Below are 67,361 nucleotides of genomic sequence, written 5' to 3' on the forward strand. Positions count from 1 at the left end.
TACGGCAACGCTTTAGGGGGAGCGTGCGTGTGAGGGCGCGGGTTAGTGTTAGCGTACGGGTTAGGATTAGGGGACGGGTGAGGGTCAGGCTTCGGGGAAGGGTTAGGGTTAGGGTTCGGGCTAGGGTTAGGGTTAGGGGACGGGGACGGTTTAGGGTCCAGGTGTGGGTACGGCAACGCTTTAGGGGGAGCGTGCATGTGAGGGCGCGGGTTAGTGTTAGCGTACGGGTTAGGATTAGGGGACGGGTGAGGGTCAGGCTTCGGGGAAGGGTTAGGGTTAGGGTTCGGGCTAGGGTAAGGGTTAGGGGATGGGGACGGTTTAGGGTCCAGGTGAGGGTACGGCAACGCTTTAGGGGGAGCGTGCGTGTGAGGGCGCGGGTTAGTGTTAGCGTACGGGTTAGGATTAGGGCACGGGTGAGGGTCAGGCTTCGGGGAAGGGTTAGGGTTAGGGTTCGGGCTAGGGTTAGGGTTAGGGGACGGGGACGGTTTAGGGTCCAGGTGAGGGTACGGCAACGCTTTAGGGGGAGCGTGCGTGTGAGGGCGCAGGTTAGTGTTAGCGGACGGGTTAGGATTAGGGGACGGGTGAGGGTCAGGCTTCGGGGAAGGGTTAGGGTTAGGGTTCGGGCTAGGGTTAGGGTTAGGGGACGGGGACGGTTTAGGGTCCAGGTGAGGGTACGGCAACGCTTTAGGGGGAGCGTGCGCGTGAGGGCGCGGGATAGTGTTAGCGTACGGGTTAGGATTAGGGCACGGGTGAGTGTCAGGCTTCGGGGAAGGGTTAGGGTTAGGGTTCGGGCTAGGGTTAGGGTTAGGGGACGGGGACGGTTTAGGGTCCAGGTGAGGGTACGGCAACGCTTTAGGGGGAGCGTGCGTTGAGGGCGCGGTTTAGTGTTTGCGTACGGGTTAGGATTAGGGGACGGGTGAGGGTCAGGCTTCAGGGAAGGTTTAGGGTTAGGGTTCGGGCTAGGGTTAGGGTTAGGGGACGGGGACGGTTTAGGGTCCAGGTGAGGGTACGGCAACGCTTTAGGGGGAGCGTGCGTGTGAGGGCGCGGGTTAGTGTTAGCGTACTGGTTAGGATTAGGGGACGGGTGAGGGTCAGGCTTTGGGGAAGGGTTAAGGTTAGGGTTCGGGCTAGGGTTAGGGTTAGGGGACGGGGACGGTTTAGGGTCCAGGTGAGGGCACGGCAACGATTTAGGGGGAGCGTGAGTGTGAGGGCGCGAGTTATTGTTAGCATACGGGTTAGGATTAGGGGACGGGTGAGGGTCAGGCTTCGGGTAAGGGTTAGGGTTAGGGTTCGGGCTAGGGTTAAGGTTAGGGGACGGGGACGGTTTAGGGTCCAGGTGAGGGTACGGCAACGCTTTAGGGGGAGCGTGCGTGTGAGGGCGCGGGTTAGTGTTAGCGTACGGGTTAGGATTAGGGGACGGGTGAGGGTCAGGCTTCGGGGAAGGGTTAGGGTTAGGGTTCGGGCTAGGGTAAGGGTTAGGGGATGGGGCCGGTTTAGGGTCCAGGTGAGGGTACGGCAACGCTTTAGGGGGAGCGTGCGTTGAGGGCGCCGTTTAGTGTTTGCGTACGGGTTAGGATTAGGGGACGGGTGAGGGTCAGGCTTCGGGGAAGGGTTAGGGTTAGGGTTCGGGCTAGGGTTAGGGTTAGGGGACGGGGATGGTTTAGGGTCCAGGTGAGGGTACGGCAACGCTTTAGGGGGAGCGTGCGTGTGAGGGCGCGGGTTAGTGTTAGCGTACGGGTTAGGATTAGGGCACGGGTGAGGGTCAGGCTTCGGGGAAGGGTTAGGGTTAGGGTTCGGGCTAGGGTTAGGGTTAGGGGACGGGGACGGTTTAGGGTCCAGGTGAGGGTACGGCAACGCTTTAGGGGGAGCGTGCGTGTGAGGGCGCGGGTTAGTGTTAGCGTACGGGTTAGGATTAGGGGACGGGTGAGGGTCAGGCTTCGGGGAAGGGTTAGGGTTAGGGTTCGGGCTAGGGTTAGGGTTAGGGGACGGGGACGGTTTAGGGTCCAGGTGAGGGTACGGCAACACTTTAGGGGGAGCGTGCGCGTGAGGGCGCGGGATAGTGTTAGCGTACGGGTTAGGATTAGGGCACGGGTGAGTGTCAGGCTTCGGGGAAGGGTTAGGGTTAGGGTTCGGGCTAGGGTTAGGGTTAGGGGACGGGGACGGTTTAGGGTCCAGGTGAGGGTATGGCAACGCTTTAGGGGGAGCGTGCGTTGAGGGCGCGGTTTAGTGTTTGCGTACGGGTTAGGATTAGGGGACGGGTGAGGGTCAGGCTTCAGGGAAGGTTTAGGGTTAGGGTTCGGGCTAGGGTTAGGGTTAGGGGACGGGGACGGTTTAGGGTCCAGGTGAGGGTACGGCAACGCTTTAGGGGGAGCGTGCGTGTGAGAGCGTGGGTTAGTGTTAGCGTACGGGTTTGGATTAGGGGACGGGTGAGGGTCAGGCTTCGGGGAAGGGTTAGGGTTAGGGTTCGGGCTAGGGTTAGGGTTAGGGGACGGGGATGGTTTAGGGTCCAGGTGAGGGTACGGCAACGCTTTAGGGGGAGCGTGCGTGTGAGGGCGCGGGTTAGTGTTAGCGTACTGGTTAGGATTAGGGGACGGGTGAGGGTCAGGCTTTGGGGAAGGGTTAGGGTTAGGGTTCGGGCTAGGGTTAGGGTTAGGGGACGGGGACGGTTTAGGGTCCAGGTGAGGGTACGGCAACGATTTAGGGGGAGCGTGCGTGTGAGGGCGCGAGTTATTGTTAGCATACGGGTTAGGATTAGGGGACCGGTGAGGGTCAGGCTTCGGGGAAGGGTTAGGGTTAGGGTTCGGGCTAGGGTTAAGGTTAGGGGACGGGGACGGTTTAGGGTCCAGGTGAGGGTACGGCAACGCTTTAGGGGGAGCGTGCGTGTGAGGGCGCGGGTTAGTGTTACCGTACGGGTTAGGATTAGGGGACGGGTGAGGGTCAGGCTTCGGGGAAGGGTTAGGGTTCGGGTTCGGGCTAGGGTTAGGGTTAGGGGACGGGGACGCTTTAGGGTCCAGGTGAGGGTACGGCAGCGCTTTAGGGGGAGCGTGCGTGTGAGGGCGCGGGTTAGTGTTAGCGTACGGTTTAGGATTAGGGCACGGGTGAGGGTCAGGCTTCGGGGAAGGGTTAGGGTTAGGGTTTGGGCTAGGGTTAGGGATAGGGGACGGGGACGGTTTAGGGTCCAGGTGAGGGTATGGCAACGCTTTAGGGAGAGCGTGCGTGTGAGGGCGCGGGTTAGTGTTAACGTACGGGTTAGGATTAGGGGACGGGTGAGGGTCAGGCTTCGGGGAAGGGTTAGGGTTAGGGTTCGGGCTAGGGTTAGGGTTAGGGGACGGGGACGGTTTAGGGTCCAGGTGAGGGTACGGCAACGATTTAGGGGGAGCGTGCGTGTGAGGGCGCGGGTTAGTGTTAGCGTACGGGTTAGGATTAGGGGACGGGGGAGGGTCAGGCTTCGGGGAAGGGTTAGGGTTAGCGTTCGGGCTAGGGTTAGGGTTAGGGGACGGGGACGGTTTAGGGTCCAGGTGAGGATACGGCAACTCTTTAGGGGGAGCGTGCGTGTGAGGGCGCGGGTTAGTGTTAGCGTACGGGTTAGGATTAGGGGACGGGTGAGGGTCAGGCTTCGGGGAAGGGTTAGGGTTAGGGTTCGGGCTAGGGTTAGGGTTAGGGGACGGGGACGGTTTAGGGTCCAGGTGAGGGTACGGCAATGCTTTAGGGGGAGCGTGCGCGTGAGGGCGCGGGATAGTGTTAGCGTACGGGTTAGGATTAGGGGACGGGTGAGGGTCAGGCTTCGTTGAAGGGTTAGTGTTAGGGTTCGGGCTAGGGTAAGGGTTAGGGGACGGGCAGGGTTTATTGTCCAGGTGAGGGTACGGCAACGCTTTAGGGGGAGCATGCGTGTGAGGGCGCGGGTTAGTGTTAGCGTACGGGTTAGGATTAGGGGACGGGTGAGGGTCAGGCTTCGGGGAAGGGTTAGGGTTAGGGTTCGTGCTAGGGTTAGGGTTAGGGGACGGGGACGGTTTAGGGTCCAGGTGAGGGTACGGCAACGCTTTAGGGGGAGCGTGCATGTGAGGGCGCGGGTTAGTGTTAGCGTACGGGTTAGGATTAGGGGACAGGTGAGGGTCAGGCTTCGGGGAAGGGTTAGGGTTAGGGTTCGGGCTAGGGTTAGGGTTAGGGGACGGAGATGGTTTAGGGTCCAGGTGAGGGTACGGCAACGCTTTAGGGGGAGCGTGCGTGTGAGAGCGTGGGTTAGTGTTAGCGTACGGGTTAGGATTAGGGGACGGGTGAGGGTCAGGCTTCGGGGAAGGGTTAGGTTTAGGGTTCGGGCTAGGGTTAGGGTTAGGGGACGGGGACGGTTTAGGGTCCAGGTGAGGGTACGGCAACGCTTTAGGGGGAGCGTGCGTGTGAGGGCGCGGGTTAGTGTTAGCGTACGGGTTAGGATTAGGGGACGGGTGAGGCTCAGGCTTTGGGGAAGGGTTAGGGTTAGGGTTCGGGCTAGGGTTAGGGTTAGGGAACGGGGACGGTTTAGGGTCCAGGTGAGGGTACGGCAACGCTTTAGGGGGAGCGTGCGTGTGAGGGCGCGGGTTAGTGTTAGCGTACGGGTTAGGATTAGGGCACGGGTGAGGGTCAGGCTTCGGGGAAGGGTTAGGGTTAGGGTTCGGGCTAGGGTTAGGGTTAGGGGATGGGGACGGTTTAGGGTCCAGGTGAGGGTACGGCAACGCTTTAGGGGGAGCGTGCGTGTGAGGGCGCCGGTTAGTGTTAGCGTACGGGTTAGGATTAGGGGACGGGTGAGGGTCAGGCTTCGGGGAAGTGTTAGGGTTAGGGTTCGGGCTAGGGTTAGGGTTAGGGGACGGGGACGGTTTAGGGTCCAGGTGAGGGTACGGCAACGCTTTAGGGGGAGCGTACGTGTGAGGGCGCGGATAGTGTTAGCGTACGGGTTAGGATTAGGGGACGGGTGAGGGTCAGGCTTCGGGGAAGGGTTAGTGTTAGGGTTCGGGCTAGGGTAAGGGTTAGGGGACGGGCAGGGTTTATGGTCCAGGTGAGGGTATGGCAACGCTTTAGGGGGAGCGTGCGTGTGAGGGCGCGGGTTAGTGTTAGCGTACGGGTTAGGATTAGGGGACGGGTGAGGGTCAGGCTTCGGGGAAGGGTTAGGGTTAGGGTTCGGGCTAGGGTTAGTGTTAGGGGACGGGGACGGTTTAGGGTCCAGGTGAGGGTACGGCAACGCTTTAGGGGGAGCGTGCGTGTGAGGGCGCGGGTTAGTGTTAACGCACGGGTTAGGATTAGGGGACGGGTGAGGGTCAGGCTTCGGGAATGGGTTAGGGTTAGGGTTCGGGCTAGGGTTAGGGTTAGGGGACGGGGACGGTTTAGGGTCCAGGTGAGGGTACGGCAACGATTTAGGGGGAGCGTGCGTGTGAGGGCGCGGGTTAGTGTTAGCGTACGAGTTAGGATTAGGGGACGGGTGAGGGTCAGGCTTCGGGGAAGGGTTAGGGTTAGGGTTCGGTCTAGGGTTAGGGTTAGGGGACGGGGACGGTTTAGGGTCCAGGTGAGGATACGGCAACTCTTTAGGGGGAGCGTGCGTGTGAGGGCGCGTGTTAGTGTTAGCGTACGGGTTAGGATTAGGGGACGGGTGAGGGTCAGGCTTCGGGGAAGGGTTAGGGTTAGGGTTCGGGCTAGGGTTAGGGTTAGGGGACGGGGACGGTTTAGGGTCCAGGTGAGGGTACGGCAACGCTTTAGGGGGAGCGTGCGTGTGAGGGCGTGGGTTAGTGTTAGCGTACGGGTTAGGATTAGGGGACGGGTGAGGGTCAGGCTTCGGGGAAGTGTTAGGGTTAGGGTTCGGGCTAGGGTTAGGGTTATGGCACGGGGACGGTTTAGGGTCCAGGTGAGGGTACGGCAACGCTTTAGGGGGAGCGTGCATGTGAGGGCGCGGGTTAGGGTTAGCGTACGGGTTAGGATTAGGGCACAGGTGAGGGTCAGGCTTCGGGGAAGGGTTAGGGATAGGGTTCGCGCTAGGGTTAGGGTTAGGGGACGGGGACGGGCAGGGTTTATGGTCCAGGTGAGGGTACGACAACGCTTTAGGGGGAGCGTGCGTGTGAGGGCGTGGGTTAGTGTTAGCGTACGGGTTAGGATTAGGGGACGGGTGAGGGTCAGGCTTCGGGGAAGGGTTAGGGTTAGGGTTCGCGCTAGGGTTAGGGTTAGGGGACGGGGACGGTTTAGGGTCCAGGTGAGGGTACGGCAACGCTTTAGGGGGAGCGTGCGTGTGAGGGCACGGGTTAGTGTTAGCGTACGGTTTAGGATTAGTTGACGGGTGAGGGTCATGCTTCGGGGAAGGGTTAGGGTTAGGGTTCGGGCTAGGTTTAGGGTTAGGGAACGGGGACGGTTTAGGGTCCAGGTGAGGGTACGGCAACGCTTTAGGGGGAGCGTGCGTGTGAGGGCGCGGGTTAGTGTTACCGTACGGGTTAGGATTAGGGCACGGGTGAGGGTCAGGCTTCGGGGAAGGGTTAGGGTTAGGGTTCGGGCTAGGGTTAGGGTTAGGGGACGGGGACGCTTTAGGGTCCAGGTGAGGGTACGGCAACGCTTTAGGGGGAGCGTGCGTGTGAGGGCGCGGGTTAGTGTTAACGTACGGGTTAGGATTAGGGGACGGGTGAGGGTCAGGCTTCGGGGAAGGGTTAGGGTTAGGGTTCGGGCTAGGGTTAGGGTTAGGGGACGGGGACGGTTTAGGGTCCAGGTGAGGGTACGGCAACGATTTAGGGGGAGCGTGCGTGTGAGGGCGCGGGTTAGTGTTAGCGTACGAGTTAGGATTAGGGGACGGGTGAGGGTCAGGCTTCGGGGAAGGGTTAGGGTTAGGGTTCGGTCTAGGGTTAGGGTTAGGGGACGGGGACGGTTAGGGTCCAGGTGAGGATACGGCAACTCTTTAGGGGGAGCGTGCGTGTGAGGGCGCGGGTTAGTGTTAGCGTACGGGTTAGGATTAGGGGACGGGTGAGGGTCAGGCTTCGGGGAAGGGTTAGGGTTAGGGTTCGGGCTAGGGTTAGGGTTAGGGGACGGGGACGGTTTAGGGTCCAGGTGAGGGTACGGCAACGATTTAGGGGGAGCGTGCGTGTGAGGGCGCGAGTTATTGTTAGCATACGGGTTAGGATTAGGGGACGGGTGAGGGTCAGGCTTCGGGGAAGGGTTAGGGTTAGGGTTCGGGCTAGGGTTAAGGTTAGGGGACGGGGACGGTTTAGGGTCCAGGTGAGGGTACGGCAACGCTTTAGGGGGAGCGTGCGTGTGAGGGCGCGGGTTAGTGTTACCGTACGGGTTAGGATTAGGGGACGGGTGAGGGTCAGGCTTCGGGGAAGGGTTAGGGTTAGGGTTCGGGCTAGGGTTAGGGTTAGGGGACGGGGACGATTTAGGGTCCAGGTGAGGGTACGGCAGCGCTTTAGGGGGAGCGTGCGTGTGAGGGCGCGGGTTAGTGTTAACGTACGGTTTAGGATTAGGGCACGGGTGAGGGTCAGGCTTCGGGGAAGGGTTAGTGTTAGGGTTTGGGCTAGGGTTAGGGATAGGGGACGGGGACGGTTTAGGGTCCAGGTGAGGGTACGGCAACGCTTTAGGGGGAGCGTGCGTGTGAGGGCGCGGGTTAGTGTTAGCGTACGGGTTAGGATTAGGGCACGTGTGAGGGTCAGGCTTCGGGGAAGGGTTAGGGTTAGGGTTCGGGCTAGGGTTAGGGTTAGGGGACGGGGACGGTTTAGGGTCCAGGTGAGGGTACGGCAACGCTTTAGGGAGAGCGTGCGTGTGAGGGCGCGGGTTAGTGTTAGCGTACGGGTTAGGATTAGGGGACGGGTGAGGGTCAGGCTTCGGGGAAGGGTTAGGTTTAGGGTTCGGGCTAGGGTTAGGGTTAGGGGACGGGGACGGTTTAGGGTCCAGGTGAGGGTACGGCAACGCTTTAGGGGGAGCGTGCGTGTGAGGGCGCGGGTTAGTGTTAGCGTACGGGTTAGGATTAGGGGACGGGTGAGGCTCAGGCTTTGGGGAAGGGTTAGGGTTAGGGTTCGGGCTAGGGTTAGGGTTAGGGGACGGGGACGGTTTAGGGTCCAGGTGAGGGTACGGCAACGCTTTAGGGGGAGCGTGCGTGTGAGGGCGCGGGTTAGTGTTAGCGTACGGGTTAGGATTAGGGCACGGGTGAGGGTCAGGCTTCGGGGAAGGGTTAGGGTTAGGGTTCGGGCTAGGGTTAGGGTTAGGGGATGGGGACGGTTTAGGGTCCAGGTGAGGGTACGGCAACGCTTTAGGGGGAGCGTGCGTGTGAGGGCGCCGGTTAGTGTTAGCGTACGGGTTAGGATTAGGGGACGGGTGAGGGTCAGGCTTCGGGGAAGTGTTAGGGTTAGGGTTCGGGCTAGGGTTAGGGTTAGGGGACGGGGACGGTTTAGGGTCCAGGTGAGGGTACGGCAACGCTTTAGGGGGAGCGTACGTGTGAGGGCGCGGATAGTGTTAGCGTACGGGTTAGGATTAGGGGACGGGTGAGGGTCAGGCTTCGGGGAAGGGTTAGTGTTAGGGTTCGGGCTAGGGTAAGGGTTAGGGGACGGGCAGGGTTTATGGTCCAGGTGAGGGTACGACAACACTTTAGGGGGAGCGTGCGTGTGAGGGCGCGGGTTAGTGTTAGCGTACGGGTTAGGATTAGGGGACGGGTGAGGGTCAGGCTTCGGGGAAGGGTTAGGGTTAGGGTTCGGGCTAGGGTTAGGGTTAGGGGACGGGGACGGTTTAGGGTCCAGGTGAGGGTACGGCAACGATTTAGGGGGAGCGTGCGTGTGAGGGCGCGGGTTAGTGTTAGCGTACGAGTTAGGATTAGGGGACGGGTGAGGGTCAGGCTTCGGGGAAGGGTTAGGGTAAGGGTTCGGTCTAGGGTTAGGGTTAGGGGACGGGGACGGTTTAGGGTCCAGGTGAGGATACGGCAACTCTTTAGGAGGAGCGTGCGTGTGAGGGCGCGGGTTAGTGTTAGCGTACGGGTTAGGATTAGGGGACGGGTGAGGGTCAGGCTTCGGGGAAGGGTTAGGGTTAGGGTTCGGGCTAGGGTTAGGGTTAGGGGACGGGGACAGTTTAGGGTCCAGGTGAGGGTACGGCAACGCTTTAGGGGGAGCGTGCGTGTGAGGGCGTGGGTTAGTGTTAGCGTACGGGTTAGGATTAGGGGACGGGTGAGGGTCAGGCTTCGGGGAAGGGTTAGGGTTAGGGTTCGGGCTAGGGTTAGGGTTATGGCACGGGGACGGTTTAGGGTCCAGGTGAGGGTACGGCAACGCTTTAGGGGGAGCGTGCATGTGAGGGCGCGGGTTAGGGTTAGCGTACGGGTTAGGATTAGGGCACAGGTGAGGGTCAGGCTTCGGGGAAGGGTTAGGGATAGGGTTCGCGCTAGGGTTAGGGTTAGGGGACGGGGACGGTTTAGGGTCTAGGTGAGGGTACGGCAACGCTTTAGGGGGAGCGTGCGTGTGAGGGCGTGGGTTAGTGTTAGCGTACGGGTTAGGATTAGGGGACGGTTGAGGGTCAGGCTTCGGGGAAGGGTTAGGGTTAGGGTTCGCGCTAGGGTTAGGGTTAGGGGACGGGGACGGTTTAGGGTCCAGGTGAGGGTACGGCAACGCTTTAGGGGGAGCGTGCGTGTGAGGGCACGGGTTAGTGTTAGCGTACGGTTTAGGATTAGGGGACGGGTGAGGGTCAGGCTTCGGGGAAGGGTTAGGGTTAGGGTTCGGGCTAGGGTTAGGGTTAGGGGACGGGGACGGTTTAGGGTCCAGGTGAGGGTACGGCAACGCTTTAGGGGGAGCGTGCGTGTGAGGGCGCGGGTTAGTGTTAGCGTACGGGTTAGGATTAGGGGACGGGTGAGGGTCAGGCTTCGGGGAAGGGTTAGGGTTAGGGTTCGGGCTAGGGTTAGGGTTAGGGGACGGGGACGGTTTAGGGTCCAGGTGAGGGTACGGCAACGCTTTAGGGGGAGCGTGCGCGTGAGGGCGCGGGATAGTGTTAGCGTACGGGTTAGGATTAGGGGACGGGTGAGGGTCAGGCTTCGGTGAAGGGTTAGTGTTAGGGTTCGGGCTAGGGTAAGGGTTAGGGGACGGGCAGGGTTTATGGTCCAGGTGAGGGTACGACAACGCTTTAGGGGGAGCGTACGTGTGAGGGCGCGGATAGTGTTAGCGTACGGGTTAGGATTAGGGGACGGGTGAGGGTCAGGCTTCGGGGAAGGGTTAGTGTTAGGGTTCGGGCTAGGGTAAGGGTTAGGGGACGGGCAGGGTTTATGGTCCAGGTGAGGGTACGACAACGCTTTAGGGGGAGCGTGCGTGTGAGGGCGCGGGTTAGTGTTAGCGTACGGGTTAGGATTAGGGGACGGGTGAGGGTCAGGCTTCGGGGAAGGGTTAGGGTTAGGGTTCGGGCTAGGGTTAGGGTTAGGGGACGGGGACGGTTTAGGGTCCAGGTGAGGGTACGGCAACGATTTAGGGGGAGCGTGCGTGTGAGGGCGCGGGTTAGTGTTAGCGTACGAGTTAGGATTAGGGGACGGGTGAGGGTCAGGCTTCGGGGAAGGGTTAGGGTTAGGGTTCGGTCTAGGGTTAGGGTTAGGGGACGGGGACGGTTTAGGGTCCAGGTGAGGATACGGCAACTCTTTAGGAGGAGCGTGCGTGTGAGGGCGCGGGTTAGTGTTAGCGTACGGGTTAGGATTAGGGGACGGGTGAGGGTCAGGCTTCGGGGAAGGGTTAGGGTTAGGGTTCGGGCTAGGGTTAGGGTTAGGGGACGGGGACGGTTTAGGGTCCAGGTGAGGGTACGGCAACGCTTTAGGGGGAGCGTGCGTGTGAGGGCGTGGGTTAGTGTTAGCGTACGGGTTAGGATTAGGGGACGGGTGAGGGTCAGGCTTCGGGGAAGGGTTAGGGTTAGGGTTCGGGCTAGGGTTAGGGTTATGGCACGGGGACGGTTTAGGGTCCAGGTGAGGGTACGGCAACGCTTTAGGGGGAGCGTGCATGTGAGGGCGCGGGTTAGGGTTAGCGTACGGTTTAGGATTAGGGCACAGGTGAGGGTCAGGCTTCGGGGAAGGGTTAGGGATAGGGTTCGCGCTAGGGTTAGGGTTAGGGGACGGGGACGGTTTAGGGTCTAGGTGAGGGTACGGCAATGCTTTAGGGGGAGCGTGCGTGTGAGGGCGTGGGTTAGTGTTAGCGTACGGGTTAGGATTAGGGGACGGTTGAGGGTCAGGCTTCGGGGAAGGGTTAGGGTTAGGGTTCGCGCTAGGGTTAGGGTTAGGGGACGGGGACGGTTTAGGGTCCAGGTGAGGGTACGGCAACGCTTTAGGGGGAGCGTGCGTGTGAGGGCACGGGTTAGTGTTAGCGTACGGTTTAGGATTAGTTGACGTGTGAGGGTCATGCTTCGGGGAAGGGTTAGGGTTAGGGTTCGGGCTAGGTTTAGGGTTAGGGAACGGGGACGGTTTAGGGTCCAGGTGAGGGTACGGCAACGCTTTAGGGGGAGCGTGCGTGTGAGGGCACGGGTTAGTGTTAGCGTACGGTTTAGGATTAGGGGACGGGTGAGGGTCAGGCTTCGGGGAAGGGTTAGGGTTAGGGTTCGGGCTAGGGTTAGGGTTAGGGGACGGGGACGGTTTAGGGTCCAGGTGAGGGTACGGCAACGCTTTAGGGGGAGCGTGCGTGTGAGGGCGCGGGTTAGTGTTAGCGTACGGGTTAGGATTAGGGGACGGGTGAGGGTCAGGCTTCGGGGAAGGGTTAGGGTTAGGGTTCGGGCTAGGGTTAGGGTTAGGGGACGGGGACGGTTTAGGGTCCAGGTGAGGGTACGGCAACGCTTTAGGGGGAGCGTGCGCGTGAGGGCGCGGGATAGTGTTAGCGTACGGGTTAGGATTAGGGGACGGGTGAGGGTCAGGCTTCGGGGAAGGGTTAGTGTTAGGGTTCGGGCTAGGGTAAGGGTTAGGGGACGGGCAGGGTTTATGGTCCAGGTGAGGGTACGGCAACGCTTTAGGGGGAGCGTGCGTGTGAGTGCGCGGGTTAGTGTTAGCGTACGGGTTAGGATTAGGGGACGGGTGAGGGTCAGGCTTCGGGGAAGGGTTAGGGTTAGGTTTCGGGCTAGGGTTAGGGTTAGGGGACGGGGACGGTTTAGGGTCCAGGTGAGGGTACGGCAACGATTTAGGGGGAGCGTGCGTGTGAGGGCGCGAGTTATTGTTAGCATACGGGTTAGGATTAGGGGACGGGTGAGGGTCAGGCTTCGGGGAAGGGTTAGGGTTAGGGTTCGGGCTAGGGTTAAGGTTAGGGGACGGGGACGGTTTAGGGTCCAGGTGAGGGTACGGCAGTGCTTTAGGGGGAGCGTGCGTGTGAGGGCGCTTGTTAGTGTTAGCGTACGGTTTAGGATTAGGGCACGGGTGAGGGTCAGGCTTCGGGGAAGGGTTAGGGTTAGGGTTTGGGCTAGGGTTAGGGATAGGGGACGGGGACGGTTTAGGGTACAGGTGAGGGTACGGCAACGCTTTAGGGGGAGCGTGCGTGTGAGGGCGCGGGTTAGTGTTAGCGTACGGGTTAGGATTAGGGCACGGGTGAGGGTCAGGCTTCGGGGAAGGGTTAGGGTTAGGGTTCGGGCTAGGGTTAGGGTTAGGGGACGGGGACGGTTTAGGGTCCAGGTGAGGGTATGGCAACGCTTTAGGGAGAGCGTGCGTGTGAGGGCGCGGGTTAGTGTTAACGTACGGGTTAGGATTAGGGGACGGGTGAGGGTCAGGCTTCGGGGAAGTGTTAGGGTTAGGGTTCGGGCTAGGGTTAGGGTTAGGGGACGGGGACGGTTTAGGGTCCAGGTGAGGGTACGGCAACGATTTAGGGGGAGCGTGCGTGTGAGGGCGCGGGTTAGTGTTAGCGTACGGGTTAGGATTAGGGGACGGGTGAGGGTCAGGCTTCGGGGAAGGGTTAGGGTTAGCGTTCGGGCTAGGGTTAGGGTTAGGGGACGGGGACGGTTTAGGGTCCAGGTGAGGATACGGCAACTCTTTAGGGGGAGCGTGCGTGTGAGGGTGCGGGTTAGTGTTAGCGTACGGGTTAGGATTAGGGGACGGGTTAGGGTCAGGCTTCGGGGAAGGGTTAGGGTTAGGGTTCGGGCTAGGGTTAGGGTTAGGGGACGGGGACGGTTTAGGGTCCAGGTGAGGGTACGGCAACGCTTTAGGGGGAGCGTGCACGTGAGGGCGCGGGATAGTGTTAGCGTACGGGTTAGGATTAGGGGACGGGTGAGGGTCAGGCTTCGGGGAAGGGTTAGTGTTAGGGTTCGGGCTAGGGTAAGGGTTAGGGGACGGGCAGGGTTTATGGTCCAGGTGAGGGTACGGCAACGCTTTAGGGGGAGCGTGCGTGTGAGTGCGCGGGTTAGTGTTAGCGTACGGGTTAGGATTAGGGGACGGGTGAGGGTCAGGCTTCGGGAAAGGGTTAGGGTTAGGGTTCGGGCTAGGGTTAGGGTTAGGGGACGGGGACGGTTTAGGGTCCAGGTGAGGGTACGGCAACGATTTAGGGGGAGCGTGCGTGTGAGGGCGCGAGTTATTGTTAGCATACGGGTTAGGATTAGGGGACGGGTGAGGGTCAGGCTTCGGGGAAGGGTTAGGGTTAGGGTTCGGGCTAGGGTTAAGGTTAGGGGACGGGGACGGTTTAGGGTCCAGGTGAGGGTACGGCAACGCTTTAGGGGGAGCGTGCGTGTGAGGGCGCGGGTTAGTGTTAGCGTACGGGTTAGGATTAGGGCACGGGTGAGGGTCAGGCTTCGGGGAAGGGTTAGGGTTAGGGTTCGGGCTAGGGTTAGGGTTAGGGGACGGGGACGGTTTAGGGTCCAGGTGAGGGTATGGCAACGCTTTAGGGAGAGCGTGCGTGTGAGGGCGCGGGTTAGTGTTAACGTACGGGTTAGGATTAGGGGACGGGTGAGGGTCAGGCTTCGGGGAAGTGTTAGGGTTAGGGTTCGGGCTAGGGTTAGGGTTAGGGGACGGGGACGGTTTAGGGTCCAGGTGAGGGTACGGCAACGATTTAGGGGGAGCGTGCGTGTGAGGGCGCGGGTTAGTGTTAGCGTACGGGTTAGGATTAGGGGACGGGTGAGGGTCAGGCTTCGGGGAAGGGTTAGGGTTAGCGTTCGGGCTAGGGTTAGGGTTAGGGGACGGGGACGGTTTAGGGTCCAGGTGAGGATACGGCAACTCTTTAGGGGGAGCGTGCGTGTGAGGGTGCGGGTTAGTGTTAGCGTACGGGTTAGGATTAGGGGACGGGTTAGGGTCAGGCTTCGGGGAAGGGTTAGGGTTAGGGTTCGGGCTAGGGTTAGGGTTAGGGGACGGGGACGGTTTAGGGTCCAGGTGAGGGTACGGCAACGCTTTAGGGGGAGCGTGCACGTGAGGGCGCGGGATAGTGTTAGCGTACGGGTTAGGATTAGGGGACGGGTGAGGGTCAGGCTTCGGGGAAGGGTTAGTGTTAGGGTTCGGGCTAGGGTAAGGGTTAGGGGACGGGCAGGGTTTATGGTCCAGGTGAGGGTACGGCAACGCTTTAGGGGGAGCGTGCGTGTGAGTGCGCGGGTTAGTGTTAGCGTACGGGTTAGGATTAGGGGACGGGTGAGGGTCAGGCTTCGGGGAAGGGTTAGGGTTAGGGTTCGGGCTAGGGTTAGGGTTAGGGGACGGGGACGGTTTAGGGTCCAGGTGAGGGTACGGCAACGATTTAGGGGGAGCGTGCGTGTGAGGGCGCGAGTTATTGTTAGCATACGGGTTAGGATTAGGGGACGGGTGAGGGTCAGGCTTCGGGGAAGGGTTAGGGTTAGGGTTCGGGCTAGGGTTAAGGTTAGGGGACGGGGACGGTTTAGGGTCCAGGTGAGGGTACGGCAACGCTTTAGGGGGAGCGTGCGTGTGAGGGCGCGGGTTAGTGTTACCGTACGGGTTAGGATTAGGGGACGGGTGAGGGTCAGGCTTCGGGGAAGGGTTAGGGTTAGGGTTCGGGCTAGGGTTAGGGTTAGGGGATGGGGACGCTTTAGGGTCCAGGTGAGGGTACGGCAGCGCTTTAGGGGGAGCGTGCGTGTGAGGGCGCGGGTTAGTGTTAGCGTACGGTTTAGGATTAGGGCACGGGTGAGTGTCAGGCTTCGGGGAAGGGTTAGTGTTAGGGTTTGGGCTAGGGGTAGGGATAGGGGACGGGGACGGTTTAGGGTCCAGGTGAGGGTACGGCAACGCTTTAGGGGGAGCGTGCGTGTGAGGGCGCGGGTTAGTGTTAGCGTACGGGTTAGGATTAGGGCACGGGTGAGTGTCAGGCTTCGGGGAAGGGTTAGGGTTAGGGTTCGGGCTAGGGTTAGGGTTAGGGGACGGGGACGGTTTAGGGTCCAGGTGAGGGTATGGCAACGCTTTAGGGAGAGCGTGCGTGTGAGGGCGCGGGTTAGTGTTAACGTACGGGTTAGGATTAGGGGACGGGTGAGGGTCAGGCTTCGGGGAAGGGTTAGGGTTAGGGTTCGGGCTAGGGTTAGGGTTAGGGGACGGGGACGGTTTAGGGTCCAGGTGAGGGTACGGCAACGATTTAGGGGGAGCGTGCGTGTGAGGGCGTGGGTTAGTGTTAGCGTACGGGTTAGGATTAGGGGACGGGTGAGGGTCAGGCTTCGGGGAAGGGTTAGGGTTAGCGTTCGGGCTAGGGTTAGGGTTAGGGGACGGGGACGGTTTAGGGTCCAGGTGAGGATACGGCAACTCTTTAGGGGGAGCGTGCGTGTGAGGGCGCGGGTTAGTGTTAGCGTACGGGTTAGGATTAGGGGACGGGTGAGGGTCAGGCTTCGGGGAAGGGTTAGGGTTAGGGTTCGGGCTAGGGTTAGGGTTAGGGGACGGGGACGGTTTAGGGTCCAGGTGAGGGTACGGCAACGCTTTAGGGGGAGCGTGCGCGTGAGGGCGCGGGATAGTGTTAGCGTACGGGTTAGGATTAGGGGACGGGTGAGGGTCAGGCTTCGGGGAAGGGTTAGTGTTAGGGTTCGGGCTAGGGTAAGTGTTAGGTGCCGGGCAGGGTTTATGGTCCAGGTGAGGGTACGGCAACGCTTTAGGGGGAGCGTGCGTGTGAGGGCGCGGGTTAGTGTTAGCGTACGGGTTAGGATTAGGGGACGGGTGAGGGTCAGGCTTCGGGGAAGGGTTAGGGTTAGGGTTCGGGCTAGGGTTAGGGTTAGGGGACGGGGACGGTTTAGGGTCCAGGTGAGGGTACGGCAACGCTTTAGGGGGAGCGTGCGTGTGAGGGCGCGGGTTAGTGTTAGCGTACGGGTTAGGATTAGGGGACGGGTGAGGGTCAGGCTTCGGGGAAGGGTTAGGGTTAGGGTTCGGGCTAGGGTTAGGGTTAGGGGACGCGGACGGTTTAGGGTCCAGGTGAGGGTACGGCAACGCTTTAGAGGGAGCGTGCGTGTGAGAGCGTGGGTTAGTGTTAGCGTACGGGTTAGGATTAGGGGACGGGTGAGGGTCAGGCTTCGGGGAAGGGTTAGGGTTAGGGTTCGGGCTAGGGTTAGGGTTAGGGGACGGGGACGGTTTAGGGTCCAGGTGAAGGTATGACAACGCTTTAGGGGGAGCGTGCGTGTGAGGGCGCGGGTTAGTGTTAGCGTACGGGTTAGGATTAGGGGACGGGTGAGCCTCAGGCTTTGGGGAAGGGTTAGGGTTAGGGTTCGGGCTAGGGTTAGGGTTAGGGGACGGGGACGGTTTAGGGTCCAGGTGAGGGTACGGCAACGCTTTAGGGGGAGCGTGCGTGTGAGGGCGCGGGTTAGTGTTAGCGTACGGGTTAGGATTAGGGCACGGGTGAGGGTCAGGCTTCGGGGAAGGGTTAGGGTTAGGGTTCGGGCTAGGGTTAGGGTTAGGGGATGGGGACGGTTTAGGGTCCAGGTGAGGGTACGGCAACGCTTTAGGGGGAGCGTGCGTGTGAGGGCGCCGGTTAGTGTTAGTGTACGGGTTAGGATTAGGGGACGGGTGAGGGTCAGGCTTCGGGGAAGTGTTAGGGTTAGGGTTCGGGCTAGGGTTAGGGTTAGGGGACGGGGACGGTTTAGGGTCCAGGTGAGGGTACGGCAACGCTTTAGGGGGAGCGTACGTGTGAGGGCGCGGATAGTGTTAGCGTACGGGTTAGGATTAGGGGACGGGTGAGGGTCAGGCTTCGGGGAAGGGTTAGTGTTAGGGTTCGGGCTAGGGTAAGGGTTAGGGGACGGGCAGGGTTTATGGTCCAGGTGAGGGTACGGCAACGCTTTAGGGGGAGTGTGCGTGTGAGGGCGCGGGTTAGTGTTAGCGTACGGGTTAGGATTAGGGGACGGGTGAGGGTCAGGCTTTGGGGAAGGGTTAGGGTTAGGGTTCGGGCTAGGGTTAGGGTTAGGGGACGGGGACGGTTTAGGGTCCAGGTGAGGGTACGGTAACGCTTTAGGGGGAGCGTGCGTGTGAGGGCGCGGGTTAGTGTTAACGTACGGGTTAGGATTAGGGGACGGGTGAGGGTCAGGCTTCGGGGAAGGGTTAGGGTTAGGGTTCGGGCTAGGGTTAGGGTTAGGGGACGGGGACGGTTTAGGGTCCAGGTGAGAGTACGGCAACGATTTAGGGGGAGCGTGCGTGTGAGGGCGCGGGTTAGTGTTAGCGTACGAGGTAGGATTAGGGGACGGGTGAGGGTCAGGCTTCGGGGAAGGGTTAGGGTTAGGGTTCGGTCTAGGGTTAGGGTTAGGGGACGGGGACGGTTTAGGGTCCAGGTGAGGATACGGCAACTCTTTAGGGGGAGCGTGCGTGTGAGGGCGCGGGTTAGTGTTAGCGTACGGGTTAGGATTAGGGGACGGGTGAGGGTCAGGCTTCGGGGAAGGGTTAGGGTTAGGGTTCGGGCTAGGGTTAGGGTTAGGGGACGGGGACGGTTTAGGGTCCAGGTGAGGGTACGGCAACGCTTTAGGGGGAGCGTGCGTGTGAGGGCGTGGGTTAGTGCTAGCGTACGGGTTAGGATTAGGGGACGGGTGAGGGTCAGGCTTCGGGGAAGGGTTAGGGTTAGGGTTCGGGCTAGGGTTAGGGTTAGGGCACGGGGACAGTTTAGGGTCCAGGTGAGGGTACGGCAACGCTTTAGGGGGAGCGTGCATGTGAGGGCGCGGGTTAGGGTTAGCGTACGGGTTAGGATTAGGGCACAGGTGAGGGTCAGGCTTCGGGGAAGGGTTAGGGATAGGGTTCGCGCTAGGGTTAGGGTTAGGGGACGGGGACGGTTTAGGGTCTAGGTGAGGGTACGGCAACGCTTTAGGGGGAGCGTGCGTGTGAGGGCGTGGGTTAGTGTTAGCGTACGGGTTAGGATTAGGGGACGGGTGAGGGTCAGGCTTCGGGGAAGTGTTAGGGTTAGGGTTCGGGCTAGGGTTAGGGTTAGGGGACGGGGACGGTTTAGGGTCCAGGTGAGGGTACGGCAACGCTTTAGGGGGAGCGTGCGTGTGAGGGCGCGGGTTAGTGTTAGCGTACGGGTTAGGATTAGTTGACGGGTGAGGGTCATGCTTCGGGGAAGGGTTAGGGTTAGGGTTCGGGCTAGGTTTAGGGTTAGGGAACGGGGACGGTTTAGGGTCCAGGTGAGGGTACGGCAACGCTTTAGGGGGAGCGTGCGTGTGAGGGCACGGGTTAGTGTTAGCGTACGGTTTAGGATTAGGGGACAGGTGAGGGTCAGGCTTCGGGGAAGGGTTAGGGTTAGGGTTCGGGCTAGGGTTAGGGTTAGGGCACGGGGACGGTTTAGGGTCCAGGTGAGGGTACGGCAACGCTTTAGGGGGAGCGTGCATGTGAGGGCGCGGGTTAGGGTTAGCGTACGGGTTAGGATTAGGGCACAGGTGAGGGTCAGGCTTCGGGGAAGGGTTAGGGATAGGGTTCGCGCTAGGGTTAGGGTTAGGGTACGGGGACGGTTTAGGGTCTAGGTGAGGGTACGGCAACGCTTTAGGGGGAGCGTGCGTGTGAGGGCGTGGGTTAGTGTTAGCGTACGGGTTAGGATTAGGGGACGGGTGAGGGTCAGGCTTCGGGGAAGGGTTAGGGTTAGGGTTCGGGCTAGGGTTAGGGTTAGGGGACGGGGACGGTTTAGGGTCCAGGTGAGGGTACGGCAACGCTTTAGGGGGAGCGTGCGTGTGAGGGCGCGGGTTAGTGTTAGCGTACGGGTTAGGATTAGTTGACGGGTGAGGGTCATGCTTCGGGGAAGGGTTAGGGTTAGGGTTCGGGCTAGGTTTAGGGTTAGGGAACGGGGACGGTTTAGGGTCCAGGTGAGGGTACGGCAACGCTTTAGGGGGAGCGTGCGTGTGAGGGCACGGGTTAGTGTTAGCGTACGGTTTAGGATTAGGGGACAGGTGAGGGTCAGGCTTCGGGGAAGGGTTAGGGTTAGGGTTCGGGCTAGGGTTAGGGTTAGGGGACGGGGACGGTTTAGGGTCCAGGTGAGGGTACGGCAACGCTTTAGGGGTAGCGTGCGTGTGAGGGCGTGGGTTAGTGTTAGCGTACGGGTTAGGATTAGGGGACGGGTGAGGGTCAGGCTTCGGGGAAGGGTTAGGGTTAGGGTTCGGGCTAGGGTTAGGGTTAGGGCACGGGGACAGTTTAGGGTCCAGGTGAGGGTACGGCAACGCTTTACGGGGAGCGTGCATGTGAGGGCGCGGGTTAGGGTTAGCGTACGGGTTAGGATTAGGGCACAGGTGAGGGTCAGGCTTCGGGGAAGGGTTAGGGATAGGGTTCGCGCTAGGGTTAGGGTTAGGGGACGGGGACGGTTTAGGGTCTAGGTGAGGGTACGGCAACGCTTTAGGGGGAGCGTGCGTGTGAGGGCGCGGGTTAGTGTTAGCGTACGGGTTAGGATTAGGGGACGGGTGAGGGTCAGGCTTCGGGGAAGGGTTAGGGTTAGGGTTCGCGCTAGGGTTAGGGTTAGGGGACGGGGACGGTTTAGGGTCCAGGTGAGGGTACGGGAACGCTTTAGGGGGAGCGTGAGTGTGAGGGCACGGGTTAGTGTTAGCGTACGGGTTAGGATTAGTTGACGGGTGAGGGTCATGCTTCGGGGAAGGGTTAGGGTTAGGGTTCGGGCTAGGTTTAGGGTTAGGGAACGGGGACGGTTTAGGGTCCAGGTGAGGGTACGGCAACGCTTTAGGGGGAGCGTGCGTGTGAGGGCACGGGTTAGTGTTAGCGTACGGTTTAGGATTAGGGGACAGGTGAGGGTCAGGTTTCGGGGAAGGGTTAGGGTTAGGGTTCGGGCTAGGGTTAGGGTTAGGGGACGGGGACGGTTTAGGGTCCAGGTGAGGGTACGGCAACGCTTTAGGGGGAGCGTGCGTGTGAGGGCGCGGGTTAGTGTTAGCGTACGGGTTAGGATTAGGGGACGGGTGAGGGTCAGGCTTCGGGGAAAGGTTAGGGTTAGGGTTCGGGCTAGGGTTAGGGTTAGGGGACGGGGACGGTTTAGGGTCCAGGTGAGGGTCCAGCAACGCTTTAGGGGGAGTGTGCGTGTGAGGGCGCGTGTTAATGTTAGCGTACGGGTTAGGATTAGGGGACGGGTGAGGGTCTGGCTTCGGGGAAGGGTTAGGGTTAGGGTTCGGGCTAGGGTAAGGGTTAGGGGACGGGGACGGTTTAGGGTCCAGGTGAGGGTACGGCAACGCTTTAGGGGGAGCGTGCGTGTGAGGGCGCGGTTTAGTGTTAGCGTACGGCTTACGATTAGGGGACGGGTGAGGGTCAGGCTTCGGGGAAGGGTTAGGGTTAGGGTTCGGGCTAGGGTTAGGGTTAGGGGACGGGGACGGTTTAGGGTCCAGGTGAGGGTACGGCAACGCTTTAGGGGGAGCGTGCGTGTGAGGGCGCGGGTTAGTGTTAGCGTACGGGCTAGGATTAGGGGACGGGTGAGGGTCAGGCTTCGGGGAAGGGTTAGCGTTAGGGTTCGGGCTAGGGTTAGGGTTAGGGGACGGGGACGGTTTAGGGTCCAGGTGAGGGTACGGCAACGCTTTAGGGGGAGCGTGCGTGTGAGGGCGCGGGTTAGTGTTAGCGTACGGGTTAGGATTAGGGGACGGGTGAGGGTCAGGCTTTGGGGAAGGGTTAGGGTTAGGGTTCGGGCTAGGGTTAGGGTTAGGGGACGGGGACAGTTTAGGGTCCAGTTGAGGGTACGGCAACGCTTTAGGGGGAGCGTGCGTGTGAGGGCGCGGGTTACTGTTAGCGTACGGGTTAGGATTAGGGGACGGGTGAGGGTCAGGCTTCGGGGAAGGGTTAGGGTTAGGGTTCGGGCTAGGGTTAGGGTTAGGGGACGGGGACGGTTTAGGGTCCAGGTGAGGGTACGGCAACGCTTTAGGGGGAGCGTGCGTGTGAGGGCGCGGGTTAGTGTTAGCGTACGGGTTAGGATTAGGGGACGGGTCAGGGTCAGGCTTCGGGGAAGGGTTAGGGTTAGGGTTCGGGCTAGGGTTAGGGTTAGGGGACGGGGACGGTTTAGGGTCCAGGTGAGGGTACGGCAACGCTTTAGGGGGAGCGTGCGTGTGGGGGCGCGGGTTAGTGTTAGCGTACGGGTTAGGATTAGGGGACGGGTGAGGGTCAGGCTTCGGGGAAGGGTTAGGGTTAGGGTTCGGGCTAGGGTTAGTGTTAGGGGACGGGGACGGTTTAGGGTCCAGGTGAGGGTACGGCAACGCTTTAGGGGGAGCGTGCGTGTGAGGGCGCGGGTTAGTGTTAGCGTACGGGTTAGGATTAGGGGACGGGTGAGGGTCAGGCTTCGGGGAAGGGTTAGGGTTAGGGTTCGGGCTAGGGTTAGGGTTAGGGGACGGGGACGGTTTAGGGTCCAGGTGAGGGTACGGCAACGCTTTAGGGGGAGCGTGCGTGTGAGGGCGCGGGTTAGTGTTAGCGTACGGGTTAGGATTAGGGGACGGGTGAGGGTCAGGCTTCGGGGAAGGGTTAGGGTTAGGGTTCGGGCTAGGGTTAGGGTTAGGGGACGGGGACGGTTTAGGGTCCAGGTGAGGGTACGGCAACGCTTTAGGGGGAGCGTGCGTGTGGGGGCGCGGGTTAGTGTTAGCGTACGGGTTAGGATTAGGGGACGGGTGAGGGTCAGGCTTCGGGGAAGGGTTAGGGTTAGGGTTCGGGCTAGGGTTAGTGTTAGGGGACGGGGACGGTTTAGGGTCCAGGTGAGGGTACGGCAACGCTTTAGGGGGAGCGTGCGTGTGAGGGCGCGGGTTAGTGTTAGCGTACGGGTTAGGATTAGGGGACGGGTGAGGGTCAGGCTTCGGGGAAGGGTTAGGGTTAGGGTTCGGGCTAGGGTTAGGGTTAGGGGACGGGGAGGGTTTAGGGTCCAGGTGAGGGTACGGCAACGCTTTAGGGGGAGCGTGCGTGTGAGGGCGCGGGTTAGTGTTAGCGTACGGGTTAGGATTAGGGGACGGGTGAGGGTCAGGCTTCGGGGAAGGGTTAGGGTTAGGGTTCGGGCTAGGGTTAGGGTTAGGGGACGGGGAGGGTTTAGGGTCCAGGTGAGGGTACGGCAACGCTTTAGGGGGAGCGTGCGTGTGAGGGCGCGGGTTAGTGTTAGCGTACGGGTTAGGATTAGGGGACGGGTGAGGGTCAGGCTTCGGGGAAAGGTTAGGGTTAGGGTTCGGGCTAGGGTTAGGGTTAGGGGACGGGGACGGTTTAGGGTCCAGGTGAGGGTCCAGCAACGCTTTAGGGGGAGTGTGCGTGTGAGGGCGCGTGTTAATGTTAGCGTACGGGTTAGGATTAGGGGACGGGTGAGGGTCTGGCTTCGGGGAAGGGTTAGGGTTAGGGTTCGGGCTAGGGTAAGGGTTAGGGGACGGGGACGGTTTAGGGTCCAGGTGAGGGTACGGCAACGCTTTAGGGGGAGCGTGCGTGTGAGGGCGCGGTTTAGTGTTAGCGTACGGCTTACGATTAGGGGACGGGTGAGGGTCAGGCTTCGGGGAAGGGTTAGGGTTAGGGTTCGGGCTAGGGTTAGGGTTAGGGGACGGGGACGGTTTAGGGTCCAGGTGAGGGTACGGCAACTCTTTAGGGGGAGCGTGCGTGTGAGGGCGCGGGTTAGTGTTAGCGTACGGGCTAGGATTAGGGGACGGGTGAGGGTCAGGCTTCGGGGAAGGGTTAGCGTTAGGGTTCGGGCTAGGGTTAGGGTTAGGGGACGGGGACGGTTTAGGGTCCAGGTGAGGGTACGGCAACGCTTTAGGGGGAGCGTGCGTGTGAGGGCGCGGGTTAGTGTTAGCGTACGGGTTAGGATTAGGGGACGGGTGAGGGTCAGGCTTTGGGGAAGGGTTAGGGTTAGGGTTCGGGCTAGGGTTAGGGTTAGGGGACGGGGACAGTTTAGGGTCCAGTTGAGGGTACGGCAACGCTTTAGGGGGAGCGTGCGTGTGAGGGCGCGGGTTACTGTTAGCGTACGGGTTAGGATTAGGGGACGGGTGAGGGTCAGGCTTCGGGGAAGGGTTAGGGTTAGGGTTCGGGCTAGGGTTAGGGTTAGGGGACGGGGACGGTTTAGGGTCCAGGTGAGGGTACGGCAACGCTTTAGGGGGAGCGTGCGTGTGAGGGCGCGGGTTAGTGTTAGCGTACGGGTTAGGATTAGGGGACGGGTCAGGGTCAGGCTTCGGGGAAGGGTTAGGGTTAGGGTTCGGGCTAGGGTTAGGGTTATGGGACGGGGACGGTTTAGGGTCCAGGTGAGGGTACGGCAACGCTTTAGGGGGAGCGTGCGTGTGGGGGCGCGGGTTAGTGTTAGCGTACGGGTTAGGATTAGGGGACGGGTGAGGGTCAGGCTTCGGGGAAGGGTTAGGGTTAGGGTTCGGGCTAGGGTTAGTGTTAGGGGACGGGGACGGTTTAGGGTCCAGGTGAGGGTACGGCAACGCTTTAGGGGGAGCGTGCGTGTGAGGGCGCGGGTTAGTGTTAGCGTACGGGTTAGGATTAGGGGACGGGTGAGGGTCAGGCTTCGGGGAAGGGTTAGGGTTAGGGTTCGGGCTAGGGTTAGGGTTAGGGGACGGGGACGGTTTAGGGTCCAGGTGAGGGTACGGCAACGCTTTAGGGGGAGCGTGCGTGTGAGGGCGCGGGTTAGTGTTAGCGTACGGGTTAGGATTAGGGGACGGGTGAGGGTCAGGCTTCGGGGAAGGGTTAGGGTTAGGGTTCGGGCTAGGGTTAGGGTTAGGGGACGGGGACGGTTTAGGGTCCAGGTGAGGGTACGGCAACGCTTTAGGGGGAGCGTGCGTGTGGGGGCGCGGGTTAGTGTTAGCGTACGGGTTAGGATTAGGGGACGGGTGAGGGTCAGGCTTCGGGGAAGGGTTAGGGTTAGGGTTCGGGCTAGGGTTAGTGTTAGGGGACGGGGACGGTTTAGGGTCCAGGTGAGGGTACGGCAACGCTTTAGGGGGAGCGTGCGTGTGAGGGCGCGGGTTAGTGTTAGCGTACGGGTTAGGATTAGGGGACGGGTGAGGGTCAGGCTTCGGGGAAGGGTTAGGGTTAGGGTTCGGGCTAGGGTTAGGGTTAGGGGACGGGGAGGGTTTAGGGTCCAGGTGAGGGTACGGCAACGCTTTAGGGGGAGCGTGCGTGTGAGGGCGCGGGTTAGTGTTAGCGTACGGGTTAGGATTAGGGGACGGGTGAGGGTCAGGCTTCGGGGAAGGGTTAGGGTTAGGGTTCTGGCTAGGGTTAGGGTTATGGGACGGGGACGGTTTAGGGTCCAGGTGAGGGTACGGCAACGATTTAGGGGGAGTGTGCGTGTCAGGGCGCGGGTTAGTGTTAGCGTACGGGTTAGGATTAGGGGACGGGTGAGGGTCAGGCTTCGGGGAAGGGTTAGGGTTAGGGTTCGGGCTAGGGTTAGGGTTAGGGGACGGGGACGGTTTAGGGTCCAGGTGAGGGTACGGCAACGCTTTAGGGGGAGCGTGCGTGTGAGGGCGCGGGTTAGTGTTAGCGTACGGGTTAGGATTATGGGACGGGTGAGGGTCAGGCTTCGGGGAAGGGTTAGGGTTAGGGTTCGGGCTAGGGTTAGGGTTAGGGGACGGGGACGGTTTAGGGTCCAGGTGAGGGTACGGCAACGCTTTAGGGGGAGCGTGCGTGTGAGGGCGCGGGTTAGTGTTAGCGTACGGGTTAGGATTAGGGGACGGGTGAGGGTCAGGCTTCGGGGAAGGGTTAGGGTTAGGGTTCGGGCTAGGGTAAGGGTTAGGGGATGGGGACGGTTTAGGGTCCAGGTGAGGGTACGGCAACGCTTTAGGGGGAGCGTGCGTTGAGGGCGCTGTTTAGTGTTTGCGTACTGGTTAGGTTTAGGGGACGGGTGAGGGTCAGGCTTCAGGGAAGGGTTAGGGTTAGGGTTCGGGCTAGGGTTAGGGTTAGGGGACGGGGACGGTTTAGGGTCCAGGTGAGGGTACGGCAACGCTTTAGGGGGAGCGTGCGTGTGAGAGCGTGGGTTAGTGTTAGCGTACGGGTTAGGATTAGGGGACGGGTGAGGGTCAGGCTTCGGGGAAGGGTTAGGGTTAGGGTTTGGGCTAGGGTTAGGGTTAGGGGACGGGGACGGTTTAGGGTCCAGGTGAGGGTACGGCAACGCTTTAGGGGGAGCGTGCGTGTGAGGGCGCGGGTTAGTGTTAGCGTATGGGTTAGGATTAGGGGACGGGTGAGGGTCAGGCTTCGGGGAAGGGTTAGGGTTAGGGTTCGGGCTAGGGTTAGGGTTAGGGGATGGGGACGGTTTAGGGTCCAGGTGAGGGTACGGCAACGCTTTAGGGGGAGCGTGCGTGTGAGGGCGCGGGTTAGTGTTAGCGTACGGGTTAGGATTAGGGGACGGGTGAGGGTCAGGCTTCGGGGAAAGTTTAGGGTTAGGGTTCGGGCTAGGGTTAAGGTTAGGGGACGGGGACGGTTTAGGGTCCAGGTGAGGGTACGGCAACGCTTTAGGGGGAGCGTGCGTGTGAGGGCGCGGGTTAGTGTTAGCGTACGGGTTAGGATTAGGGGACAGGTGAGGGTCAGGCTTCGGCGAAGGGTTAGGGTTAGGTTTCGGGCTAGGGTTAGGGTTAGGGGACGGGGACGGTTTAGGGTCCAGGTTAGGGTACGGTAACGCTTTAGGGGGAGCGTGCGTGTGAGGGCGCGGGTTAGTGTTAGCGTACGGGTTAGGATTAGGGGACGGGTGAGGGTCAGACTTCGGGGAAGGGTTAGGGTTAGGGTTCGGGCTAGGGTTAGGTTTAAGGGACGGGGACGGTTTAGGGTCCAGGTGAGGATACGGCAACGCTTTAGGGGGAGCGTGCGTGTGAGGGCGCGGGTTAGTGTTAGCGTACGGGTTAGGATTAGGGGACAGGTGAGGGTCAGGCTTCGGGGAAGGGTTAGGGTAAGGGTTCGGGCTAGGGTTAGGGTTAGGGGACGGGGACGGTTTAGGGTCCAGGTGAGGGTACGGCAACGCTTTAGGGGGAGCGTGCGTGTGAGGGCATGGGTTAGTGTTAGCGTACGGGTTAGGATTAAGGGACGGGTGAGGGTCAGGCTTCGGGGAAGTGTTAGTGTCAGGGTTTGCGCTAGGGTTAGGGTTAGGGGACGGGGACGGTTTAGGGTCCAGGTGAGGGTACGGCAACGCTTTAGGGGGAGCGTGCGTGTGAGGGCGCGGGTTAGTGTTAGCGTACGGGTTAGGATTAGGGGACGGGTGAGGGTCAGGCTTCGGGGAAGGGTTAGGGTTAGGGTTCGGGCTAGGGTTAGGGTTAGGGGACGGGGACGGTTTAGGGTCCAGGTGAGGGTACGGCAACGCTTTAGGGGGAGCGTGCGTGTGAGGGCGCGGGTTAGTGTTAGCGTACGGGTTAGGATTAGGGGACGGGTGAGGGTCAGGCTTCGGGGAAGGGTTAGGGTTAGGGTTCGGGCTAGGGTTAGGGTTAGGGGACGGGGACGGTTTAGGGTCCAGGTGAGGGTACGGCAACGCTTTAGGGGGAGCGTGCGTGTGGGGGCGCGGGTTAGTGTTAGCGTACGGGTTAGGATTAGGGGACGGGTGAGGGTCAGGCTTCGGGGAAGGGTTAGGGTTAGGGTTCGGGCTAGGGTTAGTGTTAGGGGACGGGGACGGTTTAGGGTCCAGGTGAGGGTACGGCAACGCTTTAGGGGGAGCGTGCGTGTGAGGGCGCGGGTTAGTGTTAGCGTACGGGTTAGGATTAGGGGACGGGTGAGGGTCAGGCTTCGGGGAAGGGTTAGGGTTAGGGTTCGGGCTAGGGTTAGGGTTAGGGGACGGGGACGGTTTAGGGTCCAGGTGAGGGTACGGCAACGCTTTAGGGGGAGCGTGCGTGTGAGGGCGCGGGTTAGTGTTAGCGTACGGGTTAGGATTAGGGGACGTGTGAGGGTCAGGCTTCGGGGAAGGGTTAGGGTTAGGGTTCTGGCTAGGGTTAGGGTTATGGGACGGGGACGGTTTAGGGTCCAGGTGAGGGTACGGCAACGATTTAGGGGGAGCGTGCGTGTCAGGGCGCGGGTTAGTGTTAGCGTACGGGTTAGGATTAGGGGACGGGTGAGGGTCAGGCTTCGGGGAAGGGTTAGGGTTAGGGTTCGGGCTAGGGTTAGGGTTAGGGGACGGGGACGGTTTAGGGTCCAGGTGAGGGTACGGCAACGCTTTAGGGGGAGCGTGCGTGTGAGGGCGCGGGTTAGTGTTAGCGTACGGGTTAGGATTAGGGGACGGGTGAGGGTCAGGCTTCGGGGAAGGGTTAGGGTTAGGGTTCGGGCTAGGGTTAGGGTTAGGGGACGGGGACGGTTTAGGGTCCAGGTGAGGGTACGGCAACGCTTTAGGGGGAGCGTGCGTGTGAGGGCGCGGGTTAGTGTTAGCGTACGGGTTAGGATTAGGGGACGGGTGAGGGTCAGGCTTCGGGGAAGGGTTAGGGTTAGGGTTCGGGCTAGGGTAAGGGTTAGGGGATGGGGACGGTTTAGGGTCCAGGTGAGGGTACGGCAACGCTTTAGGGGGAGCGTGCGTTGAGGGCGCGGTTTAGTGTTTGCGTACTGGTTAGGTTTAGGGGACGGGTGAGGGTCAGGCTTCAGGGAAGGTTTAGGGTTAGGGTTCGGGCTAGGGTTAGGGTTAGGGGACGGGGACGGTTTAGGGTCCAGGTGAGGGTACGGCAACGCTTTAGGGGGAGCGTGCGTGTGAGAGCGTGGGTTAGTGTTAGCGTACGGGTTAGGATTAGGGGACGGGTGAGGGTCAGGCTTCGGGGAAGGGTTAGGGTTAGGGTTTGGGCTAGGGTTAGGGTTAGGGGACGGGGACGGTTTAGGGTCCAGGTGAGGGTACGGCAACGCTTTAGGGGGAGCGTGCGTGTGAGGGCGCGGGTTAGTGTTAGCGTATGGGTTAGGATTAGGGGACGGGTGAGGGTCAGGCTTCGGGGAAGGGTTAGGGTTAGGGTTCGGGCTAGGGTTAGGGTTAGGGGATGGGGACGGTTTAGGGTCCAGGTGAGGGTACGGCAACGCTTTAGGGGGAGCGTGCGTGTGAGGGCGCGGGTTAGTGTTAGCGTACAGGTTAGGATTAGGGGACGGGTGAGGGTCAGGCTTCGGGGAAAGGTTAGGGTTAGGGTTCGGGCTAGGGTTAAGGTTAGGGGACGGGGACGGTTTAGGGTCCAGGTGAGGGTACGGCAACGCTTTAGGGGGAGCGTGCGTGTGAGGGCGCGGGTTAGTGTTAGCGTACGGGTTAGGATTAGGGGACGGGTGAGGGTCAGGCTTCGGCGAAGGGTTAGGGTTAGGTTTCGGGCTAGGGTTAGGGTTAGGGGACGGGGACGGTTTAGGGTCCAGGTTAGGGTACGGTAACGCTTTAGGGGGAGCGTGCGTGTGAGGGCGCGGGTTAGTGTTAGCGTACGGGTTAGGATTAGGGGACGGGTGAGGGTCAGACTTCGGGGAAGGGTTAGGGTTAGGGTTCGGGCTAGGGTTAGGTTTAAGGGACGGGGACGGTTTAGGGTCCAGGTGAGGATACGGCAACGCTTTAGGGGGAGCGTGCGTGTGAGGGCGCGGGTTAGTGTTAGCGTACGGGTTAGGATTAGGGAACGGGTGAGGGTCAGGCTTCGGGGAAGGGTTAGGGTAAGGGTTCGGGCTAGGGTTAGGGTTAGGGGACGGGGACGGTTTAGGGTCCAGGTGAGGGTACGGCAACGCTTTAGGGGGAGCGTGCGTGTGAGGGCATGGGTTAGTGTTAGCGTACGGGTTAGGATTAGGGGACGGGTGAGGGTCAGGCTTCGGGGAAGTGTTAGTGTCAGGGTTCGCGCTAGGGTTAGGGTTAGGGGACGGGGACGGTTTAGGGTCCAGGTGAGGGTACGGCAACGATTTAGGGGGAGCGTGCGTGTCAGGGCGCGGGTTAGTGTTAGCGTACGGGTTAGGATTAGGGGACGGGTGAGGGTCAGGCTTCGGGGAAGGGTTAGGGTTAGGGTTCGGGCTAGGGTTAGGGTTAGGGGACGGGGACGGTTTAGGGTCCAGGTGAGGGTACAGCAACGCTTTAGGGGGAGCGTGCGTGTGAGGGCGCGGGTTAGTGTTAGCGTACGGGTTAGGATTAGGGGACGGGTGAGGGTCAGGCTTCGGGGAAGGGTTAGGGTTAGGGTTCGGGCTAGGGTTAGGGTTAGGGGACGGGGACGGTTTAGGGTCCAGGTGAGGGTACGGCAACGCTTTAGGGGGAGCGTGCGTGTGAGGGCGCGGGTTAGTGTTAGCGTACGGGTTAGGATTAGGGGACGGGTGAGGGTCAGGCTTCGGGGAAGGGTTAGGGTTAGGGTTCGGGCTAGGGTAAGGGTTAGGGGATGGGGACGGTTTAGGGTCCAGGTGAGGGTACGGCAACGCTTTAGGGGGAGCGTGCGTTGAGGGCGCGGTTTAGTGTTTGCGTACTGGTTAGGTTTAGGGGACGGGTGAGGGTCAGGCTTCAGGGAAGGTTTAGGGTTAGGGTTCGGGCTAGGGTTAGGGTTAGGGGACGGGGACGGTTTAGGGTCCAGGTGAGGGTACGGCAACGCTTTAGGGGGAGCGTGCGTGTGAGAGCGTGGGTTAGTGTTAGCGTACGGGTTAGGATTAGGGGACGGGTGAGGGTCAGGCTTCGGGGAAGGGTTAGGGTTAGGGTTTGGGCTAGGGTTAGGGTTAGGGGACGGGGACGGTTTAGGGTCCAGGTGAGGGTACGGCAACGCTTTAGGGGGAGCGTGCGTGTGAGGGCGCGGGTTAGTGTTAGCGTATGGGTTAGGATTAGGGGACGGGTGAGGGTCAGGCTTCGGGGAAGGGTTAGGGTTAGGGTTCGGGCTAGGGTTAGGGTTAGGGGATGGGGACGGTTTAGGGTCCAAGTGAGGGTACGGCAACGCTTTAGGGGGAGCGTGCGTGTGAGGGCGCGGGTTAGTGTTAGCGTACGGGTTAGGATTAGGGGTCGGGTGAGGGTCAGGCTTCGGGGAAAGGTTAGGGTTAGGGTTCGGGCTAGGGTTAAGGTTAGGGGACGGGGACGGTTTAGGGTCCAGGTGAGGGTACGGCAACGCTTTAGGGGGAGCGTGCGTGTGAGGGCGCGGGTTAGTGTTAGCGTACGGGTTAGGATTAGGGGACAGGTGAGGGTCAGGCTTCGGCGAAGGGTTAGGGTTAGGTTTCGGGCTAGGGTTAGGGTTAGGGGACGGGGACGGTTTAGGGTCCAGGTTAGGGTACGGTAACGCTTTAGGGGGAGCGTGCGTGTGAGGGCGCGGGTTAGTGTTAGCGTACGGGTTAGGATTAGGGGACGGGTGAGGGTCAGACTTCGGGGAAGGGTTAGGGTTAGGGTTCGGGCTAGGGTTAGGTTTAAGGGACGGGGACGGTTTAGGGTCCAGGTGAGGATACGGCAACGCTTTAGGGGGAGCGTGCATGTGAGGGCGCGGGTTAGTGTTAGCGTACGGGTTAGGATTAGGGGACAGGTGAGGGTCAGGCTTCGGGGAAGGGTTAGGGTAAGGGTTCGGGCTAGGGTTAGGGTTAGGGGACGGGGACGGTTTAGGGTCCAGGTGAGGGTACGGCAACGCTTTAGGGGGAGCGTGCGTGTGAGGGCATGGGTTAGTGTTAGCGTACGGGTTAGGATTAGGGGACGGGTGAGGGTCAGGCTTCGGGGAAGTGTTAGTGTCAGGGTTCGCGCTAGGGTTAGGGTTAGGGGACGGGGACGGTTTAGGGTCCAGGTGAGGGTACGGCAACGCTTTAGGGGGAGCATGCGTGTGAGGGCGTGGGTTAGTGTTAGCGTACGGGTTAGGATTAGGGGACGGGTGAGGGTCAGGCTTCGGGGAAGAGTTAGGGTTAGGGTTCGGCCTAGGGTTAGGGTTAGGGGACGGGGACGGTTTAGGGTCCAGGTTAGGGTACGGCAACGCTTTAAGGGGAGCGTGCGTGTGAGGGCGCAGGTTAGTGTTAGCGTACGGGTTAGGATTAGGGGACGGGTGAGGGTCAGACTTCGGGGAAGGGTTAGGGTTAGGGTTCGGGCTAGGGTTAGGTTTAAGGGACGGGGACGGTTTAGGGTCCAGGTGAGGATACGGCAACGCTTTAGGGGGAGCGTGCGTGTGAGGGCGCGGGTTAGTGTTAGCGTACGGGTAAGGATTAGGGGACAGGAGAGGGTCAGGCTTCGGGGAAGGGTTAGGGTAAGGGTTCGGGCTAGGGTTAGGGTTAGGGGACGGGGACGGTTTAGGGTCCAGGTGAGGGTACGGCAACGCTTTAGGGGGAGCGTGCGTGTGAGGGCATGGGTTAGTGTTAGCGTACGGGTTAGGATTAGGGGACGGGTGAGGGTCAGGCTTCGGGGAAGTGTTAGTGTCAGGGTTCGCGCTAGGGTTAGGGTTAGGGGACGGGGACGGTTTAGGGTCCAGGTGAGGGTACGGCAACGATTTAGGGGGAGCGTGCGTGTCAGGGCGCGGGTTAGTGTTAGCGTACGGGTTAGGATTAGGGGACGGGTGAGGGTCAGGCTTCGGGGAAGGGTTAGGGTTAGGGTTCGGGCTAGGGTTAGGGTTAGGGGACGGGGACGGTTTAGGGTCCAGGTGAGGGTACAGCAACGCTTTAGGGGGAGCGTGCGTGTGAGGGCGCGGGTTAGTGTTAGCGTACGGGTTAGGATTAGGGGACGGGTGAGGGTCAGGCTTCGGGGAAGGGTTAGGGTTAGGGTTCGGGCTAGGGTTAGGGTTAGGGGACGGGGACGGTTTAGGGTCCAGGTGAGGGTACGGCAACGCTTTAGGGGGAGCGTGCGTGTGAGGGCGCGGGTTAGTGTTAGCGTACGGGTTAGGATTAGGGGACGGGTGAGGGTCAGGCTTCGGGGAAGGGTTAGGGTTAGGGTTCGGGCTAGGGTAAGGGTTAGGGGATGGGGACGGTTTAGGGTCCAGGTGAGGGTACGGCAACGCTTTAGGGGGAGCGTGCGTTGAGGGCGCGGTTTAGTGTTTGCGTACTGGTTAGGTTTAGGGGACGGGTGAGGGTCAGGCTTCAGGGAAGGTTTAGGGTTAGGGTTCGGGCTAGGGTTAGGGTTAGGGGACGGGGACGGTTTAGGGTCCAGGTGAGGGTACGGCAACGCTTTAGGGGGAGCGTGCGTGTGAGAGCGTGGGTTAGTGTTAGCGTACGGGTTAGGATTAGGGGACGGGTGAGGGTCAGGCTTCGGGGAAGGGTTAGGGTTAGGGTTTGGGCTAGGGTTAGGGTTAGGGGACGGGGACGGTTTAGGGTCCAGGTGAGGGTACGGCAACGCTTTAGGGGGAGCGTGCGTGTGAGGGCGCGGGTTAGTGTTAGCGTATGGGTTAGGATTAGGGGACGGGTGAGGGTCAGGCTTCGGGGAAGGGTTAGGGTTAGGGTTCGGGCTAGGGTTAGGGTTAGGGGATGGGGACGGTTTAGGGTCCAAGTGAGGGTACGGCAACGCTTTAGGGGGAGCGTGCGTGTGAGGGCGCGGGTTAGTGTTAGCGTACGGGTTAGGATTAGGGGACGGGTGAGGGTCAGGCTTCGGGGAAAGGTTAGGGTTAGGGTTCGGGCTAGGGTTAAGGTTAGGGGACGGGGACGGTTTAGGGTCCAGGTGAGGGTACGGCAACGCTTTAGGGGGAGCGTGCGTGTGAGGGCGCGGGTTAGTGTTAGCGTACGGGTTAGGATTAGGGGACAGGTGAGGGTCAGGCTTCGGCGAAGGGTTAGGGTTAGGTTTCGGGCTAGGGTTAGGGTTAGGGGACGGGGACGGTTTAGGGTCCAGGTTAGGGTACGGTAACGCTTTAGGGGGAGCGTGCGTGTGAGGGCGCGGGTTAGTGTTAGCGTACGGGTTAGGATTAGGGGACGGGTGAGGGTCAGACTTCGGGGAAGGGTTAGGGTTAGGGTTCGGGCTAGGGTTAGGTTTAAGGGACGGGGACGGTTTAGGGTCCAGGTGAGGATACGGCAACGCTTTAGGGGGAGCGTGCATGTGAGGGCGCGGGTTAGTGTTAGCGTACGGGTTAGGATTAGGGGACAGGTGAGGGTCAGGCTTCGGGGAAGGGTTAGGGTAAGGGTTCGGGCTAGGGTTAGGGTTAGGGGACGGGGACGGTTTAGGGTCCAGGTGAGGGTACGGCAACGCTTTAGGGGGAGCGTGCGTGTGAGGGCATGGGTTAGTGTTAGCGTACGGGTTAGGATTAGGGGACGGGTGAGGGTCAGGCTTCGGGGAAGTGTTAGTGTCAGGGTTCGCGCTAGGGTTAGGGTTAGGGGACGGGGACGGTTTAGGGTCCAGGTGAGGGTACGGCAACGCTTTAGGGGGAGCATGCGTGTGAGGGCGTGGGTTAGTGTTAGCGTACGGGTTAGGATTAGGGGACGGGTGAGGGTCAGGCTTCGGGGAAGAGTTAGGGTTAGGGTTCGGCCTAGGGTTAGGGTTAGGGGACGGGGACGGTTTAGGGTCCAGGTTAGGGTACGGCAACGCTTTAAGGGGAGCGTGCGTGTGAGGGCGCAGGTTAGTGTTAGCGTACGGGTTAGGATTAGGGGACGGGTGAGGGTCAGACTTCGGGGAAGGGTTAGGGTTAGGGTTCGGGCTAGGGTTAGGTTTAAGGGACGGGGACGGTTTAGGGTCCAGGTGAGGATACGGCAACGCTTTAGGGGGAGCGTGCGTGTGAGGGCGCGGGTTAGTGTTAGCGTACGGGTAAGGATTAGGGGACAGGTGAGGGTCAGGCTTCGGGGAAGGGTTAGGGTAAGGGTTCGGGCTAGGGTTAGGGTTAGGGGACGGGGACGGTTTAGGGTCCAGGTGAGGGTACGGCAACGCTTTAGGGGGAGCGTGCGTGTGAGGGCATGGGTTAGTGTTAGCTTACGGGTAAGGATTAGGGGACGGGTGAGGGTCAGACTTCGGGGAAGTGTTAGTGTCAGGGTTCGCGCTAGGGTTAGGGTTAGGGGACGGGGACGGTTTAGGGTCCAGGTGAGGGTACGGCAACGCTTTAGGGGGAGCGTGCGTTGAGGGCGCGGTTTAGTGTTTGCGTACTGGTTAGGTTTAGGGGACGGGTGAGGGTCAGGCTTCAGGGAAGGTTTAGGGTTAGGGTTCGGGCTAGGGTTAGGGTTAGGGGATGGGGACGGTTTAGGGTCCAGGTGAGGGTACGGCAACGCTTTAGGGGGAGCGTGCGTGTGAGAGCGTGGGTTAGTGTTAGCGTACGGGTTAGGATTAGGGGACGGGTGAGGGTCAGGCTTCGGGGAAGGGTTAAGGTTAGGGTTCGGGCTAGGGTTAGGGTTAGGGGACGGGGACGGTTTAGGGTCCAGGTGAGGGTACGGCAACGCTTTAGGGGGAGCGTGCGTGTGAGGGCGCGGGTTAGTGTTAGCGTATGGGTTAGGATTAGGGGACGGGTGAGGGTCAGGCTTCGGGGAAGGGTTAGGGTTAGGGTTCGGGCTAGGGTTAGGGTTAGGGGATGGGGACGGTTTAGGGTCCAGGTGAGGGTACGGCAACGCTTTAGGGGGAGCGTGCGTGTGAGGGCGCGGGTTAGTGTTAGCCTACGGGTTAGGATTAGGGGACGTGTGAGGGTCAGGCTTCGGGGAAAGGTTAGGGTTAGGGTTCGGGCTAGGGTTAAGGTTAGGGGACGGGGACGGTTTAGGGTCCAGGTGAGGGTACGGCAACGCTTTAGGGGGAGCGTGCGTGTGAGGGCATGGGTTAGTGTTAGCGTACGGGTTAGGATTAGGGGACGGGTGAGTGTCAGGCTTCGGGGAAGTGTTAGTGTCAGGGTTCGCGCTAGGGTTAGGGTTAGGGGACGGGGACGGTTTAGGGTCCAGGTGAGGGTACGGCAACGCTTTAGGGGGAGCGTGCGTGTGAGGGCGCGGGTTAGTGTTAGCGTACGGGTTAGGATTAGGGGACGGGTGAGGGACAGGCTTCGGGGAAGGGTTAGGGTTAGGGTTCGGCCTAGGGTTAGGGTTAGGGGACGGGGACGGTTTAGGGTCCAGGTGAGGGTACGGCAACGCTTTAAGGGGAGCGTGCGTGTGAGGGCGCAGGTTAGTGTTAGCGTACGGGTTAGGATTAGGGGACGGGTGAGGGTCAGACTTCGGGGAAGGGTTAGGGTTAGGGTTCGGGCTAGGGTTAGGTTTAAGGGACGGGGACGGTTTAGGGTCCAGGTGAGGATACGGCAACGCTTTAGGGGGAGCGTGGGTGTGAGGGCGCGGGTTAGTGTTAGCGTACGGGTTAGGATTAGGGGACAGGTGAGGGTCAGGCTTCGGGGAAGGGTTAGGGTAAGGGTTCGGGCTAGGGTTAGGGTTAGGGGACGGGGACGGTTTAGGGTCCAGGTGAGGGTACGGCAACGCTTTAGGGGGAGCGTGCGTGTGAGGGCATGGGTTAGTGTTAGCGTACGGGTTAAGATTAGGGGACGGGTGAGGGTCAGGCTTCGGGGAAGTGTTAGTGTCAGGGTTCGCGCTAGGGTTAGGGTTAGGGGACGGGGACGGTTTAGGGTCCAGGTGAGGGTACGGCAACGCTTTAGGGGGAGCGTGCGTGTGAGGGCGCGGGTTAGTGTTAGCGTACGGGTTAGGATTAGGGGACGGGTGAGGGTCAGGCTTCGGGGAAGGGTTAGGGTTAGGGTTCGGCCTAGGGTTAGGGTTAGGGGACGGGGACGGTTTAGGGTCCAGGTGAGGGTACGGCAACGCTTTAAGGGGAGCGTGCGTGTGAGGGCGCAGGTTAGTGTTAGCGTACGGGTTAGGATTAGGGGACGGGTGAGGGTCAGGCTTCGGGGAAGGGTTAGGGTTAGGGTCCGGGCTAGGGTTAGGGTTAGGGGATGGGGACGGTTTAGGGTCCAGGTGAGGGTACGGCAAATCTTTAGGGGGAGCGTGCGTGTGAGGGCGCGGGTTAGTGTTACCGTACGGGTTAGGATTAGGGGACGGGTGAGGGTCAGGCTTCGGGGAAGGGTTAGGGTTAGGGTTCGGGCTAGGGTTAGGGTTAGGGGACGGGGACGCTTTAGGGTCCAGGTGAGGGTACGGCAGCGCTTTAGGGGGAGCGTGCGTGTGAGGGCGCGGGTTAGTGTTAGCGTACGGGTTAGGATTAGGGCACGGGTGAGGGTCAGGCTTCGGGGAAGTGTTAGGGTTAGGGTTTGGGCTAGGGTTAGGGATAGGGGACGGGGACGGTTTAGGGTCCAGGTGAGGGTACGGCAACGCTTTAGGGGGAGCGTGCGTGTGAGGGCGCGGGTTAGTGTTAGCGTACGGGTTAGGATTAGGGCACGGGTGAGGGTCAGGCTTCGGGGAAGGTTTAGGGTTAGGGTTCGGGCTAGGGTTAGGGTTAGGGGACGGGGACGGTTTAGGGTCCAGGTGAGGGTATGGCAACGCTTTAGGGAGAGCGTGCGTGTGAGGGCGCGGGTTTGTGTTAACGTACGGGTTAGGATTAGTGGACGGGTGAGGGTCAGGCTTCGGGGAAGGGTTAGGGTTAGGGTTCGGGCTAGGGTTAGGGTTAGGGGACGGGGACGGTTTAGGGTCCAGGTGAGGGTACGGCAACGCTTTAGGGGGAGCGTGCGTGTGAGGGCGCGGGTTAGTGTTAGCGTACGGGTTAGGATTAGGGGACGGGTGAGGGTCAGGCTTCGGGGAAGGGTTAGGGTTAGCGTTCAGACTAGGGTTAGGGTTAGGGGACGGGGACGGTTTAGGGTCCAGGTGAGGATACGGCAACTCTTTAGGGGGAGCGTGCGTGTGAGGGCGCGGGTTAGTGTTAGCGTACGGGTTAGGATTAGGGGACGGGTGAGGGTCAGGCTTCGGGGAAGGGTTAGGGTTAGGGTTCGGGCTAGGGTTAGGGTTAGGGGACGGGGACGGTTTAGGGTCCAGGTGAGGGTACGGCAACGCTTTAGGGGGAGCGTGCACGTGAGGGCGCGGGATAGTGTTAGCGTACGGGTTAGGATTAGGGGACGGGTGAGGGTCAGGCTTCGGGGAAGGGTTAGTGTTAGGGTTCGGGCTAGGGTAAGGGTTAGGGGACGGGCAGGGTTTATGGTCCAGGTGAGGGTACGGCAACGCTTTAGGGGGAGCGTGCGTGTGAGGGCGCGGGTTAGTGTTAGCGTACGGGTTAGGATTAGGGGACGGGTGAGGGTCAGGCTTCGGGGAAGGGTTAGGGTTAGGGTTCGGGCTAGGGTTAGGGTTAGGGGACGGGGACGGTTTAGGGTCCAGGTGAGGGTACGGCAACGCTTTAGGGGGAGCGTGCGTGTGAGGGCGCGGGTTAGTGTTAGCGTACGGGTTAGGATTATGGGACGGGTGAGGGTCAGGCTTCGGGGAAGGGTTAGGGTTAGGGTTCGGGCTAGGGTTAGGGTTAGGGGACGGGGACGGTTTAGGGTCCAGGTGAGGGTACGGCAACGCTTTAGGGGGAGCGTGCGTGTGAAGGCGTGGGTTAGTGTTAGCGTACGGGTTAGGATTAGGGCACGGGTGAGGGTCAGGCTTCGGGGAAGGGTTAGGGTTAGGGTTCGGGCTAGGGTTAGGGTTAGGGGACGGGGACGGTTTAGGGTCCAGGTGAGGGTACGGCAACAATTTAGGGGGAGCGTGCGTGTGAGGGCGCGGGTTAGTGTTAGCGTACGGGTTAGGATTAGGGCACGGGTGAGGGTCAGGCTTCGGGGAAGGGTTAGGGTTAGGGTTCGGGCTAGGGATAGGGTTAGGGGACGGGGACGGTTTAGGGTCCAGGTGAGGGTACGGCAACGCTTTAGGGGGAGCGTGCGCGTGAGGGCCCGGGATAGTGTTAGCGTACGGGTTAGGATTAGGGGACGGGTGAGGGTCAGGCTTCGGGGAAGGGTTAGTGTTAGGGTTCGGGCTAGGGTAAGGGTTAGGGGACGGGCAGGGTTTATGGTCCAGGTGAGGGTACGGCAACCCTTTAGGGGGAGCGTGCGTCTGAGGGAGCGGGTTAGTGTTAGCATACGGGTTAGGATTAGGGGACGGGTGAGGGTCAGGCTTCGGGGAAGGGTTAGGGTTAGGGTTCGGGCTAGGGTTAGGGTTAGGGGACGGGGACGGTTTAGGGTCCAGGTGAGGGTACGGCAACGCTTTAGGGGGAGCGTGCGTGTGAGGGCGTGGGTTAGTGTTAACGTACGGGTTAGGATTAGGGGACGGGTGAGGGTCAGGCTTTGGGGAAGGGTTAGGGTTAGGGTTCGGGCTAGGGTTAGGGTTAGGGGACGGGGACGGTTTAGGGTCCAGGTGAGGGTACGGCAACGCTTTAGGGGGAGCGTGCGTGTGAGGGCGCGGGTTAGTGTTAGCGTACGGGTTAGGATTAGGGCACGGGTGAGGGTCAGGCTTCGGGGAAGGGTTAGGGTTAGGGTTCGGGCTAGGGTTAGGGTTAGGGGATGGGGACGGTTTAGGGTCCAGGTGAGGGTACGGCAACGCTTTAGGGGGAGCGTGCGTGTGAGGGCGCCGGTTAGTGTTAGCGTACGGGTTAGGATTAGGGAACGGGTGAGGGTCAGGCTTCGGGGAAGTGTTAGGGTTAGGGTTCGGGCTAGGGTTAGGGTTAGGGGACGGGGACGGTTTAGGGTCCAGGTGAGGGTACGGCAACGCTTTAGGGGGAGCGTACGTGTGAGGGCGCGGATAGTGTTAGCGTACGGGTTAGGATTAGGGGATGGGTGAGGGTCAGGCTTCGGGGAAGGGTTAGTGTTAGGGTTCGGGCTAGGGTAAGGGTTAGGGAACGGGCAGGGTTTATGGTCCAGGTAAGGGTACGGCAACGCTTTAGGGGGAGCGTGCGTGTGAGGGCGCGGGTTAGTGTTAGCGTACGGGTTAGGATTAGGGCACGGGTGAGGGTCAGGCTTCGGGGAAGAGTTAGGGTTAGGGTTCGGGCTAGGGTTAGGGTTAGGGGACGGGGACGGTTTAGGGTCCAGGTGAGGGTACGGCAACGCTTTAGGGGGAGCGTGCGTGTGAGGGCGCGGGTTAGTGTTAGCGTACGGGTTAGGATTAGGGGACGGGTGAGGGTCAGGCTTCGGGTAAGAGTTAGGGTTAGGGTTCGGGCTAGGGTTAGGGTTAGGGGACGGGGACGGTTTAGGGTCCAGGTGAGGGTACGGCAACGCTTTAGGGGGAGCGTGTGTGTGAGGGCGCGGGTTAGTGTTATTGTACGGGTTAGGATTAGGGGACGGGTGAAGGTCAGGCTTCGGGGAAGGGTTAGGGTTAGGGTTCGGGCTAGGGTTAGGGTTAGGGGACGGGGACGGTTTAGGGTCCAGGTGAGGGTACGGCAACGCTTTAGGGGGAGCGTGCACGTGAGGGCGCGGGATAGTGTTAGCGTACGGGTTAGGATTAGGGGACGGGTGAGGGTCAGGCTTCGGGGAAGGGTTAGTGTAAGGGTTCGGGCTAGGGTAAGGGTTAGGGGACGGGCAGGGTTTATGGTCCAGGTGAGGGTACGGCAACGCTTTAGGGGGAGCGTGCGTGTGAGGGCGCGGGTTAGTGTTAGCGTACGGGTTAGGATTAGGGGACGGGTGAGGGTCAGGCTTCGGGGAAGGGTTAGGGTTAGGGTTCGGGCTAGGGTTAGGGTTAGGGGACGGGGACGGTTTAGGGTCCAGGTGAGGGTACGGCAACGCTTTAGGGGGAGCGTGCGTGTGAGGGCGCGGGTTAGTGTTAGCGTACGGGTTAGGATTATGGGACGGGTGAGGGTCAGGCTTCGGGGAAGGGTTAGGGTTAGGGTTCGGGCTAGGGTTAGGGTTAGGGTTAGGGGACGGTTTAGGGTCCAGGTGAGGGTACGGCAACGCTTTAGGGGGAGCGTGTGTGTGAGGGCGCGGGTTAGTTTTAGCGTACGGGTTAGGATTAGGGCACGGGTGAGGGTCAGGCTTCGGGGAAGGGTTAGGGTTAGGGTTCGGGCTAGGGTTAGGGTTAGGGGACGGGGACGGTTTAGGGTCCAGGTGAGGGTACGGCAACAATTTAGGGGGAGCGTGCGTGTGAGGGCGCGGGTTAGTGTTAGCGTACGGGTTAGGATTAGGGCACGGGTGAGGGTCAGGCTTCGGGGAAGGGTTAGGGTTAGGGTTCGGGCTAGGGATAGGGTTAGGGGACGGGGACGGTTTAGGGTCCAGGTGAGGGTACAGCAACGCTTTAGGGGGAGCGTGCGCGTGAGGGCCCGGGATAGTGTTAGCGTACGGGTTAGGATTAGGGGACGGGTGAGGGTCAGGCTTCGGGGAAGGGTTAGTGTTAGGGTTCGGGCTAGGGTAAGGGTTAGGGGACGGGCAGGATTTATGGTCCAGGTGAGGGTACGGCAACCCTTTAGGGGGAGCGTGCGTCTGAGGGAGCGGGTTAGTGTTAGCATACGGGTTAGGATTAGGGGACGGGTGAGGGTCAGGCTTCGGGGAAGGGTTAGGGTTAGGGTTCGGGCTAGGGTTAGGGTTAGGGGACGGGGACGGTTTAGGGTCCAGGTGAGGGTACGGCAACGCTTTAGGGGGAGCGTGCGTGTGAGGGCGCGGGTTAGTGTTAACGTACGGGTTAGGATTAGGGGACGGGTGAGGGTCAGGCTTTGGGGAAGGGTTAGGGTTAGGGTTCGGGCTAGGGTTAGGGTTAAGGGACGGGGACGGTTTAGGGTCCAGGTGAGGGTACGGCAACGCTTTAGGGGGAGCGTGCGTGTGAGGGCGCGGGTTAGTGTTAGCATACGGGTTAGGACTAGGGCACGGGTGAGGGTCAGGCTTCGGGGAAGGGTTAGGGTTAGGGTTCGGGCTAGGGTTAGGGTTAGGGGACGGGGACGGTTTAGGGTCCAGGTGAGGGTACGGCAACTCTTTAGGGGGAGCGTGCGTGTGAGGGCGCGGGTTAGTGTTAGCGTACGGGTTAGGATTAGGGGACGGGTGAGGGTCAGGCTTCGGGGAAGGGTTAGGGTTAGGGTTCGGGCTAGGGTTAGGGTTAGGGGACGGGGACGGTTTAGGGTCCAGGTGAGGGTACGGCAACGCTTTAGGGGGAGCGTGCACGTGAGGGCGCGGGATAGTGTTAGCGTACGGGTTAGGATTAGGGGACGGGTGAGGGTCAGGCTTCGGGGAAGGGTTAGTGTTAGGGTTCGGGCTAGGGTAAGGGTTAGGGGACGGGCAGGGTTTATGGTCCAGGTGAGGGTACGGCAACGCTTTAGGGGGAGCGTGCGTGTGAGGGCGCGGGTTAGTGTTAGCGTACGGGTTAGGATTAGGGGACGGGTGAGGGTCAGGCTTCGGGGAAGGGTTAGGGTTAGGGTTCGGGCTAGGGTTAGGGTTAGGGGACGGGGACGGTTTAGGGTCCAGGTGAGGGTACGGCAACGCTTTAGGGGGAGCGTGCGTGTGAGGGCGCGGGTTAGTGTTAGCGTACGGGTTAGGATTATGGGACGGGTGAGGGTCAGGCTTCGGGGAAGGGTTAGGGTTAGGGTTCGGGCTAGGGTTAGGGTTAGGGGACGGGGACGGTTTAGGGTCCAGGTGAGGGTACGGCAACGCTTTAGGGGGAGCGTGCGTGTGAGGGCGCGGGTTAGTGTTAGCGTACGGGTTAGGATTAGGGCACGGGTGAGGGTCAGGCTTCGGGGAAGGGTTAGGGTTAGGGTTCGGGCTAGGGTTAGGGTTAGGGGACGGGGACGGTTTAGGGTCCAGGTGAGGGTACGGCAACAATTTAGGGGGAGCGTGCGTGTGAGGGCGCGGGTTAGTGTTAGCGTACGGGTTAGGATTAGGGCACGGGTGAGGGTCAGGCTTCGGGGAAGGGTTAGGGTTAGGGTTCGGGCTAGGGATAGGGTTAGGGGACGGGGACGGTTTAGGGTCCAGGTGAGGGTACGGCAACGCTTTAGGGGGAGCGTGCGTTGAGGGCGCGGTTTAGTGTTTGCGTACTGGTTAGGTTTAGGGGACGGGTGAGGGTCAGGCTTCGGGGAAGGGTTAGGGTTAGGGTTCGGGCTAGGGTTAGGGTTAGGGGACGGGGACGGTTTAGGGTCCAGGTGAGGGTACGGCAACGCTTTAGGGGGAGTGTGCGTGTGAGGGCGCGGGTTAGTGTTAGCGTACGGGTTAGGATTAGGGGACGGGTGAGGGTCAGGCTTCGGGGAAGGGTTAGGGTTAGGGTTCGGTCTAGGGTTAGGGTTAGGGGACGGGGACGGTTTAGGGTCCAGGTGAGGATACGGCAACGCTTTAGGGGGAGCGTGCGTGTGAGGGCGCGGGTTAGTGTTAGCGTACGGGTTAGGATTAGGGGACGGGTGAGGGTCAGGCTTCGGGGAAGGGTTAGGGTTAGGGTTCGGGCTAGGGTTAGGGTTAGGGGACGGGGACGGTTTAGGGTCCAGGTGAGGGTACGGCAACGCTTTAGGGGGAGCGTGTGTGTGAGGGCGCGGGTTAGTGTTAACGTACGGGTTAGGATTAGGGGACGGGTGAGGGTCAGGCTTTGGGGAAGGGTTAGGGTTAGGGTTCGGGCTAGGGTTAGGGTTAGGGGACGGGGACGGTTTAGGGTCCAGGTGAGGGTACGGCAACGCTTTAGGGGGAGCGTGCGTGTGAGGGCGCGGGTTAGTGTTAGCGTACGGGTTAGGATTAGGGCACGGGTGAGGGTCAGGCTTCGGGGAAGGGTTAGGGTTAGGGTTCGGGCTAGGGTTAGGGTTAGGGGATGGGGACGGTTTAGGGTCCAGGTGAGGGTACGGCAACGCCTTAGGGGGAGCGTGCGTGTGAGGGCGCCGGTTAGTGTTAGCGTACGGGTTAGGATTAGGGGACGGGTGAGGGTCAGGCTTCGGGGAAGTGTTAGGGTTAGGGTTCGGGCTAGGGTTAGGGTTAGGGGACGGGGACGGTTTAGGGTCCAGGTGAGGGTACGGCAACGCTTTAGGGGGAGCGTACGTGTGAGGGCGCGGATAGTGTTATCGTACGGGTTAGGATTAGGGGCCGGGTGAGGGTCAGGCTTCGGGGAAGGGTTAGTGTTAGGGTTCGGGCTAGGGTAAGGGTTAGGGGACGGGCAGGGTTTATGGTCCAGGTAAGGGTACGGCAACGCTTTAGGGGGAGCGTGCGTGTGAGGGCACGGGTTAGTGTTAGCGTACGGGTTAGGATTAGGGGACGGGTGAGGGTCAGGCTTCGGGGAAGAGTTAGGGTTAGGGTTCGGGCTAGGGTTAGGGTTAGGGGACGGGGACGGTTTAGGGTCCAGGTGAGGGTACGGCAACGCTTTAGGGGGAGCGTGCGTGTGAGGGCGCGGGTTAGTGTTAGCGTACGGGTTAGGATTAGGGGACGGGTGAGGGTCAGGCTTCGGGGAAGGGTTAGGGTTAGGGTTCGGGCTAGGGTTAGGGTTAGGGGACGGGGACGGTTTAGGGTCCAGGTGAGGGTACGGCAACGCTTTAGGGGGAGCGTGCGTGTGAGGGCGCGGGTTAGTGTTAGCGTACGGGTTAGGATTAGGGGACGGGTGAGGGTCAGGCTTCGGGGAAGGGTTAGGGTCAGGGTTCGGGCTAGGGTTAGGGTTAGGGGACGGGGACGGTTTAGGGTCCAGGTGAGGGTACGGCAACGCTTTAGGGGGAGCGTGCGTGTGAGGGCGCGGGTTAGTGTTAGCGTATGGGTTAGGATTAGGGGACGGGTGAGGGTCAGGCTTCGGGGAAGGGTTAGGGTTAGGGTTCGGGCTAGGGTTAGGGTTAGGGGACGGGGACGGTTTAGGGTCCAGGTGAGGGTACGGCAACGCTTTAGGGGGAGCGTGCGTGTGAGGGCGCGGGTTAGTGATAGCGTACGGGTTAGGATTAGGGGACGGGTGAGGGTCAGGCTTCGGGGAAGGGTTAGGGTTAGGGTTCGGGCTAGGGTTAGGGTTAGGGGACGGGGACGGTTTAGGGTCCAGGTGAGGGTACGGCAACGCTTTAGGGGGAGCGTGCGTGTGAGGGCGCGGGTTAGTGTTAGCGTACGGGTTAGGATTAAGGCACGGGTGAGGGTCAGGCTTCGGGGAAGGGTTAGGGTTAGGGTTCGGGCTAGGGTTAGGGTTAGGGGACGGGGACGGTTTAGGGTCAAGGTGAGAGTACGGCAACGCTTTAGGGGGAGCGTGCGTGTGAGGGCGTGGGTTAGTGTTAGCGTACGGGTTAGGATTAGGGGACGGGTGAGGGTCAGGCTTCGGGGAAGGGTTAGGGTTAGGGTTCGGGCTAGGGTTAGGGTTAGGGGACGGGGACGGTTTAGGGTCCAGGTGAGGGTACGGCAACGCTTTAGGGCGAGCGTGCGCGTGAGGGCGCGGGATAGTGTTAGCGTACGGGTTAGGATTAGGGCACGGGTGAGGGTCAGGCTTCGGGGAAGGGTTAGGGTTAGGGTTCGGGCTAGGGTTAGGGTTAGGGGACGGGGACGGTTTAGGGTCCAGGTGAGGGTACGGCAACGCTTTAGGGGGAGCGTGCGTGTGAGGGCACGGGTTAGTGTTAGCGTACGGGTTAGGATTAGGGGACGGGTGAGGGTCAGGCTTCGGGGAAGGGTTAGGGTTAGGGTTCGGGCTAGGTTTAGGGTTAGGGAACGGGGACGGTTTAGGGTCCAGGTGAGGGTACGGCAACGCTTTAGGGGGAGCGTGCGTGTGAGGGCACGGGTTAGTGTTAGCGTACGGTTTAGGATTAGGGGACGGGTGAGGGTCAGGCTTCGGGGAAGGGTTAGGGTTAGGGTTCGGGCTAGGGTTAGGGTTAGGGGACGGGGACGGTTTAGGGTCCAGGTGAGGGTACGGCAACGCTTTAGGGGGAGCGTGCGTGTGAGGGCGCGGGTTAGTGTTAGCGTACGGGTTAGGATTAGGGGACGGGTGAGGGTCAGGCTTCGGGGAAGGGTTAGGGTTAGGGTTCGGGCTAGGGTTAGGGTTAGGGGACGGGGACGGTTTAGGGTCCAGGTGAGGGTACGGCAACGCTTTAGGGGGAGCGTGCGTGTGAGGGCGCGGGTTAGTGTTAGCGTACGGGTTAGGATTAGGGGACGGGTGAGGTCCAGGCTTCGGAGAAGTGTTAGGGTTAGGATTCGGGCTAGGGTTAGGGTTAGGGGACGGGGACGGTTTAGGGTCCAGGTGAGGGTACGGCAACGCTTTAGGGGGAGCGTGCGTGTGAGGGCGCGGGTTAGTCTTAGCGTACGGGTTAGGATTAGGGGACGGGTGAGGGTCAGGCTTCGGGGAAGGGTTAGGGTTAGGGTTCGGGCTAGGTTTAGGGTTAGGGAATGGGGACGGTTTAGGGTCCAGGTGAGGGTACGGCAACTCTTTAGGGGGAGCGTGCGTGTGAGGGCACGGGTTAGTGTTAGCGTACGGTTTAGGATTAGGGGACGGGTGAGGGTCAGGCTTCGGGGAAGGGTTAGGGTTAGGGTTCGGGCTAGGGTTAGGGTTAGGGGACGGGGACGGTTTAGGGTCCAGGTGAGGGTACGGCAACGCTTTAGGGGGAGCGTGCGTGTGAGGGCGCGGGTTAGTGTTAGCGTACGGGTTAGGATTAGGGGACGGGTGAGGGTCAGGCTTCGGGAAAGGGTTAGGGTTAGGGTTCGGGCTAGGGTTAGGGTTAGGGGACGGGGACGGTTTAGGGTCCAGGTGAGGGTACGGCAACGCTTTAGGGGGAGCGTGCGTGTGAGGGCGCGGGTTAGTGTTAGCGTACGGGTTAGGATTAGGGGACGGGTGAGGGTCAGGCTTCGGGGAAGGGTTAGGGTTAGGGTTCGGGCTAGGGTTAGGGTTAGGGGACGGGGACGGTTTAGGGTCCAGGTGAGGGTACGGCAACGCTTTAGGGGGAGCGTGCGTGTGAGGGCGCGGGTTAGTGTTAGCGTACGGGTTAGGATTAGGGGACGGGTGAGGGTCAGGCTTCGGGGAAGGGTTAGGGTTAGGGTTCGGGCTAGGGTTAGTGTTAGGGGACGGGGACGGTTTAGGGTCCAGGTGAGGGTATGGCAACGCTTTAGCGGGAGCGTGCGTGTGAGGGCGCGGGTTAGTGTTAGCGTACGGTTTAGGATTAGGGGACGGGTGAGGGTCAGGCTTCGGGGAAGGGTTAGGGTTAGGGTTCGGGCTAGGGTTAGGGTTAGGGGACGGGGACGGTTTAGGGTCCAGGTGAGGGTACGGCAACGCTTTAGTGGGAGCGTGCATGTGAGGGCGCGGGTTAGTGTTAGCGTACGGGTTAAGATTAGGGGACGGGTGAGGGTCAGGCTTCGGGGAAGGGTTAGGGTTAGGGTTCGGGCTAGGGTTAGGGTTAGGGGACGGGGACGGTTTAGGGTCCAGGTGAGGGTACGGCAATGCTTTAGGGGGAGCGTGCGTGTGAGGGCGCGGGTTAGTGTTAGCGTACGGGTTAGGATTAGGGGACGGGTGAGGGTCAGGCTTCGGGGAAGGGTTAGGGTTAGGGTTCGGGCTAGGGTTAGGGTTAGGGGATGGGGACGGTTTAGGGTCCAGGTGAGGGTACGGCAACGCTTTAGGGGGAGCGTGCGTGTGAGGGCGCGGGTTAGTGTTAGCGTACGGGTTAGGATTAGGGGACGGGTGACGGTCAGGCTTCGGGGAAGGGTTAGGGTTAGGGTTCGGGCTAGGGTAAGGGTTAGGGGATGGGAACGGTTTAGGGTCCAGGTGAGGGTACGGCAACGCTTTAGGGGGAGCGTGCGTTGAGGGCGCGGTTTAGTGTTTGCGTACTGGTTAGGTTTAGGGGACGGGTGAGGGTCAGGCTTCAGGGAAGGTTTAGGGTTAGGGTTCGGGCAAGGGTTAGGGTTAGGGGACGGGGACGGTTTAGGGTCCAGGTGAGGGTACGGCAACGCTTTAGGGGGAGCGTGCGTGTGAGAGCGTGGGTTAGTGTTAGCGTACGGGTTAGGATTAGGGGACGGGTGAGGGTCAGGCATCGGGGAAGGGTTAGGGTTAGGGTTCGGGCTAGGGTTAGGGTTAGGGGACGGGGACGGTTTAGGGTCCAGGTGAGGGTACGGCAACGCTTTAGGGGGAGCGTGCGTGTGAGGGCGCGGGTTAGTGTTAGCGTACGGGTTAGGATTAGGGGACGGGTGAGGGTCAGGCTTCGGGGAAGGGTTAGGGTTAGTGTTCGGGCTAGGGTTAGGGTTAGGGGACGGGGACGGTTTAGGGTCCAGGTGAGGGTACGGCAACGCTTTAGGGGGAGCGTGCGTGTGAGGGCGCGGGTTAGTGTTAGCGTACGGGTTAGGATTAGGGGACGGGTGAGGGTTAGGCTTCGGGGAAGGGTTAGGGTTAGGGTTCGGGCTAGGGTTAGGGTAAGGGGACGGGGACGGTTTAGGGTCCAGGTGAGGGTTCGGCAACGCTTTAGGGGGAGCGTGCGTGTGAGGGCGCGGGTTAGTGTTAGCGTACGGGTTAGGATTAGGGCACGGCTGAGGGTCAGGCTTCGGGGAAGGGTTAGGGTTAGGGTTCGGGCTAGGGTTAGGGTTAGGGGACGGGGACGGTTTAGGGTCCAGGTGAGGGTACGGCAACGCTTTAGGGGGAGCGTGCATGTGAGGGCGCAGGTTAGTGTTAGCGTACGGGTTAGGATTAGGGGACGGGTGAAGGTCAGGCTTCGGGGAAGGGTTAGGGTTAGGGTTCGGGCTAGGGTTTGGGTTAGGGTACGGGGATGGTTTAGGGTCCAGGTGAGGGTACGGCAACGCTTTAGGGGGAGCGTGCGTGTGAGGGCACGGGTTAGTGTAACGTAGGGGTTAGGATTAGGGGACGGGTGAGGGTCAGGCTTCGGGGAAGGGTTAGGGTTAGGGTTCGGGCTAGGGTTAGTGTTAGGGGACGGGGACGGTTTAGGGTCCAGGTGAGGGTACGACAACGCTTTAGGGGAGCGTGCGTGTGAGGGCGCGGGTTAGTGTTAGCGTACGGGTTAGGAATAGGGGACGGGTGAGGGTCAGACTTCGGGGAAGGGTTAGGGTTAGGGTTCGGGCTAGGGTTAGGTTTAAGGGACGGGGACGGTTTAGGGTCCAGGTGAGGGTACGGCAACGCTTTAGGGGGAGCGTGCGTGTGAGGGCGCGGGTTAGTGTTAGCGTACGGGTTAGGATTAGGGGACAGGTGAGGGTCAGGCTTCGGGGAAGGGTTAGGGTAAGGGTTCGGGCTAGGGTTAGGGTTAGGGGACGGGGACGGTTTAGGGTCCAGGTGAGGGTACGGCAACGCTTTAGGGGGAGCGTGCGTGTGAGGGCATGGGTTAGTGTTAGCGTACGGGTTAGGATTAGGGGACGGGTGAGGGTCAGGCTTCGGGGAAGTGTTAGTGTCAGGGTTCGCGCTAGGGTTAGGGTTAGGGGACGGGGACGGTTTAGGGTCCAGGTGAGGGTACGGCAACGCTTTAGGGGGAGCGTGCTTGTGAGGGCGCGGGTTAGTGTTAGCGTACGGGTTAGGATTAGGGGACGGGTGAGGGTCAGGCTTCGGGGAAGTGTTAGGGTTAGGGTTCGGCCTAGGGTTAGGGTTAGGGGTCGGGGACGGTTTAGGGTCCAGGTGAGGGTACGGCAACGCTTTAAGGGGAGCGTGCGTGTGAGGGCGCAGGTTAGTGTTAGCGTACGGGTTAGGATTAGGGGACGGGTGAGGGTCAGGCTTCGGGGAAGGGTTAGGGTTAGGGTTCGGGCTAGGGTTAGGGTTAGGGGATGGGGACGGTTTAGGGTCCAGGTGAGGGTACGGCAACGCTTTAGGGGGAGCGTGCGTGTGAGGGCGCGGGTTAGTGTTAGCGTACGGGTTAGGATTAGGGGACGGGTGAGGGTCAGGCTTCGGGGAAGGGTTAGGTTTAGGGTTCGGGCTAGGGTTAGGGTTAGGGGACGGGGACGGTTTAGGGTCCAGGTGAGGGTACGGCAACGCTTTAGGGGGAGCGTGCGTGTGAGGGCGTGGGTTAGTGTTAGCGTACGGGTTAGGATTAGGGGACGGGTGAGGGTCAGGCTTCGGGGAAGGGTTAGGGTTAGGGTTCGGGCTAGGGTAAGGGTTAAGGGACGGGGAGGGTTTAGCGTCCAGGTGAGGGTACGGCAACGCTTTAGGGGGAGCGTGCGTGTGAGGGCGCGGTTTAGTGTTAGCGTACGGGTTAGGATTAGGGGACGGGTGAGGGTCAGGCTTTGGGGATGGTTTAGGGTTAGGGTTCGGGCTAGGGTTAGGGTTAGGGGACGGGGACGGTTTAGCGTCCAGGTGAGGTTACGGCAACGATTTAGGGGGAGCGTGCTTGTGAGGGCGCGAGTTAGTGTTAGCATACGGGTTAGGATTAGGGGACGGGTGAGGGTCAGGCTTCGGGGAAGGGTTAGGGTTAGGGTTCGGGCTAGGGTTAGGGTTAGGGGACGGGGACGGTTTAGGGTCCAGGTCAGGGTACGGCAACGCTTTAAGGGGAGCGTGCGTGTGAGGGCGCGGGTTAGTGTTAGCGTACGGGTTAGGATTAGGGGACGGGTGAGGGTCAGGCTTCGGGGAAGGGTTAGGGTTAGGGTTCGGGCTAGGGTTCGGGTTAGGGGACGGAGACGGTTTAGGGTCCAGGTGAGGGTACGGCAACGCTTTAAGGGGAGCGTGCGTGTGAGGGCGCGGTTTAGTGTTAGCGTACAGGTTAGGATTAGGGGACGGGTGAGGGTCAGGCTTCGGGGAAAGGTTAGGGTTAGGGTTCGGGCTAGGGTTAGGGTTAGGGGACGGGGACGGTTTAGGGTCCAGGTGAGGGTACGGCAAAGATTTAGGGGGAGCGTGCGTGTGAGGGCGCGGGTTAGTGTTAGCGTACGGGTTAGGATTAGGGGACGGTTGACGGTCAGGCTTCGGGGAAGGGTTAGGGTTAGGGTTCGGGCTAGGGTTAGGGTTAGGGGCCGGGGACGGTTTAGGGTCCAGGTGAGGGTACGGCAACGCTTTAGGGGGAGCGTGCGTGTGAGGGCGCGGGTTAGTGTTAGCGTACGGGTTAGGATTAGGGGACGGGTGAGGGTCAGGCTTCGGGGAAGGGTTAGGGTTAGGGTTCGGGCTAGGGTTAGGGTTAAGGGACGGGGACGGTTTAGGGTCCAGGTGAGGGTACGGCAACGCTTTAGGGGGAGCATGCGAGTGAGGGCGCGGGTTAGTGTTAGCGTACGGGTTAGGATTAGGGGACGGGTGAGGGTCAGGCTTCGGGGAAGGGTTAGGGTTAGGGTTCGGGCTAGGGTTAGCGTTAGGGGACGGGGACGGTTTAGGGTCCAGGTGAGGGTACGGCAACGCTTTAGGGGGAGCGTGCGTGTGTGGGCACGCGTTAGTGTAGCGTAGGGGTTAGGATTAGGGGACGGGTGAGGGTCAGGTTTCGGGGAAGGGTTAGGTTTAGGGTTCGGGCTAGGGTTAGGGTTAGGGGATGGGGACGGTTTAGGGTCCAGGTGAGGGTACGGCAACGCTTTAGGGGGAGCGTGCGTGTGAGGGCGCGGGTTAGTGTTAGCGTACGGGTTAGGATTAGGGGACGGGTGACGGTCAGGCTTTGGGGAAGGGTTAGGGTTAGGGTTCGGGCTAGGGTTAGGGTTAGGGGACGGGGACGGTTTAGGGTCCAGGTGAGGGTACGGCAACGCTTTAGGGGGAGCGTGCGTGTGAGGGCGCGGGTTAGTGTTAGCGTACGGGTTAGGATTAGGGCTCGGGTGAGGGTCAGGCTTCGGGGAAGGGTTAGGGTTAGGCTTCGGGCTAGGGTTAGGGTTAGGGGACGGGGACGGTTTAGGGTCCAGGTGAGGGTACGGCAACGCTTTAGGGGGAGCGTGCGTGTGAGGGCGTGGGTTAGTGTTAGCGTACGGGTTAGGATTAGGGGACGGGTGAGGGTCAGGCTTCGGGGAAGTGTTAGGTTTCGGGTTCGGTCTAGGGTTAGAGTTAGGGGACGGGGACGGTTTAGGGTCCAGGTGAGGGTACGGCAACGCTTTAGGGGGAGCGTGCGTGTGAGGGCGCGGGTTAGTGTTAGCGTACGGGTTAGGATTAGGGCACGGGTGAGGGTCAGGCTTCGGGGAAGTGTTTGTGTTAGGGTTCGGGCTAGGGTCAGGGTTAGGGGACGGGGATGGTTTAGGGTCCAGGTGAGGGTATGGCAACGCTTTAGGGGGAGCGTGCGTGTGAGGGCGCGGGTTAGTGTTAGCGTACGGGTTAGGATTAGGGCACGGGTGAGGGTCAGGCTTCGGGGAAGGGTTAGGGTTAGGGTTCGGTCTGGGGTTAGGGTTAGGGGCCGGGGACGGTTTAGGGTCCAGGTGAGGGTACGGCAATGCTTTAGGGGGAGCGTGCGTGTGAGGGCGCGGGTTAGTGTTAGCGTACGGGTTAGGATTAGGGGACGGGTGAGGGTCAGGCTTCGGCGAAGGGTTAGGGTTAGGGTTCGGGCTAGGGTTAGGGTTAGGGGACGGGGACGGTTTAGGGTCCAGGTGAGGGTACGGCAACACTTTAGGTGGAGCGTGCGTGTGAGGGCGCGGGTTAGTGTTAGCGTACGGGTTAGGATTAGGGGACGGGTGAGGGTCAGGCTTCGGGGAAGGGTTAGGGTTAGGGTTCGGCCTAGGGATAGGGTTAGGGGACGGGGACGGTTTAGGGTCCAGGTGAGGGTACGAAAACGCTTTAGGGGGAGCGTGCGCGTGAGGGCGCGGGATAGTGTTAGCGTACGGGTTAGGATTATGGGACGGGTGAGGGTCAGGCTTCGGGGAAGGGTTAGTGTTAGGGTTCGGGCTAGGGTAAGGGTTAGGGGACGGGCAGGGTTTATGGTCCAGGTGAGGGTACGGCAACGCTTTAGGGGGAGCGTGCATGTGAGGGCGCGGGTTAGGGTTAGCGTACGGGTTAGGATTAGGGCACGGGTGAGGGTCAGGCTTCGGGGAAGGGTTAGGGTTAGGGTTCGCGCTAGGGTTAGGGTTAGGGTTAGGGGACGGGGACGGTTTAAGGTCCAGGTGAGGGTACGGCAACGCTTTAGGGGGAGCGTGCGTGTGAGGGCGCGGGTTAGTGTTAGCGTACGGGTTAGGATTAGGGGACGGGTGAGGGTCAGGCTTCGGGGAAGGGTTAGGGTTAGGGTTCGGGCTAGGGTTAGGGTTAGGGGACGGGGACGGTTTAGGGTCCAGGTGAGGGTACGGCAACGCTTTAGGGGGAGCGTGCGTGTGAGGGCACGGGTTAGTGTTAGCGTACGGGTTAGGATTAGGGGACGGGTGAGGGTCAGGCTTCGGGGAAGGGTTAGTGTTAGGGTTCGGGCTAGGGTTAGGGTTAGGGGACGGGGACGGTTTAGGGTCCAGGTGAGGGTACGGCAACGCTTTAGGGGGAGCGTGCGTGTGAGGGCGCGGGTTAGTGTTAGCGTACGGGTTAGGATTAGGGGACGGGTGAGGGTCAGGCTTCGGGGAAGAGTTAGGGTTAGGGTTCGGGCTAGGGTTAGGGTTAGGGGACGGGGACGGTTTAGGGTCCAGGTGAGGGTACGGCAACGTTTTAGGGGGGGCGTGCGTGTGAAGGCGCGGGTTAGTGTTAGCGTACGGGTTAGGATTAGGGGACGGGTGAGGGTCAGGCTTCGGGGAAGGGTTAGGGTTAGGGTTCCGGCTAGGGTTAGGGTTAGGGGATGGGGACGGTTTAGGGTCCAGGTGAGGGTACGGCAACGCTTTAGGGGGAGCGTGCGTGTGAGGGCGCGGGTTAGTGTTAGCGTACGGGTTAGGATTAGGGGACGGGTGAGGGTCAGGCTTCGGGGAAGGGTTAGGGTTAGGGTTCGGGCTAGGGTTAGGGTTAGGGGACGGGGACGGTTTAGGGTCCAGGTGAGGGTACGGCAACGCTTTAGGGGGAGCGTGCGTGTGGGGGCGCGGGTTAGTGTTAGCGTACAGGTTAGGATTAGGGGACGGGTGAGGGTCAGGCTTCGGGGAAGGGTTAGGGTTAGGGTTCGGGCTAGGGTTAGGGTTAGGGGACGGGGACGGTTTAGGGTCCAGGTGAGGGTACGGCTACGCTTTAGGGGGAGCGTGCGTGTGAGGGCGTGGGTTAATGTTAGCGTACGGGTTAGGATTAGGGCACGGGTGAGGGTCAGGCTTCGGGGAAGGGTTAGGGTTAGGGTTCGGGCTAGGGTTAGGGTTACGGGACGGGGACGGTTTAGGGTCCAGGTGAGGGTACGGCTACGCTTTAGGGGGTGCGTGCGTGTGAGGGCGCGGGTTAGTGTTAGCGTACAGGTTAGGATTAGGGGACGGGTGAGGGTCAGGCTTCGGGGAAGGGTTAGGGTTAGGGTTCGGGCTAGGTTTAGGGTTAGGGGACGGGGACGGTTTAGGGTCCAGATGAGGGTACGGCAACGATTTAGGGGGAGCGTGCGTGTGAGGGAGTGGGTTAGTGTTAGCGTACGGGTTAGGATTAGGGGACGGGTGAGGGTCAGGCTTCGGGGAAGGGTTAGGGTTAGGGTTCGGGCTAGGGTTAGGTTTAGGGGACGGGGACGGTTTAGGGTCCAGGTGAGGGTACGGCAACGCTTTAGGGGGAGCGTGCGTGTGAGGGCGCGGTTTAGTGTTAGCGTACGGGTTAGGATTAGGGGACGGGTGAGGGTCAGGCTTCGGGGAAGTGTTAGGGTTAGGGTTCGGGCTAGGGTTAGGGTTAGGGGACGGGGACGGTTTAGGGTCCAGGTGAGGGTACGGCAACGCTTTAGGGGGAGCGTGCGTGTGAGGGCGCGGGTTAGTGTTAGCGTACGGGTTAGGATTAGGGGACGGGTGAGGGTCAGGCTTCGGGGAAGGGTTAGGGTTAGGGTTCGGGCTAGGGCTAGGGTTAGGGGACGGGGACGGTTTAGGGTCCAGTTGAGGGTACGGCAACGTTTTAGGGGGAGCGTGCGTGTGAGGGCGCGGGTTAGTGTTAGCGTACGGGTTAGGATTAGGGGACGGGTGAGGGTCAGGCTTCGGGGAAGGTTTAGGGTTAGGGTTCGGGCTAGGGTTAGGGTTAGGGGACGGGGACGGTTTAGGGTCCAGGTGAGGGTACGGCAACGCTTTAGGGGGAGCGTGCGTGTGAGGGCGCGGGTTAGTGTTAGCGTACGGGTTAGGATTAGAGGACGGGTGAGGGTCAGGCTTCGGGGAAGGGTTAGGGTTAGGGTTCGGGCTAGGGTTAGGGTTAGGGGACGGGGACGGTTTAGGGTCCAGGTGAGGGTACGGCAACGCTTTAGGGGGAGCGTGCGCGTGAGGGCGCGGGATAGTGTTAGCGTACGGGTTAGGATTATGGGACGGGTGAGGGTCAGGCTTCGGGGAAGGGTTAGTGTTAGGGTTCGGGCTAGGGTAAGGGTTAGGGGACGGGCAGGGTTTATGGTCCAGGTGAGGGTACGGCAACGCTTTAGGGGGAGCGTGCATGTGAGGGCGCGGGTTAGGGTTAGCGTACGGGTTAGGATTAGGGCACGGGTGAGGGTCAGGCTTCGGGGAAGGGTTAGGGTTAGGGTTCGCGCTAGGGTTAGGGTTAGGGTTAGGGGACGGGGACGGTTTAAGGTCCAGGTGAGGGTACGGCAACGCTTTAGGGGGAGCGTGCGTGTGAGGGCGCGGGTTAGTGTTAGCGTACGGGTTAGGATTAGGGGACGGGTGAGGGTCAGGCTTCGGGGAAGGGTTAGGGTTAGGGTTCGGGCTAGGGTTAGGGTTAGGGGACGGGGACGGTTTAGGGTCCAGGTGAGGGTACGGCAACGCTTTAGGGGGAGCGTGCGTGTGAGGGCACGGGTTAGTGTTAGCGTACGGGTTAGGATTAGGGGACGGGTGAGGGTCAGGCTTCGGGGAAGGGTTAGTGTTAGTGTTCGGGCTAGGGTTAGGGTTAGGGGACGGGGACGGTTTAGGGTCCAGGTGAGGGTACGGCAACGCTTTAGGGGGAGCGTGCGTGTGAGGGCGCGGGTTAGTGTTAGCGTACGGGTTAGGATTAGGGGACGGGTGAGGGTCAGGCTTCGGGGAAGGGTTAGGGTTAGGGTTCGGGCTAGGGTTAGGGTTAGGGGACGGGGACGGTTTAGGGTCCAGGTGAGGGTACGGCAACGTTTTAGGGGGAGCGTGCGTGTGAGGGCGCGGGTTAGTGTTAGCGTACGGGTTAGGATTAGGGGACGGGTGAGGGTCAGGCTTCGGGGAAGGGTTAGGGTTAGGGTTCCGGCTAGGGTTAGGGTTAGGGGATGGGGACGGTTTAGGGTCCAGGTGAGGGTACGGCAACGCTTTAGGGGGAGCGTGCGTGTGAGGGCGCGGGTTAGTGTTAGCGTACGGGTTAGGATTAGGGGACGGGTGAGGGTCAGGCTTCGGGGAAGGGTTAGGGTTAGGGTTCGGGCTAGGGTTAGGGTTAGGGGACGGGGACGGTTTAGGGTCCAGGTGAGGGTACGGCAACGCTTTAGGGGGAGCGTGCGTGTGGGGGCGCGGGTTAGTGTTAGCGTACAGGTTAGGATTAGGGGACGGGTGAGGGTCAGGCTTCGGGGAAGGGTTAGGGTTAGGGTTCGGGCTAGGGTTAGGTTTAGGAGACGGGGACGGTTTAGGGTCCAGGTGAGGGTACAGCAACGCTTTAGGGGGAGCGTGCGTGTGAGAGCGTGGGTTAGTGTTAGCGTGCGGGTTAGGATTAGGGGACGGGTGAGGGTCAGGCTTCGGGGAAGTGTTAGGGTTAGGGTTCGGGCTAGGGTAAGGTTTAGGGGATGGGGACGGTTTAGGGTCCAGGTGAGGTTACGGCAACGCTTTAGGGGGAGCGTGCGTTGAGGGCGCGGTTTAGTGTTTGCGTACTGGTTAGGATTAGGGGACGGGTGAGGGTCAGGCTTCGGGGAAGGCTTAGGGTTAGGGTTCGGGCTAGGGTTAGGGTTAGGGGACGGGGACGGTTTAGGGTCCAGGTGAGGGTACGGCAACGCTTTAGGGGGAGTGTGCGTGTGAGAGCGTGGGTTAGTGTTAGCGTACGGGTTAGGATTAGGGGACGGGTGAGGGTCAGGCTTCGGGGAAGGGTTAGGGTTAGGGTTCGGGCTAGGGTTAGGGTTAGGGGATGCGGACGGTTTAGGGTCCAGGTGAGGGTACGGCAACGCTTTAGGGGGAGCGTGCGTGTGAGGGCGCGGGTTAGTGTTAGCGTACGGGTTAGGATTAGGGCACGGGTGAGGGTCAGGCTTCGGGGAAGGGTTAGGGTTAGGGTTCGGGCTAGGGTTAGGGTTAGGGGACGGGGACGGTTTAGGTCCAGGTGAGGGTACGGCAACGCTTTAGGGGGAGCGTGCGTGTGAGGGCGCGGGTTAGTGTTAGCGTACGGGTTAGGATTAGGGGACGCGTGAGGGTCAGGCTTCGGGGAAGGGTTAGGGTTAGGGTTCGGGCTAGGGTTAGGGTTAGGGGACGGGGACAGTTTAGGGTCCAGGTGAGGGTACGGCAACGCTTTAGGGGGAGCGTGCGCGTGAGGGCGCGGGATAGTGTTAGCGTACGTGTTAGGATTAGGGCACGGGTGAGGGTCAGGCTTCGGGGAAGGGTTAGGGTTAGGGTTCGGGCTAGGGTTAGGGTTAGGGGACGGGGACGGTTTAGGGTCCAGGTGAGGGTACGGCAACGTTTTAGGGGGAGCGTGCGTGTGAGGGCGCGGGTTAGTGTTAGCGTACGGGTTAGGATTAGGGGACGGGTGAGGGTCAGGCTTCGGGGAAGGGTTAGGGTTAGGGTTCGGGCTAGGGTTAGGGTTAGGGGACGGGGACGGTTTAGGGTCCAGGTGAGGGTACGGCAACGCTTTAGGGGGAGCGTGCGTGTGAGGTCGCGGGTTAGTGTTAGCGTACGGGTTAGGATTAGGGCACGGCTGAGGGTCAGGCTTCGGGGAAGGGTTAGGGTTAGGGTTCGGGCTAGGGTTAGGGTTAGGGGACGGGGACGGTTTAGGGTCCAGGTGAGGGTACGGCAACGCTTTAGGGGGAGCGTGCGTGTGAGGGCGCGGGTTAGTGTTAGCGTACGGGTTAGGATTAGGGGACGGGTGAGGGTCAGGCTTCGGGGAAGGGTTAGGGTTAGGGTTCGGGCTAGGGTTAGGGTTAGGGGACGGGGATGGTTTAGGATCCAGGTGAGGGTACGGCAACGCTTTAGGGGGAGCGTGCGTGTGAGGGCACGGGTTAGTGTAGCGTAGGGGTTAGGATTAGGGGACGGGTGAGGGTCAGGCTTCGGGGAAGGGTTAGGGTTAGTGTTCGGGCTAGGGTTAGGGTTAGGGGACGAGGACGGCTTACGGTCCAGGTGAGGGTACGACAACGATTTAGGGGGAGCGTGCGTGTGAGGGCGCGGGTTAGTGTTAGCGTACGGGTTAGGATTAGGGGACGGGTGAGGGTCAGACTTCGGGAAAGGGTTAGGGTTAGGGTTCGGGCTAGGGTTAGGTTTAAGGGACGGGGACGGTTTAGGGTCCAGGTGAGTGTACGGCAACGCTTTAGGGGGAGCGTGCGTGTGAGGGCGCGGGATAGTGTTAGCGTACGGGTTAGGATTAGGGCACGGGTGAGGGTCAGGCTTCGGGGAAGGGTTAGGGTTAGGGTTCGGGCTAGGGTTAGGGTTAGGGGACGGTGACGGTTTATGTCCAGGTGAGGGTACGGCAACGCTTTAGGGGGAGCATGCGTGTGAGGGCGCGGGTTAGTGTTAGCGTACGGGTTAGGATTAGGGGACGGGTGAGGGTCAGGCTTCGGGGAAGGGTTAGGGTTAGGGTTCGGGCTAGGGTTAGGATTAGAGGACAGGGACTGTTTAGGGTCCAGGTGAGGGTACGGCAACGCTTTAGGGGGAGCGTGCGTGTGAGGGCGCGGGTTAGTGTTAGCGTACGGATTAGGATTAGGGGACGGGTGACGGTCAGGCTTTGGGGAAGGGTTAGGGTTAGGTTTCGGGCTAGGGTTAGGGTTAGGGGATGGGGACGGTTTAGGGTCCAGGTGAGGGTACGGCAACGCTTTAGGGGGAGCGTGCGTGTGAGGGCGCGGGTTAGTGTTAGCGTACGGGTTAGGATTAGGGGACGGGTGAGGGTCAGGCTTCGGGGAAGGGTTAGGGTTAGGGTTCGGGCTAGGGTTAGGGTTAGGGGACGGGGATGGTTTAGGGTCCAGGTGAGGGTACGGCAAAGCTTTAGGGGGAGCGTGCGTGTGAGGGCGTGGGTTAGTGTTAGCGTACGGGTTAGGATTAGGGGACGGGTGAGGGTCAGGCTTCGGGGAAGGGTTAGGGTTAGGGTTCGGGCTAGGGTTAGGGTTAGGGGACGGGGACGGTTTAGGGTCCAGGTGAGGGTACGGCAACGCTTTAGGGGGAGCGTGCGTGTGAGGGCGCGGGTTAGTGTTAGCGTACGGGTTAGGATTAGGGCACGGGTGAGGGTCAGGCTTCGGGGAAGTGTTTGTGTTAGGGTTCGGGCTAGGGTAAGGGTTAGGGAACGGGGACGGTTTAGGGTCCAGGTGAGGGTACGGCAACGCTTTAGGGGGAGCGTGCGTGTGAGGGCGCGGGTTAGTGTTAGCGTACGGGTTAGGATTAGGGCACGGGTGAGGGTCAGGCTTCGGGGAAGGGTTAGGGTTAGGGTTCGGGCTAGGGTTAGGGTTAGGGTACGGGGACGGTTTAGGGTCCAGGTGAGGGTACGGCAACGCTTTAGGGGGAGCGTGCGTGTGAGGGCGCGGGTTAGTGTTAGCGTACGGGTTAGGATTAGGGGACGGGTGAGGGTCAGGCTTCGGGGAAGGGTTAGGGTTAGGGTTCGGGCTAGGGTAAGGGTTAGGGGATGGGGACGGTTTAGGGTCCAGGTGAGGGTACGGCAACGCTTTAGGTGGAGCGTGCGTTGAGGGCGCGGTTTAGTGTTTGCGTACGGGTTAGGATTAGGGGACGGGTGAGGGTCAGGCTTCAGGGAAGGTTTACGGTTAGGGTTCGGGCTAGGGTTAGGGTTAGGGGACGGGGACGGTTTAGGGTCCAGGTGATGGTACGGCAACGCTTTAGGGGAAGCGTGCGTGTGAGAGCGTGGGTTAGTGTTAGCCTACGGGTTAGGATTAGGGGAAGGGTGAGGGTCAGGCTTCGGGGAAGGGTTAGGGTTAGGGTTCGGGCTAGGGTTAGGGTTAGGGGACGGGGACGGTTTAGGGTCCAGGTGAGGGTACGGCAACGCTTTAGGGGGAGCGTGCGTGTGAGGGCGCGGGTTAGTGTTAGCGTACGGGTTAGGATTAGGGGACGGGTGAGGGTCAGGCTTTGGGGAAGGGTTAGGGTTAGGGTTCGGGCTAGGGTTAGGGTTAGGGGACGGGGACTGTTTAGGGTCCAGGTGAGGGTACGGAAACGCTTTAGGGGGAGCGTGCGTGTGAGGGCGCGGGTTAGTGTTAGCGTACGGGTTAGGATTAGAGCACGGGTGAGGGTCAGGCTTCGGGGAAGGGTTAGGGTTAGGGTTCGGGCTAGGGTTAGGGTTAGGGGATGGGGACGGTTTAGGGTCCAGGTGAGTGTACGACAACGCTTTAGGGGGAGTGTGCGTGTGAGGGCGCGGGTTAGTGTTAGCGTACTGGTTAGGATTAGAGGACGGGTGAGGGTCAGGCTTCGGGGAAGGGTTAGGGTTAGAGTTCGGGCTAGGGTTAGGGTTAGGGCACGGGGACGGTTTAGGGTCCAGGTGAGGGTACGGCAACGCTTTAGGGGGAGCGTGCGCGTGAGGGCGCGGGATAGTGTTAGCGTACGGGTTAGGATTAGGGGACGGGTGAGGGTCAGGCTTCGGGGAAGGGTTAGTGTTAGGGTTCGGGCTAGGGTAAGGGTTAGGGGACGGGCAGGGTTTATGGTCCAGGTGAGGGTATGGCAACGCTTTAGGGGGTGCGTGCGTGTGAGGGCGCGGGTTAGTGTTAGCGTACGGGTTAGGATTAGGGGACGGGTGAGGGTCAGGCTTCGGGGAAGTGTTAGGGTTAGGGTTCGGGCTAGGGTTAGGGTTAGGGGACGGGGACGGTTTAGGGTCCAGGTGAGGGTACGGCAACGCTTTAGGGGGAGCGTGCGTGTGAGGGCGCGAGTTAGTGTTAACGTACGGGTTAGGATTAGGGGACGGGTGAGGTTCAGGCTTCGGGGAAGGGTTAGGGTTAGGGTTCAGGCTAGGGTTAGGGTTAGGGGACTGGGACGGTTTAGGGTCCAGGTGAGGGTACGGCAACGATTTAGGGGGAGCGTGCGTGTGAGGGTGCGGGTTAGTGTTAGCGTACGGGTTAGGATTAGGGGACGGGTGAGTGTCAGGCTTCGGGGAAGGGTTACGGTTAGGGTTCGGGCTAGGGTTAGGGTTAGGGGACGGGGACGGTTTAGGGTCCAGGTGAGGTTACGGCAACTCTTTAGGGGGAGCGTGCGTGTGAGGGCGCGGGTTAGTGTTAGCGTATGTGTTAGGATTAGGGCACGGGTGAGGGTCAGGCTTCGGGGAAGGGTTAGGGTTAGGGTTCGGGCTAGGGTTAGGGTTAGGGGACGGGGACGGTTTAGGGTCCAGGTGAGGGTACGGCAACGCTTTAGGGGGAGCGTGCGTGTGAGGGCGCGGGTTAGTGTTAGCGTACGGGTTAGGATTAGGGGACGGGTGAGCGTCAGGCTTCGGGGAAGGGTTAGGGTTAGGGTTCGGGCTAGGGTTAGGGTTAGGGGACGGGGACGGTTTAGGGTCCAGGTGAGGGTACGGCAACGCTTTAGGGGGAGTGTGCGTGTGAGGGCGCGGGTTAGTGTTAGCGTATGGGTTAGTATTAGGGGACGGGTGAGGGTCAGGCTTCGGGGAAGGGTTAGGGTTAGGGTTCGGGCTAGGGTTAGGGTTAGGGGACGGGGACGGTTTAGGGTCCAGGTGAGGGTACGGCAACGCTTTAGGTGGAGCGTGCGTGTGAGGGCACGGATTAGTGTTAGCGTACGGGTTAGGATTAGGGGACGGGTGAGGGTCAGGCTTCGGGGAAGGGTTAGGGTTAGGGTTCGGTCTAGGGTTAGGGTTAGGGGATGGGGACGGTTTAGGGTCCAGGTGAGGGTACGGCAACGCTTTAGGGGGAGCGTGCGTGTGAGGGCGCGGGTTAGTGTTAGCGTACGAGTTAGGATTAGGGGACGGGTGAGGGTCAGGCTTCGGGGAAGGGTTAGGGTTAGGGTTCGGGCTAGGGTTAGGGTTAGGGGACGGGGACGGTTTAGGGTCCAGGTGAGGGTACGGCAACGCTTTAGGGGGAGCGTGCGTGTGGGGGCGCGGGTTAGTGTTAGCGTACGGGTTAGGATTAGGGGACGGGTGAGGGTCAGGCTTCGGGGAAGGGTTAGGGTTAGGGTTCGGGCTAGGGTTAGGGTTAGGGGACGGGGACGGTTTAGGGTCCAGGTGAGGGTACGGCAACGCGTTAGGGGGAGCGTGCATGTGAGGGCGTGGGTTAGTGTTAGCGTACGGGTTAGGATTAGGGCACGGGTGAGGGTCAGGCTTCCGGGAAGGGTTAGGGTTAGGGTTCGGGCTAGGGTTAGGGTTAGGGGACGGGGACGGTTTAGGGTCCAGGTGAGGGTACGGCAACGCTTTAGGGGGAGCGTGCGTGTGAGGGCGCGGGTTAGTGTTAGCGTACGGGTTAGGATTAGGGGACGGGTGAGGGTCAGGCTTCGGGGAAGGGTTAGGGTTAGGGTTCGGGCTAGGGTTAGGGTTAGGGGACGGGGACGGTTTAGTGTCCAGGTGAGGGTACGGCAACGCTGTAGGGGGAGCGTGCATGTGAGAGCGTGGGTTAGTGTTAGCGTACGGGTTAGGATTAGGGGACGGGTGAGGGTCAGGCTTCGGGGAAGGGTTAGGGTTAGGGTTCGGGCTAGGGTTAGGGTTAGGGGACGGGGACGGTTTAGGGTCCAGGTGAGGGTACGGCAATGCTTTAGGGGGAGCGTGCGTGTGAGGGCGCGGGTTAGTGTTAGCGTACGGGTTAGGATTAGGGGACGGGTGAGGGTCAGGCTTCGGGGAAGGGTTAGGGTTAGGGTTCGGGCTAGGGTTAGGGTTAGGGGACGGGGACGGTTTAGGGTCCAGGTGAGGGTACGGCAACGCTTTAGGGGGAGCGTGCGCGTGAGGGCGAGGGATAGTGTTAGCGTACGTGTTAGGATTAGGGGACGGGTGAGGGTCAGGCTTCGGGGAAGGGTTAGGGTTAGGGTCGGGCTAGGGTTAGGGTTAGGGGACGGGGACGGTTTAGGGTCCAGGTGAGGGTACGGCAACGCTTTAGGGGTAGCGTGCGTGTGAGGGCGCAGGTTAGTGTTAGCGTACGGGTTAGGATTAGGGGACGGGTGAGGGTCAGGCTTCGGGGAAGGGTTAGGGTTAGGGTTCGGGCTAGGGTTAGGGTTAGGGGACGGGGATGGTTTAGGGTCCAGGTGAGGGTACGGCAACGCTTTAGGGGGAGCGTGCGTGTGAGGGCGCGGGTTAGTGTTAGCGTACGGGTTAGGATTAGGGCACGGGTGAGGGTCAGGCTTCGGGGAAGGGTTAGGGTTAGGGTTCGGGCTAGGGTTAGGGTTAGGGGACGGGGACGGTTTAGGGTCAAGGTGAGAGTACGGCAACGCTTTAGGGGGAGCGTGCGTGTGAGGGCGTGGGTTAGTGTTAGCGTACGGGTTAGGATTAGGGGACGGGTGAGGGTCAGGCTTCGGGGAAGGGTTAGGGTTAGGGTTCGGGCTAGGGTTAGGGTTAGGGGACGGGGACGGTTTAGGGTCCAGGTGAGGGTACGGCAACGCTTTAGGGCGAGCGTGCGCGTGAGGGCGCGGGATAGTGTTAGCGTACGGGTTAGGATTAGGGCACGGGTGAGGGTAAGGCTTCGGGGAAGGGTTAGGGTTAGGGTTCGGGCTAGGGTTAGGGTTAGGGGACGGGGACGGTTTAGGGTCCAGGTGAGGGTACGGCAACGCTTTAGGGGGAGCGTGCGTGTGAGGGCACGGGTTAGTGTTAGCGTACGGGTTAGGATTAGGGGACGGGTGAGGGTCAGGCTTCGGGGAAGGGTTAGGGTTAGGGTTCGGGCTAGGTTTAGGGTTAGGGAACGGGGACGGTTTAGGGTCCAGGTGAGGGTACGGCAACGCTTTAGGGGGAGCGTGCGTGTGAGGGCACGGGTTAGTGTTAGCGTACGGTTTAGGATTAGGGGACGGGTGAGGGTCAGGCTTCAGGGAAGGGTTAGGGTTAGGGTTCGGGCTAGGGTTAGGGTTAGGGGACGGGGACGGTTTAGGGTCCAGGTGAGGGTACGGCAACGCTTTAGGGGGAGCGTGCGTGTGAGGGCGCGTGTTAGTGTTAGCGTACGGGTTAGGATTAGGGGACGGGTGAGGGTCAGGCTTCGGGGAAGGGTTAGGGTTAGGGTTCGGGCTAGGGTTAGGGTTAGGGGACGGGGACGGTTTAGGGTCCAGGTGAGGGTACGGCAACGCTTTAGGGGGAGCGTGCGTGTGAGGGCGCGGGTTAGTGTTAGCGTACGGGTTAGGATTAGGGGACGGGTGAGGTCCAGGCTTCGGAGAAGTGTTAGGGTTAGGATTCGGGCTAGGGTTAGGGTTAGGGGACGGGGACGGTTTAGGGTCCAGGTGAGGGTACGGCAACGCTTTAGGGGGAGCGTGCGTGTGAGGGCGCGGGTTAGTGTTAGCGTACGGGTTAGGATTAGGGGACGGGTGAGGGTCAGGCTTCGGGGAAGGGTTAGGGTTAGGGTTCGGGCTAGGTTTAGGGTTAGGGAATGGGGACGGTTTAGGGTCCAGGTGAGGGTACGGCAACGCTTTAGGGGGAGCGTGCGTGTGAGGGCACGGGTTAGTGTTAGCGTACGGTTTAGGATTAGGGGACGGGTGAGGGTCAGGCTTCGGGGAAGGGTTAGGGTTAGGGTTCGGGCTAGGGTTAGGGTTAGGGGACGGGGACGGTTTAGGGTCCAGGTGAGGGTACGGCAACGCTTTAGGGGGAGCGTGCGTGTGAGGGCGCGGGTTAGTGTTAGCGTACGGGTTAGGATTAGGGGACGGGTGAGGGTCAGGCTTCGGGAAAGGGTTAGGGTTAGGGTTCGGGCTAGGGTTAGGGTTAGGGGACGGGGACGGTTTAGGGTCCAGGTGAGGGTACGGCAACGCTTTAGGGGGAGCGTGCGTGTGAGGGCGCGGGTTAGTGTTAGCGTACGGGTTAGGATTATGGGACGGGTGAGGGTCAGGCTTCGGGGAAGGGTTAGTGTTAGGGTTCGGGCTAGGGTTAGGGTTAGGGGACGGGGACGGTTTAGGGTCCAGGTGAGGGTACGGCAACGCTTTAGGGGGAGCGTGCGTGTGAGGGCGCGGGTTAGTGTTAGCGTACGGGTTAGGATTAGGGGACGGGTGAGGGTCAGGCTTCGGGGAAGGGTTAGGGTTAGGGTTCGGGCTAGGGTTAGTGTTAGGGGACGGGGACGGTTTAGGGTCCAGGTGAGGGTATGGCAACGCTTTAGGGGGAGCGTGCGTGTGAGGGCGCGGGTTAGTGTTAGCGTACGGTTTAGGATTAGGGGACGGGTGAGGGTCAGGCTTCGGGGAAGGGTTAGGGTTAGGGTTCGGGCTAGGGTTAGGGTTAGGGGACGGGGACGGTTTAGGGTCCAGGTGAGGGTACGGCAACGCTTTAGTGGGAGCGTGCATGTGAGGGCGCGGGTTAGTGTTAGCGTACGGGTTAAGATTAGGGGACGGGTGAGGGTCAGGCTTCGGGGAAGGGTTAGGGTTAGGGTTCGGGCTAGGGTTAGGGTTAGGGGACGGGGACGGTTTAGGGTCCAGGTGAGGGTACGGCAATGCTTTAGGGGGAGCGTGCGTGTGAGGGCGCGGGTTAGTGTTAGCGTACGGGTTAGGATTAGGGGACGGGTGAGGGTCAGGCTTCGGGGAAGGGTTAGGGTTAGGGTTCGGGCTAGGGTTAGGGTTAGGGGATGGGGACGGTTTAGGGTCCAGGTGAGGGTACGGCAACGCTTTAGGGGGAGCGTGCGTGTGAGGGCGCGGGTTAGTGTTAGCGTACGGGTTAGGATTAGGGGACGGGTGAGGGTCAGGCTTCGGGGAAGGGTTAGGGTTAGGGTTCGGGCTAGGGTAAGGGTTAGGGGATGGGAACGGTTTAGGGTCCAGGTGAGGGTACGGCAACGCTTTAGGGGGAGCGTGCGTTGAGGGCGCGGTTTAGTGTTTGCGTACTGGTTAGGTTTAGGGGACGGGTGAGGGTCAGGCTTCAGGGAAGGTTTAGGGTTAGGGTTCGGGCAAGGGTTAGGGTTAGGGGACGGGGACGGTTTAGGGTCCAGGTGAGGGTACGGCAACGCTTTAGGGGGAGCGTGCGTGTGAGAGCGTGGGTTAGTGTTAGCGTACGGGTTAGGATTAGGGGACGGGTGAGGGTCAGGCATCGGGGAAGGGTTAGGGTTAGGGTTCGGGCTAGGGTTAGGGTTAGGGGACGGGGACGGTTTAGGGTCCAGGTGAGGGTACGGCAACGCTTTAGGGGGAGCGTGCGTGTGAGGGCGCGGGTTAGTGTTAGCGTACGGGTTAGGATTAGGGGACGGGTGAGGGTCAGGCTTCGGGGAAGGGTTAGGGTTAGTGTTCGGGCTAGGGTTAGGGTTAGGGGACGGGGACGGTTTAGGGTCCAGGTGAGGGTACGGCAACGCTTTAGGGGGAGCGTGCGTGTGAGGGCGCGGGTTAGTGTTAGCGTACGGGTTAGGATTAGGGGACGGGTGAGGGTTAGGCTTCGGGGAAGGGTTAGGGTTAGGGTTCGGGCTAGGGTTAGGGTAAGGGGACGGGGACGGTTTAGGGTCCAGGTGAGGGTTCGGCAACGCTTTAGGGGGAGCGTGCGTGTGAGGGCACGGGTTAGTGTTAGCGTACGGGTTAGGATTAGGGCACGGCTGAGGGTCAGGCTTCGGGGAAGGGTTAGGGTTAGGGTTCGGGCTAGGGTTAGGGTTAGGGGACGGGGACGGTTTAGGGTCCAGGTGAGGGTACGGCAACGCTTTAGGGGGAGCGTGCATGTGAGGGCGCAGGTTAGTGTTAGCGTACGGGTTAGGATTAGGGGACGGGTGAAGGTCAGGCTTCGGGGAAGGGTTAGGGTTAGGGTTCGGGCTAGGGTTTGGGTTAGGGTACGGGGATGGTTTAGGGTCCAGGTGAGGGTACGGCAACGCTTTAGGAGGAGCGTGCGTGTGAGGGCACGGGTTAGTGTAACGTAGGGGTTAGGATTAGGGGACGGGTGAGGGTCAGGCTTCGGGGAAGGGTTAGGGTTAGGGTTCGGGCTAGGGTTAGTGTTAGGGGACGGGGACGGTTTAGCGTCCAGGTGAGGGTACGGCAACGCTTTAGGGGGAGCGTGCGTGTGAGGGCGCGGTTTAGTGTTAGCGTACGGGTTAGGATTAGGGGACGGGTGAGGGTCAGGCTTTGGGGATGGTTTAGGGTTAGGGTTCGGGCTAGGGTTAGGGTTAGGGGACGGGGACGGTTTAGCGTCCAGGTGAGGTTACGGCAACGATTTAGGGGGAGCGTGCTTGTGAGGGCGCGAGTTAGTGTTAGCATACGGGTTAGGATTAGGGGACGGGTGAGGGTCAGGCTTCGGGGAAGGGTTAGGGTTAGGGTTCGGGCTAGGGTTAGGGTTAGGGGACGGGGACGGTTTAGGGTCCAGGTCAGGGTACGGCAACGCTTTAAGGGGAGCGTGCGTGTGAGGGCGCGGGTTAGTGTTAGCGTACGGGTTAGGATTAGGGGACGGGTGAGGGTCAGGCTTCGGGGAAGGGTTAGGGTTAGGGTTCGGGCTAGGGTTCGGGTTAGGGGACGGAGACGGTTTAGGGTCCAGGTGAGGGTACGGCAACGCTTTAAGGGGAGCGTGCGTGTGAGGGCGCGGTTTAGTGTTAGCGTACAGGTTAGGATTAGGGGACGGGTGAGGGTCAGGCTTCGGGGAAAGGTTAGGGTTAGGGTTCGGGCTAGGGTTAGGGTTAGGGGACGGGGACGGTTTAGGGTCCAGGTGAGGGTACGGCAAAGATTTAGGGGGAGCGTGCGTGTGAGGGCGCGGGTTAGTGTTAGCGTACGGGTTAGGATTAGGGGACGGTTGACGGTCAGGCTTCGGGGAAGGGTTAGGGTTAGGGTTCGGGCTAGGGTTAGGGTTAGGGGCCGGGGACGGTTTAGGGTCCAGGTGAGGGTACGGCAACGCTTTAGGGGGAGCGTGCGTGTGAGGGCGCGGGTTAGTGTTAGCGTACGGGTTAGGATTAGGGGACGGGTGAGGGTCAGGATTCGGGGAAGGGTTAGGGTTAGGGTTCGGGCTAGGGTTAGGGTTAAGGGACGGGGACGGTTTAGGGTCCAGGTGAGGGTACGGCAACGCTTTAGGGGGAGCATGCGAGTGAGGGCGCGGGTTAGTGTTAGCGTACGGGTTAGGATTAGGGGACGGGTGAGGGTCAGGCTTCGGGGAAGGGTTAGGGTTAGGGTTCGGGCTAGGGTTAGCGTTAGGGGACGGGGACGGTTTAGGGTCCAGGTGAGGGTACGGCAACGCTTTAGGGGGAGCGTGCGTGTGTGGGCACGCGTTAGTGTAGCGTAGGGGTTAGGATTAGGGGACGGGTGAGGGTCAGGTTTCGGGGAAGGGTTAGGTTTAGGGTTCGGGCTAGGGTTAGGGTTAGGGGATGGGGACGGTTTAGGGTCCAGGTGAGGGTACGGCAACGCTTTAGGGGGAGCGTGCGTGTGAGGGCGCGGGTTAGTGTTAGCGTACGGGTTAGGATTAGGGGACGGGTGACGGTCAGGCTTTGGGGAAGGGTTAGGGTTAGGGTTCGGGCTAGGGTTAGGGTTAGGGGACGGGGACGGTTTAGGGTCCAGGTGAGGGTACG

The sequence above is a fragment of the Delphinus delphis genome, chromosome 13, assembly GCF_949987515.2.
Source record: "Delphinus delphis chromosome 13, mDelDel1.2, whole genome shotgun sequence".
NCBI classification, from domain to species: domain Eukaryota; kingdom Metazoa; phylum Chordata; class Mammalia; order Artiodactyla; family Delphinidae; genus Delphinus; species Delphinus delphis.